The sequence below is a fragment of a genome, unplaced genomic scaffold (assembly GCF_019419815.1).
Source record: "Pyrus x bretschneideri cultivar Hongxiangsu unplaced genomic scaffold, Pyrus_bretschneideri_v1 Contig102, whole genome shotgun sequence".
NCBI lineage: Eukaryota > Viridiplantae > Streptophyta > Magnoliopsida > Rosales > Rosaceae > Pyrus > Pyrus x bretschneideri.
Window position 1 is genome coordinate 4525 of NW_025999394.1, and position 72089 is coordinate 76613.

At 36.5% G+C, this 72089-nt stretch overlaps 2 protein-coding genes and 1 pseudogene across 32 annotated transcripts; 2 read left to right on the forward strand and 1 right to left on the reverse strand.

The window, feature by feature from the left end:
* The first annotated feature begins 8398 nt into the window (after positions 1–8398).
* On the forward strand, positions 8399–12272 carry LOC125470680 (annotated as a pseudogene).
* Positions 12273–20146: 7874 nt separating this feature from the next.
* On the reverse strand, positions 20147–37629 carry LOC103939955 (RING-H2 finger protein ATL5-like). 29 transcript variants are annotated; one of them, XM_048570252.1, is made up of 17 exons: positions 36984–37629; positions 35941–36038; positions 34113–35743; positions 33365–33999; positions 31427–31550; positions 27910–28019; positions 27427–27486; positions 27080–27184; positions 26447–26640; positions 26264–26314; positions 26037–26177; positions 25169–25245; positions 24005–25056; positions 22478–23815; positions 21698–21796; positions 20861–20947; positions 20147–20376 (listed from the first exon to the last, which is right to left on the reverse strand). In XM_048570252.1, the coding sequence occupies exons 1-3, from the start codon at positions 37140–37142 to the stop codon at positions 35383–35385; spliced, it is 618 nt and encodes a 205-aa protein (XP_048426209.1). In that variant the 5' UTR covers positions 37143–37629; the 3' UTR covers positions 20147–20376; positions 20861–20947; positions 21698–21796; positions 22478–23815; positions 24005–25056; positions 25169–25245; positions 26037–26177; positions 26264–26314; positions 26447–26640; positions 27080–27184; positions 27427–27486; positions 27910–28019; positions 31427–31550; positions 33365–33999; positions 34113–35382. The 29 variants fall into 29 exon arrangements, 26 of the variants coding, with proteins under 26 accessions (XP_048426209.1, XP_048426254.1, XP_048426248.1 ...); XM_048570297.1 differs by adding an exon at positions 26955–27021 and having other exon boundaries at positions 26037–26640; positions 27152–27184; XM_048570291.1 differs by adding an exon at positions 26955–27024 and having other exon boundaries at positions 26037–26640; positions 27152–27184.
* An 8599-nt stretch (positions 37630–46228) lies between these two features.
* LOC125470771 (serine/arginine-rich splicing factor RS41-like) lies at positions 46229–50856 on the forward strand. 3 transcript variants are annotated; one of them, XM_048570342.1, is made up of 6 exons: positions 46229–46389; positions 46704–46835; positions 48326–48438; positions 48860–49092; positions 49938–50351; positions 50611–50856. In XM_048570342.1, exons 2-6 carry the CDS (start codon positions 46730–46732, stop codon positions 50645–50647), a joined length of 903 nt encoding a protein of 300 aa, XP_048426299.1. In that variant the 5' UTR covers positions 46229–46389; positions 46704–46729; the 3' UTR covers positions 50648–50856. The 3 variants fall into 3 exon arrangements, with proteins under 3 accessions (XP_048426299.1, XP_048426309.1, XP_048426303.1); XM_048570352.1 differs by lacking the exon at positions 46229–46389 and adding an exon at positions 47890–48120 and having other exon boundaries at positions 46698–46835; XM_048570346.1 differs by lacking the exons at positions 46229–46389; positions 46704–46835 and adding an exon at positions 46842–48120.
* Positions 50857–72089: the final 21233 nt, after the last annotated feature.

Consider the following 72089-nt stretch of genomic DNA (forward strand, 5'->3'; position numbering starts at 1 on the left):
CGCTCAGCCCACTCACCATCTCCTTAGTGTAAATAATATCGTTTGTTAAAAAAAAATATATAAATATACCAAATGTAACATTTTTAACACTACGTAAATATATTTGGAAAATAAAGTTTAAATATGCTAACATGTAAATATATTATTATTATTAAAATAATGACGTGAATAAAAGTCAAAGAACCTTGATCAATAACTAAAAAGGAATAATGATTCAATCAATGAGATAGAAAAATGAGGAATGAAAACCTAATTTCTCTTAAAAAAAAAATAGATTTAGAATTCAAAACCCTCTCTAATGTAACCAAACGTATCAATTATTGGCTTGGGGAAAACATGTCAATTATTGTATGGGCAACATGAATCATCTAGAATCAGATCATCCATCTTTATTTGGTAATAAAGTGGTTAAGTATATTATTTAGATTTAAATAATGTTATCATATCCTCTAAATAGAATGCTTCGTGCAAAATAAAAAATATATCCTCTCAATGGAATGCAATTGTAGATAGTGCAGAGTAGGAATTTTATGTGCGATGGGGGCCATTGACAAGCCATATGATACAAAAGAAAAGATAAAAAAAATAATCGAATCTTTCAAATTTGACAATGTTTAGAAAAATATAAGACACAAAATCATTGTTTACTCAATCATGTATCTAAACTCTAAATGACAGATGAGGATCCTCTTGGATACCCTTTGTGAGGGTCTTTGAAATCTTCATATTTTAATTGTTCATCATATATCGTGGTATCAGTTTTCATTAGATACTATTTATATTTACTTTTAAATAAAAAATTTAAAACAATTTCTAAACGCACAAATTACAATGAATAATTAAAATGTAAAGATCTTTAAGATCTTCACAATTTATATTTGAGAACCAAATCCCTGATTAACACTCATCATTCTTTCAAATGTCAGAAAGTCATTTATGATTGACTTTTGATATTTGACAAAATGTTAAAATGACGAAAATTGACACTCGCTGACACACTCTTTAATCTAGTACATATATGGAATATAATAGTAAGGCCACCAATATTAGCTAGAGTTTGTGTCCACATAATTTTATTGATACAATAATAGTAGGAAGATTTATTTCAATGGTAAACTTTAATAAGAGATCTTAAACCGAGCGTATAAGTGATGTTATAGTGAGTGAACCCAGCAGTCAAAAAGATCTTTTCCCATTTTGATTCACCATGCTCTTTGCCAGTGATGGTAGACATCATCAGCATATCAAACCTGAGCTAGTTGTCAAATGATTTCACATCCACCATCTTCTTGTTATAGACATACCCCACAACTATGTCTATGATGATAATCCTCTTATTCCCTCCCTTGTTTTTGCTTAAATTATGGCTTCTCTACACTTCTTCAATATCTTCACGCTTTTTTCTTTGCTCCAATCATGCAAAATCCACTGAGATAGAGATCGTTAGTTATTTTCATACATTACCCAATTAGTCACAACATTTCCCAATTAATCTCTATGTAAAAGGAGGATAGTACACACAACTACATCAACAATGTATGTATGCATATGATATACTTGCTTGTCGGCACTTTTTACATATCAATAATTATATTTAAACACACTCGCTCATATTTCTTTAATAGAGGTGGACGTGGGACAAAGATGCTAGCTAGAACTTGCAAAGACAAGGGTGAGATGTTTTTACTAAGGGGTGGGACAGTGGGCTAAGCCTTATAATGAGCTTAGACTAAAATCAAATTTTAATCTTGTCTTACACAAGATTAAAAATTAAGTTTAGTTCCTAAACTCTATTTAATGTCAGCGCATGCATTCAATGTCTCTTCTTTTTTTTTCTTTTTCTTTTTTAATTTTAAACTTTCCATGAACTAAATTTTATGAAAATATTGTAAATTTAGTACTCTTTTGAACTCCAATGAATTAGCTCTTGTTTTTTAATATTTTGCATCACCAATTTATGCTAAGTATCTTATATATAAAAAAAAAAAACAAATTGGGTAGAAATCTCTTATGAGCGCAAGTTGCATACTTATTTGATCCCGAAAATTACATTTACTTGTGAAATATTGGATTTAAATGTAAGGAATTACATGTCATTTGTATTTTTATGGCTAAAATAACATGATGGAGAAATATATCATAACTCTTTGATATTTAAAGCTAGTCAAGTGAGTCTGGTACTTATTTTAAATGGCCATTTATCTAGTGCTCTAACTATGTAACCATATGTGCATTTGAAATATTAAAAGCCAAGACCACCATGTGCTAATTGATTTCAATGTGAATTGGATGCAGGATGAGAAATATAGAAGAACATGTGGCCACAAAGCTCACGAAAGGTTGCTCTTATCGTTTCATCTGCATAGAAGAGAAATAAAAAATAAAATAAAAAACTGATGCTATCTTATTAAATTCTAAGGAGCAATCAATAGCAAGTAAAAGGCACGAGAGTATGTATTTCTTCATTGAGAAATAAACGGAGGTGAATAAATGCACAAAGTGGCCATCAAGGAATTTAATTATCATCTATTCCTTTACTATCAACAATAAATTGATGTTAAGCATTCGTCGGTTACGGAAAAGGAAAGAAGGAAGAAGAAGAGGGAAGGCAAAGAAACAAAAAAACTGGCTGGGAGTCTTTTGGTATTAAGGTATCAGTAATGGGGCTAAACATTAATGAGGATTCAAGAAAAGGAGCACACGGAGAAGCAATCAGATCATTCAAGGAAAAAAGGGGAAGGCTAAACAAGAAAAAAGAAGTGTAGTGCGGCAAAGCATGGGGTTTTTCAGGCCTTTCCATACTTAGTTTTCTTTTTATGAATTCAATAATATTTCCGGTTATGTTTCAGAACTAATTTCTTTTCGCTAGGGTTACGATGTAGCTTAACTATGAATTCTTAATTTCTCAGTTTAATTATTTATGAATTTTCATTCATTTGGAGTATGTTGTGCTTATGAGCTTAATTTTAATCTTGGTGATTGGCCACCACTTTGGTTTGAGTTGAGTGTATGTGATGCGAATTAACGTAGATGCTGTGTTGTTAATTCAATTTTAGCGTCTTGCAAAAGGTACCATGAATTCCTTGATGTAGATGCCATACACTAGGCTTCATGCGGTCTCTTAAGTAGTTCCCAAATCGTTAATGAACTCTTGTGTGTTGAGTAATGTAGATGCCATAGATTGTTAGCACATTTGAGTATACATAGTAATCTAGATGCCATGGATACTATATGAATTAGAGGAACTAGGCCGTCAAGATGGATGTTTATTCGTTAATAATTAACTGTTGGAATTAAGTTGGATTGGTTATGGTAAATCGAATGCTCTAGTGTCTTTCACAACTGATTTATAATTTTCTTTGCAAGTTGTTCATCATTTTCCATCACTTGTTAATTTCATTTACTTTTTATTAAGGAGAAATTAGGTTCTCATCCTTCCTTTTGCTACTCCATTGATTAAAATCCTATTCCTTTTCAATTTTTGATCAAGGTCCTTGGGTATTAATAACATCATTAATTATTTCAATAATAAAATATTTTTTTATTTCTAAATATATTCATTTAATGTTAAAAATGTTACAATTAGTATATTTATATCTATGACTAAATTTTTTATCATATATTTTTAGTTTTAGTTTGTACCCATTTTTAATTTGTAATTCTTTTTTAACTTGTACCAATTTTCTTTTAAGTTTTAATTTGTACCCATATATTAATTTCATTTTGTGCCCATATTTTTTAAAGTTTATTTGTATTTGTACCCATATATTTTTTTTATTTGTACTTTTTGTTTTGCTAAATGTACCCATGCCAATTATATGTACCCATTCATGTAAAAAAAATTTAATCTTAAAATGTACTCATTCTTAAATATACCAATTTGTTATATGTAAAATGTACCCTTTTTTTTATATATATATAAAATCTATTCAATTTTTTTCTAATTCATTTTTAAACTTATATGTGTGACATCCCACGTCGTCTAGGAGGGTGATCCTTAAATGTATATTCCCATCCCTACCTAGCACGAGGCCTTTTGGGAGCTCACTGGCTTCGGGTTCCGTAAGAACTCCGAAGTTAAGCGAGAAGGGGGCTAGAGCAATCCCATGACTGGGAAGTTATTGTCACATCCCGGCCCCGGGCGAATCACTTCTCGGGCCCGCTCCACCACCGTAGCACGATATTGTCCGTTTTGGGCTTACTCTCGGCCCCGGGCAGATCACTTCCCAGGCTCGCTCCACCACCGTAGCACGATATTGTCCGCTTTGGGCTTACCAATCCCTCACGATTTTGTTTTTGGGAACTCATGAGCAACTTCCCAGTGGGTCACCCATCATGGGATTGCTTTAGCCCCCTTCTCGCTTAACATCGGAGTTCCTACGGAACCCGAAGCCAGTGAGCTCCCAAAAGACCTCGTGCTAGGTAGGGATGGGAATATACATTTAAGGATCACCCTCCTGGACGATGTGGGATGTCACAGATTCCCTACCTAGCACAGGGCCTTTTGGGAGCTCACTGGTTTCGGGTTCCGTAGGAACTCCGAAGTTAAGTGAGAAGGGGGGCTAGAGCAATCCCATGATGGGTGACCCACTGGGAAGTTGCTCGTGAGTTCCCAAAAATAAAACCATGAGGGAATGGTAAGCCCAAAGCAGACAATATCATGCTACGGTTGTGGAGCGGGCCCGGGAAATGATCCGTCCTGGGCTGGGATGTGACAATTTGGTGTCAGAGCCTAACCCTGGCTGCGTGTGTGTGGACGAGGACGTCGGGCCCCTAAGGGGGGGTGGATTGTGACATCCCACATCGTCCAAGAAAGTGATCCTTAAATGTATATTCCCATCCTTACCTAGAACGAGGCCTTTTGGGAGCTCACTTGTTTCGGGTTCCATAGGAAATTCGAAGTTAAGCGAGAAGGGGGGGCTAGAGCAAGGATTGGAATGGTAAGCCCAAAGCGGATAATATCGTGCTACGGTGGTGGAGCGGGCTCGGGAAGTGATCCGCCCCGGGCCGGGATGTGACAATTTGGTATCAGAGCCTAACCATGGCCGTGTGTGTGCCGACGAGGACATCAGGCCCCTAAGGGGGGTGGATTGTGACATCCCACATCGCCGAGGGAAGTGATCCTTAAATGTATATTCCCATCTCTACCTAACACGAGGCCTTTTGGGAGCTCACTGGCTTCGAGTTCCGTAGGAACTCCGAAGTTAAGCGAGAAGGGGGCTAGAGCAATCCCATGATGGGTGTGACTCACTGGGAAGTTGTTCGTGAGTTCCCAAAAACAAAACCGTGAGGGAATGGTAAGCCCAAAGTGAACAATATCGTGCTACGGTGGTGAAGCGGGCCCGGGAAGTGGTCCGTCCGGGGCCGGGATGTGACAACCAGGTAATAATAACAAACATTTAAAAATCCAAAATTAAATTAAAATTTTGGCACACAGCATTCTCTCTCATCAACTCTCTTCGGCTTCTCTCTGCATCTTTCTTGCCAAAACCTCTTCAACTACTCTAACCACCCCACCTCCTTCATCCCTTTCTCCTACCCCACCTGTCTCTAACCCACCTGCAAATTATGTAGGCTCTTCTTCTCCTCCAAAACCCTAATCACCCTTTGCCAAACCCACCACCCAACAACTCCCACAACCTCTACATTTTCCCCCATGCAAAGTATTTCTTAACTCATGAGTTTGGTTTTATTTCACTAATGTTAGTAACTCGTTTTCCATAAGTTATGTAACTCATACCACAACGAAAAGAATTTTCGAAATGCGTTTACATTGCACATTGATTATAACTCATATCACAATGAAAAGAAAGTTGAGTTGCACATGTATAGCATGTGTGTCGGTTGCTAGTATAAATAAAGGATAACATTTATCACAATTTAATAAAAAATAATCTGATGTGAATGCTGAATAGTCAATGAATGGACCTAACTCAACAAAGTGGACTAAACCTAATAATGACTCACAAATTGAACTTATAACAAGTTTACTTTAGGGAATTGTTATTGGCACTCCAAAAATATCTCATTCTACACTCCAAACTTTCTATATTTGGAAAGAAAAAATACAATTGTGAGGAGTGTAAAATGAGAATTTTGGAGTGCCAATAACACTTCTCTTACTTTATATTAATAAATTAGGTTTTTCTAGTTGAAATGGTGACATTATTTTACCTGTATACCTGACCCCCAAAAATCACCAGGAAGGACTGCATGGCAGCCCGCACAGAAAATCAAGTTAAATTCCACTGCCATTTTAAAAAAAAAAAAAAATTTAGCTAAAATGGTTACTAAGATTGTCATGATTTTGTATTTTGGCCTATAAAATTTAAAATCGTTACAATTGATCTATGAAATTATTCATCGTCAATTATTTTACTCATTATGTTAAAAATCTTCGTCAATCATTTTGACATTCTGTCAAATGTCAAAAGTCAATCATAAATGATTTTCTGACATTTGAAAGAATGACGAGTGTCCGCTAGGGATTTGGATTTGAGATACAAATTGTGGGAATTTTAGGGATCCTTATATCTTATTTGTTCATTGTACATCGTGAGTTAAAAATTATTTTGAATTTTTTATTTAAAATTAAACATATGCAGTACCTCTCTCAGCAAAGAAAAAACCCTAGCCGTCAATTCATAGTCGCCGGCCTCTAGCTATGGTTAGGGGCGTGTGGCAGCCTCTCCTCCCCTCTCTTTTCTCCTCATCTCTCCCTTTCTTCTTTCTTCTTGCTCTAATTTTAGTTTTTTCCTTTTCAATTCTGTCTTTGAATTTGTGAGCTTGGTCTCTATCCTTCCCTATGCTTATCCCCCACCTTTCCTCTCTACCTCACCCCATCATATTGTTAGAGAACAATTTAGAAACAATAAAATAACAGATGTACAAAACTAAAATACTTATACTTTATTATTCACAAATACTTGCAATACAGAATGCAATAACACAATAATTACAAAAATTAATATGATACTAACTTGAATGAATTGAAGGTAGAGGCTAGCGCAAACGCTATGTCCTTCGAACAGTATTTCCGTCCCACTCGTGTGCTTGTAGTTCTACAACGTCTATTCAACCAGGATACAACTATCTAATTCTACAACCCGCACTGGATTATAGAACTCTAGCGAATTGCTTTATGTGTTTACTCTCTGGAAATTTTGTACGGAAGACAAAGGAGAAGAAAAAGATAATGATTGATGGAAATGAGGACTCCAGTTATATAGGCTCTTTCATACCTCTTCAAACACCTTTTGGATGTATCTGAAGCTATACAGCTCTTTCCAAAAAGGTACAACTCTTTTCAAAGAGTTGTGTCTATTAATCAAAATGTTTTTAATTAATTTAATTAAAAACTTAATTCGAAATTAAAACTAATTGATCAGATTAATTTTAATTCCTTAGCCCCAAGGCCCTTGTCTTGATTAATTAATATTAATTAATATTAATATTATAGTATAATCATCAAGCCTAATCCACACAACCATAAGGCCCAAGCCTTCAATTCATTTCCAAATGGTCCAAGTTCTAATTACTAAGAAAAAGGAATAAGTCTATATAAAGGCTAGTGAAAAAATACTGTTGACCAATATGGGACAAGAGGGTCTCAAACTCCAACAATTCCACCCGCACCCCATACTGGACTCCGATCTGTGTGCGCCAAGGAAAATGGTGCCAAATCCATCTCCCTTGCTCACTTCCCTTCCCTAGCGCATTCACGCAAACCCTGCAAAGGAATGTTGTTGGAGGTGGAGACATCCACCATGGCTGCAACAATGAGTGTTGCATTGAGCCTTTCTCCTATTTCAATTCTTTATTTTTTTTTATTTTAAAAGGGTCCTAATTGCTCTCTAGGGTTCCCTAGTTTCTAGGCTTCTCTAGGAGAGCAGCGACATGAAGTTGCTTATGGTGTATGGCACTGTGGTTATCTGGTTCTGGTGCTCATAGTATTAGCCACATGGTTGGCGCTTATTGCAGAGGAGCTAAGGGTGGCAACCTATTATTCCTATTGAGGGTTCAATGGTGTGCTTGGTGTTTGTCCATTGTGGGCGGTGGCGATTGCAACGGAGGAGTCAGTGATGGTTGGGTCAATAGGTGGGGGTCGGGGGTTGGAGCAAGATAATTAAAATATTATGGGTGCATATTTTCTAGTTGTACCGGATTTGAATAATGTATTGGGCTTTGTAGAGATGTTGTTTGCCCCACTAGCTATCTCTCCTTTTCATGAGCCACTACTTTCCCGGTTTTTAGGCGGCCAATCATGCTGTGGCCTTTCTTTGTTAGATTTCACTTCGTATTTTGCCTTTGTTCTGTCATTTTGATTCTATGCGGAGTGCACCTGTCTGAAGGCTTTCAGCTGGTGGTTTAGGTTGGTTTTGCAGCGTTGGAAAGGACTATGGAAGCCATGGTCGCTTACTTTGCCGCACGGTTAACGCTCACAGCACAGCAATGGATATACGCTCTTTCCTTCGACTGGGTTGAAAGCTTTGACAAGGTTTTATTGAGGCCCAGTATGCACACTATTCTCAGTTTGTTTTAAGTTTGTACTTGTTCTATGTTGTTTGAATTGAATATCTAATATCGTCTTTCTCTAAAAAAAAAAAAAAACATAAGTAGTACCTAATGAAAACTGACAATACGATATACGATGAACAATTATGATGTGAAGATTCCTAAGATCCTCACAAAAGGATCTAAGAGGATCCTCATCCGTCCTTTAGATACACGATTGAGTAAACAATTGTTTTGTGTCTTGTATTTTTTTAAACATTGCCAAATTTGAAAGATTTGATTTTCCTTATCTTTTCTTTTGTTTCATATGCCCTGTCAATGGCCCCCATCGCACATAAAAGGAAAGGGATCCGGAGATCCCTCCTTCTAATTCACACAAAGAGGATCTAAGAGGATCCTCATCTGTCCTTTAAGGAATTGGGTCCACTCCAGATGTTAGTGTCCCGAGCTTCCAAATCAAGCAATTTGGGTTGCACAAATTTAATCTAATGGTTTCCATTAATTCATTTTCCTAGCCTACCACACACAACTAACAATCCTTATTTGACTTGCACACCAATCAGCGGCCCAGATTACTTGATTTGAAGGCTCTAGACTCTAAGGTCCAAAGCTAATCCAATTCCATCCTTTAGATACAAGATTGAGTAAATAATTGTTTTGTGTCTTGTATTTTTCTAAACATTGTCAAATTTGAAAGATTTGATTATCTTTTCTTTTGTATCATATGGCCTGTCAACGGCCCCCATCGCACATAAAAGGAAAGGGATCCTATCCGGATCCTTTTCTTCTAATATACCAAATCAGGGGATCTATGCCATTGAAATTTAATTCAACTGCTGAAGTTATTATAACTTTTAAAATGGATCCCTATTTATAGTTGTTGCATCAAATTTTAATAGTACGGATTCCCTGATTTGATGGATTAAAAATAAGGGATCCGAGCGGATCCCTTTCCCACTTAAAATTCCTACTATGCACTATCTACAATTGCATTCTATTTAAAGGATATATTTTTTATTTTGCACGAAGCATTCTATTTAGAGGATATGATAACAATATTTAAATCTGAATAATATACTTAACCAATTTATTACAAAATAAAGATGGATGATATAATTCTACATGATTCATGTTGCCCCTGCAATAATTGACTTGTTTTCCCCAAGCCAATAATTGATGCCAAATGATATAATTCTACATGATTCATGTGATTCATTTTGCCCCTGCAATAATTGACATGTTTTCCCCACGCCAATAATTGATACGTTTGGTTAGGGTTCTGATATTATTTTTTGTTTTTTGTTTTTTTTGTTTTTGAAGAAATTAGGTTCTCATTCCTCATTTTTTTTTTATTTCATTGATTGAAACATATTCCTTTTTAGTTATTGATCAAGGTTCTTTGATTTTTATTCACGTCATTATTTTAATAATAAAATATTTACGTGTCAGCGTCCTGCCCCATAATTGATAGAGTCTTGCCCTAGCCCGCCCCGTTTATTCTCTAAAATATTTGGAACCGACCCGTATCAGGAACTTAGACTACCCATCCTGACCCGCGGTTCCTCTACACGTTTGTCCACCGCTAAATAATTAGAAAGCAATTGACATGCTTAAAGGGAGCGTGAAAGATGAAACCTCGATAGGTAGAGTGTCGAGTGTAATATGATTTTTCACTTCAATTTTGTATGTGGGCACTGGCCAGTGCTATATATATCCCGATCCACGTACCCATGTATTCAAAACTAATATAGTAAGAGAATAATCAATCAAAATATTGTGGAAGCGACTGAGTTATTACACACGCGCGCGCGCGCGCGGGTTTGAGTGATGATGGAGTGGGTGCTACTAGTTATGAGCTTCTTGGAGCTCAAGCTCAGATTTGGAACCACATGCTCCAGTTCATAAACTCAATGGCACTCAAATGTGCAGTTCAACTAGGCATCCCAGATGTGATTCACAACCACGGCCAACCCATCCACAACATCATCATGTTCATCATGATTGTGACGATGTGGAGGTAGAAGAAGCTGTTGTATTGCATAGCCTAACACCAACTTCTAGCCTTCTTCTCAAAGACGGGCCATCAAACACCAAACCACTTATATTCATGATACTCGATCCGGTAGTGTATATTGAGTTTGATATATATTATTTACAGGGTAATATTCTTTCTAAGCAAAACTATTAGCCGGTCCCTACTTACGAATATTCATTGACGGAAACCTTATTAGTTTTTAGATTCTGATCGAAATCCCTAGCATTAATAAATTTACATGTCAGTTACATAAATTTTGAAATAAAAATTAGTAGTTGATTAGGATTTAATACTCACACCCTTATTACCTAATTAATTTTCAATTAAAACATTTCCAAAAAAAAAAATTAGAATAAGTTTATACCCATTATTATTATTATTATTATTATTATTATTATTATTATTTTATAAAAAGGATTTTTCAAAATTTTAATCCTAAATGTACCCATTCATATAATTTTGCAATTTTCTATAATCTTAAATGTACCAATTCTTAAATATACAATTTGCTATATGTAAAATGTACCATTTTCAAATATAAAATGTACCCCTTTTTTTTATATAAAATTCATTCAATTTTTTTTTCTAATCCATTTTTAAACTTATGTTGGTACATTCTATTTCATTGATTTGAGAATGTATCCATGTCAAGTTTGGTCGAAGAAATTTAATAATGTTACTAAGCCTCATATCTATTTTTTTGGGTGTAGTTTTGAAAAATGTATTCATGTTTTGGTACAATAATTTTTTGGTAATTTTAATGAATCTACCCATGTTTATATGTATACAATTTATTGGAGACCATAATTTATTCTTTTGATATTTTTAATCCCACAAATTATGGGTTTTATTTAAAATCTCACTAATATAACCAAGTACAAATTTCAATTTTTATTTTAAAAATGTAATAACCTACATAGAACCACACCATTACATTAATATCAGCAACTTTGATAAAAAAACTGAAAAAACATTGATAGGTAGAGACCACATTCAAAGTCTCCCTTCTTTATATATACATCACAAGTCTTGGGATTTAATGACAGTGAATATTAAGATTACTAGGAAAGCAACAAAAACTAATTTACATTTAGTTACAATACTTGTGGAACAAGGAATCCTAACTAGGTTTTACTTTATCAGGTAATGACAACCCCATTTCACTTGATGGGAGCTTGGTTGCAGATGAACGGTGGTGATGATCCAGCTACTATACGTACACCATTTAAAATGGAAAATGGAATGTCCTGTTGGGATTTTGCAGCTCAGGAACCAAGGTTCGGTAACTTGTTTGATGAAGCAATGGAGGCTGACTCCAAGCTTATCGGAAGGGAGGTGGTGGAAGAGTGTGGAGGAGTTTTTGAGGGCTTGAAATCCTTGGTGGATGTTGGAGGAGGAACAGGAACCATGGCCAAGGCCATTGCCAATGCATTCCCCAGCATCAACTGCATTGTGTTTGACCAACCACACGTGGTGGCTTACTTGCAAGGAACCACCCATAATTTGGGTTTTGTGGGAGGAGACATGTTTGTGGAAATACCCCCAGCAAATGCAAATTTACTAAATATCTAATTTAGTTCTGTTAGTAAATGAAGAAGGTATCATACCATATTATATCCTTACTTATGGAAACATAGTTAATGTTATCCAGAAAGAAGGATTGAAAATGTGTATAGATATGAAAATTTCCAAACAAGTCAATAAAGACAAATCAATTGCCAAATATGAGTTAGGAACGTTCTGTGAACAATATGGTTTGCCTCCCATTGCTCCTTCTCATAAAAGGAAGAAAACTCAAAATACGAGCAAATATTCCAAACCATATCCCAGGTACCACAAATACAAGCCAAAGTCATTTAATAAACCCTTTCAATCCAACAAGTTTTATGAGAAACCTAAAAAGAAATCCTTTGGTAAACCTGACAAGCATCGTCAAGGTAAAAAAGGAAAATGCTACAAATGTGGCAAATTCAGCCATTATGCCAATGAATGTAAGGTCAAGAAAACCATTAACCAGCTAAAAATCTCTGACGAAGAGAAAATACAGCTTATCCAAGTTCTAGAACTTAAGGAAACCGACTATAGTCAATCAGAAGGAGATTTGGAATTATCCTCTTCTAATCATAGCAGTTCCAGTGAAGTTTCTTCGGCAAACATCAAGTTAGGATGTACCGATACTTGCTATAATAAAATATCAGTGCTTCATAAGCAAGAAGAACAGGAAGAATTATTAGTCGAATTAATAAGTAAAGTTGATGACCCATAATTGAATTCTTTTTATTTAAAAAAATTAAAGAAATTGATTTCGCAGGAAGAACAAGGTACTAGCCAACCACCACCTCAAAAGATCTCTCTTAGTACCACATTGGAAAGGTTTAGTAAGCCCAAAAAAGATATCATCATTAAAGACTTACAATAAGAAGTCAATCAAATCAAAACAGAAATTAGGTTTCTAAAGTTCGAAAACACAGAAATTCGTTCGTTCTGTTGGTTCCTCCCCCATTTAGTATTAGAGTCAAGTGGTTGGTAATTGCATTAGCATCTATCTGATCTATTCCTATATTCACATTTCTTTTATCCTATATGCAATTTCTTTTTTGTTAGTCCTCATTTGTTGAACTCCCAATCAAACAGTAAGGCGTGGTCCAAACAGTAAGGCCCGATGTAAGGCATAAGCGGGGAAATGGTTTAGGCAATTGACGAGGAATGTGAATCATTTAAGTTTTGCATATAGAATTTCTGATTTGTGATTATCATGAGTAGATTGCTTAGATCTAATTCAATGGCCAGCACTAGCTCCAGATCCAATTTAGGAACTATACCAGATATCGTAAATGAAGAATAAAACCTTGATTTTCAAACTGATGAAAGCATTGATTTTAATGATTGGAATATTCCAAAAGTTCAAGCAAAAATATTTATAAGAAAAAATGGTCTTTGACTTCTTTTAAATCTGAACATCATGTTAAAACAGTTGAAAAGGTTTATGCTCTTAGTAAAGAACATGAAACTTGTCAATTATTTTCTCCTGAACAAATCAAATCCCATAGGAAAGATGGTCATAACTATATTCATATTGGTCTAGTCCAAATAGTTGTTAAACCATTAACAAGAAAATGTCTTAATACCTCTATTCTTTTATGTCTCCGAGATGCTAGATTCACTGATTTCAGTGATAGTATACTTGGAATGATTGAATCCAGTCTTTATAATGGACCTATCCATTTTGATTGTTTTCCAGATCTTACCATAAGTCTTTCAGATCCACATATGCTGGAAGCACTCACGCTCAATATTAAAACTTCAGGACATCAAGTCCTTGAAGGAACACAGCCTTTGGCACTTATTTATAGAGTTTATAACAAAGTCACTGGCACAAACATGAATTTTCAAGTTTTAACCAAAAGCCCTCGTGACCATACACTTTTAATCCAAACAGCCCAAGAAAATGCAAATATAAAAGTTCCCAGAACCATTAGGTGGTCAAACATCAGTCTACCCTCAGATTGGTGTTTAATCAATGAAAGTAAGTCAGTAATTATACAAAACAGCTTTGTCAATCTTGACAATGTTGAACAATATTTTGATGGTACAGTAAAAATTAATTTTAACCGACCAGAAAGAAGATCTTGTGAATCTGTACATTCACATAAATCATTTGCTTCTAGCAAAAATTCTTTTTCTGCATCTACATCAGCCGATAGATTGGGTCGAGATCAAGATTTAATAAAATCTTTAGTAAATAAAAAGTTAAAAGAGCAGGAAACTAATCCTGCAATTGCCCAGCAAGAATTAATCAATGAATTGATTAATATTAAACTAAAGTCAGTAGACACCTCATCATAAATAGCACATCCTGTTTACCAACCTCAGAATCAGGAAAAACAAACCTCACCTACAACCTCTGATTTTGAAACAACATCGGTGAATCACCAATTACTTGTTTTAAACAAATCATACAAAATTCGATGAAAGAAGCTCAAGGCCGACATCAAATCTATTGAAAATATACCTCGAAGAAATGTTTTCAGAAAAAGGTATTCAGATGAAGAAAAACTAATCATTTACAAAGAATGGAAAGCTTTTGTAGTGCAATATCAATTTGAAATATCTTTCTTTGATTTTATTGAAAAACATTTTGAGCCAAAAAATAAACTTACGGTTGTTACCAAAGAAAATTGGGTTAAGGATGGAAAAACTTTGATTTCTTCCAATCATCCTCTCAAAGAAACTGTTTTGATTTCCACTGGCAATACCCAAATTTCAGCCACTCCTTTTAAAATTCCAAAAGAGGAAGTAGGTTTCAAATCTGTCATTGAACAGAACAATTTTGCAAACCAGAGTATTCATACTATTAGAAAACAGTTAGATAAAATTGAAATCAAAATAGACAAATTGTCTTAACCGAAATCTTTTCTAAAAGAAAAACCATTAGTGAATTTTACTGACACTTCTTCAAGTTCTACTGCTTTGAAAACTATGACTACTATGCAAAAAATAGATCAAATGCTCAATGAGCTCAAAAAAGAAAAAGTTGTTAATGTTTTACAAAATCCCGATACTTCTCTAAAAGAAGAAAATCTTAGTACTTCAGATTTTTCACAAGAAACTGATACTGATACTTCTCTTAAGAAGATTAAACATGCTTTTCAAAATATTGATCTTCAACCGACTTTAGATCTTAAGCGTATTCGCACTACTCCTGTCAACCCCACAACTCTCACAAAAAACTGGTATCCCAAACCAACACCTTTAGATCTTCAATTTGAAGAAAGAAATACCCAAAATCAATTCTCAGTCTCTGCTGACAAACTCTATGAATGGAATATAGATGGATTGTCAGAACAAGAACTTCTTAACAAACTTCAACACATGTCCATGGTTGCTAATAGTTATATTATCAATCATAATCTCACACAAACACAAATAGTCGACCTCTTAGTCACTGGTTTCACAGGAATGCTTCATTCCTGGTGGGAAAAACACTTAACCTCTCAATCCCGAGATGAAATACGCCATGCGGTTAAAAAAGATGAGGAAGGTCTTCCCATCTTTGATGAAAGTATAGGACAATGAATACCTGATGGAGTAAATACCTTACTCTACATTATCATAGAACATTTTATAGGAACACCTAGTAATGTCACTACTAGAGTTCACGACCAACTGAGTAACTTAAAGTGCCCTACCTTAAGTGATTTCAGATAATATAAAGATGTCTTCATGTCCAGAGTTATGTTTCGAGAATATAGTAATCAACTATTTTGGAAAGAAAAATTTATTAATGGATTACCAAACCTTTTTGCACATAAAATAAGAAATGTTTTAGTAAATGAAGAATTAAATTATCATGCCATATCATATATTACGTACCATGAGCAAAATTGGACCTATTTCAAATTTTCTCATATATATATATATATATAAAAACACTCAATTATTTGTTGTTTCTTACTTAATTTCGTAATTAATAACCTTTTTGTTAGTAAAAACATCTCATCATATCATAGAGAGAAATTTTTCTGGGAACTGCACCTCATGCATGACAGGGGGAATACCGAACCAACAGACATATGACACGTGGCTATATGCTTTTACAAAGAAATTCTTTTTTTTTTTCTTGCTCTTTTTGTTGAAAATTAATTAATTCTTTATTATTTTTATTAAGATTTATTCTGAAACTTCATCTTCTTCATTTGCAACCCCTAATTCTTCTAATTTTTAATCATCATTGAAATTGGCTACTCTCCCGGAGCCCAGAACTAGAAATTGGGTTTTGTCCTTGTCGCTTCATCATTTGGATTTTTGTTCTCCTTTACAAAATTCTTGGAATTTTTGACCATTTTACTTATGCGGGTTTTGGGGTTTTGGATTTGTTCAGATCCATATATATTTTGATTGCGATTCATGCATCTGCATAAGGAGAGGGAGTATAACGTCGGTCTTTGAGTGAGGGTTGTCGACCAGCCTGACAAGCCAAAGCCAGGTGGTGGTGGATGTTGTCACTCCTCTGGATTGGAGGTCACTTTACTAAAACGTGAGGAGTGGTAACTTCCCTCTATACACCCTCCTCACCAGCCTAAAACTGACAGCATCGGATCGCCTCGCCTCGCCATTCACATCCTTCATCTTGCTCGCCTGCTCTCTGTCAAGTCCCCGGTCGAGTTGTCCACCATGCGCAACACCAACAAGGGCTTCAACCCGGCAAAGAAAAAGGATTTTGTATGTTGAGGAGTTGGGCGAATCTGCAATCTACCAAGAAAGAAGATGAACAGATTGAGAAATTAATGGAGTTAAACTATTTTTTTTCTTTTTCCCATAGATGAAATATTTTATTAATAGACTTATCTTGAATAAAACAAAAACAATGACATGAAATTTAACAGAAAATAGATTTTCCACATGTCAGATATTTATTGGGTAGGTGCTCTAGCCGTCTCATGTTCTATGGACTCAGGAGAGGATCCAAATTCATGTACCACAGAACTCTGAAAATTTCTCCATGATGAGATCCACTCCTATTAAAGAAAGTATGAACAAGTGTATTTAAATAGAATTATTGATACGTAAAAAGTGCCGACAAGCAAGTATATACATTGTTGATGTAGTTGTGTGTACATATCGTCGTTTTTAGTTAATCATTGCGTTTTCATACTCAAGTGGAAGAATGTTGGAGTATGAGTATGAAACGTAATTGAAGAATAACTATAATATTGATTGAATTAGTGACTGAAAAAGTCTTGATAATATGCTCGATTGAATCCTATTCTTTGTAGGATTGTAAGTGCTTTTAGTGTTCCATTGTGAAAAGGATTTAGATTCTGCACTGATTGATTTTGTACACTTATAATATGATAAGGTTTTGTTTTAGAGTTCAACGCTAATTCTAAAAGGAGAATGAGTTGGATTAATGTTGTACGTAACCTTAATCACTACTCTTGCAAGGATTGCTGCTCATCTTGTGTTGAATACCTATTATTCAAAGAGCTTTCTAGTTGTGCTAAAGAGGAGAAGATTGCTTGGTTTTGAAGTTGCTATGGCTTCTTCCAGTTCAAGTTCTGCAGGTATGTTCTTGACAATTTTTGTTCAAGTTTATAGCTTTGTTATTTAGTTTGATTCTTGGAGTGTTGGTGATTCAGTTGGCATATCAATGATCTGTGATATAGTTCTGATAGTAGTGAGATACTTGTGTTAAAAAATTAACAATTTTAAAAATAAAACTTCTCATTATTTATATGACGACACGTGATGTACTATCCATATTCCGAGCACAATAAAAAATTTCTCGGGAAGAAGGTCATTGGTAGTCCACACACAGCCCCGCTTCTAGTGCAGGAGAGATTTTTTTTGCAGGAGCAGGAGTAGGGTGTTTGTAAGAGGAACATGTAGTAGGTATGGGTTGGTTTTTGTGTCTCTGGTCGTAGGCGTGCTAGAAAAAATACTGAAAATTTTGAAACCGACCAAACCCGTACCGAAACCAAACAAATCCCGAATCGACAATACCAAAACTTCGGTACCCGAAACCAAACCAATACCGAAAATTTCAATACGATATATATATATATATATATAATTTTAATAATTATAGACCGCTAGGCTTGGTTGAGATTTAATCAACCTTTCAATAAAATTAAACCCTTTTCTCTCTCTCGACCTCAACTGTCTGTCCCTTTTGACTCCTCTGCCCAAACCCAAAAGACTCAAGCTCTCCTCCTCCCCAACTTCGTCGCCCAATTCGCAGTCCACCCACACCACATCCACACCTATCTCTGATTCTCTCTCTCGAAACTCCTCTCAATCTTCATGAACTTGAGCTTTCAAGTTTTAACTAATTTTAAATTCATTTAGAATTTTGGTTTGTAACTTAATTTTTTACTTTTGTGTTTGTAACTTAACTTATTTCATTTTGGTTGCATGTTTAATTTAAGTAGTTTGTCAGTATAGAGATGGTAATTAGTAATGATGCATTGATACTAATGAACATGATTTGCTTGTAGTTTGTTACTATAAAATTATAAATTGTGCAAAGAAATGTGGTGATAAATAAAATTGGTATGAATTGGACTGACAAAATTGGCATGAATTGGTATGAATCGGGCAAACCAAATTGGTATGAATCAAATTAGACCAACCAAACTAAGATAAGTTACACATTCAAAAGGCCCCAAAATTGGGCTAACCAAATTTCAACCCAAATCTAGATCAAATTAGAAAGCCCAAAAATTGGACCTGAAGGCCCATTCCTGATCCCAAACCGAAAAATCAAAATCATTTTTGTATCATTGAATTTCAAGAAACTGAAATTTTGGTTCAGTTTCGATTTTCAAAATTTTATCCCGAAAGTTTTTACTTTGATTTTCGGTATTCAAGTATCGGTTTGGTATCTTGAACTGAACCAACCCTAGCTGTGGGAAATGTGGTCTGGTTTCCGGACCACAAAATTTCTCCTCATGCAAATAAGGTATCAACTCAATATAAACAGGCTAATTAAACTGCTTCAAAATTATTGGCGTTGGTGAATCACCGGTGGTTAGGGGTAGGCTTGTATACCTCTACAAGTCTTCCCATCTATTGAAAGAATGGACTGTCGTGCTAACCCCCTTTTCATAAAAGAAATAAAAAAACCTTTCAAAAATTAGCACACTATAAACATCAATGATGGTTTTGGTACTTTAACACGCAATTTTTCCACATGTAAAACAATATTAGTTCGATTAGCCTCTAAACAATGATCATGCTTAACACTAAACATGTTGAAATCGATTCTTACCTTTTTTATTAAATAATAATGTGGTCACGTATCATGATCTATCATTGTGATACATTTTATTTCTACTCACAACCAATCGGCTGATGCACTCAGATTGAAAGTTTGTTATTCTTCTCGGCCAATTTACAGTTCGTGAAGCTCCTTGAGCTTAATTGACGAGCATGAGGAGAAATTAAGGGGCTCGTTTGGTACCTCGTATGTTCAACGTTAAGAAAATATTATGCCACCTAGTACTGCAGTCTAATAATATTTTTCTTTCACTTACAAGTAGGGTCAAATCCTCAAGGATTTTCATGTAAAAATGTACAATCATGTAACAAAAACTAGGAAGAAGGGTCATGCGACCCTCTTGGCCTTCATTGGCCCCATCAATGCTTGTGAGCAAATAGTTCGTGGACGGCGAGTTTCAATACCAAACTATGATGACATTGCTCAATGTGAGGGTTAACCGAAATCCTCTACCCATTAGCATAAATGTCTTAAATAAACAAACATACATACAAACAAACATGCAAACAAAAGTACTTATTAGCAAAAGTGTTTCCTGCAAAAGCATTCCTAACAAACCCAAAACTTTGAAGGATAAAATTTGCGATCTGCATCGTAGCTAGGTAAGGGAGCCTCCAAGTTGAGGAATTTTTGGATTGGCTTAGTTATGTAAAAGAGGTTATGGAGTTCAAGTACTTATAAATCCTTAAAATAAATATAACTAGAAAATAAGCTCGCGCATTGCGGCAGGGAACTAACTATTCCAGGCGTAACTGCATAAATAAGACACATTTAACCTGAATAAATTCAACACAATCATGAATGAACAGAGGGAAACATGAGTGAATGAGGTCGATAAGATAAACAGCTTGACTTTTATATACATTCAACTGAGTTGACACATAAAGACATTGCGCAATTAGTAGGAAGAAACTGAACGTTCTTGATCACAAAGACATAGTTGCCAAAAAAAGTTATGTTTCCATAAGAAACAGAAGCAACATGCAGTTCACACATATTTTTCCCTTGTAGTTAAGATGGCAATATATGTGTCCAGCAGGGCAGGCACCTATTTCAGCAGTTAATAAAAAACATAGAAAGTGTTCAATACTTGTTCAAGTAGCTAATTTTCCAAGCACAAATGTTCAATGCCAAAAATATGCAGAACCCATGTTTCCATATGAAAGAGAAGAAACAGAAGCAACATGCAGCTCAGACTTATTTTGCCACTGCAATTACGATGGCAAAATATATGTCCTGCAGGCTAGGCACCTGTTTTAGCAGTTCACAAAAAACCAAAAAAAAAAGAAGTTCCGTTCTTGTTCGAGCAGCTAGTCAAGCACAGATGTTCAAACCATAAAGTTGAAAAGTCTCCCTTGGGTATGATCGACAAAACCACAACAAAGGTAGCTAGTTATGTTAATATCATGCCACATGATTCGAATTAATTTATCATAACATAGTCTGTAACACAATGGAAATATCACGCCACATGATTCAAATTAATTTATCACTAATCTAAATCCTAAAATGGTAAAGGTGAGAAAATATACCTATCACCCTGCTCGCTGTGCTTTGTGCAATCCAAGTTCCACTGTGTGACCGTTTGCACACCTGCGTAACCTCCGGTGGCGGACGCCCTGAAAAGGTTTAAATTGGCAGCAGATTGCCAATTAGAATTGAAGGGCATAAATATCATTCCACATATTTCCACTGTGCTAAAAATTCACTACTAAATAACAAAGATATTTAGACTTGAGCTCTTAAGTTGTCTTTTTTGAAAATTTCAAGCATATAGTGAAGAATCAAGATTGGTCCCTTGTAACTCAATTGAACAACACACCTAACTAAGCAACACAGAAAACTTCTTTTTACGAAATTGTGTCTGATATTTCTTTTTCCATTTACATACACCCAGCGATTGGGAAAATGATAAGTCTACTATACAGATGCAAAATAGTGGAAAATGAAGTGTGGAAGTTCGAGCAATAAAAAACTATGGATATGATGCGAATGTTTGTGAAATGAATAAATTTGAGATTAAGTTATACATACTGTATTTTGGAACTTGTAAAAATGATTCCAGAATTGATTGGGGCTGCCTTGGTATTCAGAGTAACGAGGCAATTGTGAACATTAAATAATGTGGAGATCAAAATTAAAGACATTAAATAGATGTAAAATAGACTTGCATTCATAAATAAGCAATAATGCCAACATGACACTACAATTTAAAAACACAAATCCTGTCAAAATCCACTTTCATGTGAGTCACAATTTTAAATTGGGTAACATGTAACGAGAATGTAAGGAAATCAGAGTACATAACTCATCTCTCCCTGCATAAACATTTAAAAAACCAAATGCCAGTTAGTGGAAAACTGAATTACCTGGCCAAATTCTTCATTTTATTCAAACAGCCATCTCCACTTGCTCTAAATAAAAAGGACGGAGTGTGTGAACCACAACAATTGCCATCTCCATTTGCCCTGCATACAAAAGGGCAATAGTGTACAGAGACGCTCTCATTTTTGCCTATGTACAAAGAATAATAGAGTGTACAGAGATGCTGTTATTTTTTGGAATTCACCAAACGGAATGACTGATGCATGCACATACATTATAATACTTGATGACTCGAATGCATCAATGGTGCACTAAAGAGGCAGTACGAACGGAATCAGACCCACAAATGCACCAATGCAGATAACACACATTGCGACATTAGAACTTGTATAAAAGATTATGTTCGAAAGATATGAACGATTGTGTCAGAAGATTAATACGTTTGAAATGGAAAATGGTAGGAAAACTTTCACATACATAATATAATTCACATACAAAAGATCAAAGTCTCTTTTTCTATCTACATGCAAAAATAAAGAAACAAAAGATTGACACATTCCAGTTAGGTAGTTTCTGTGGCTTTCGATTAACAGTTTACTTATATACAAAAAAGGTAAAGTAGTCGAACACAAATGAAAGAAAGACGGATCAAATTATTAAGAAATCTAAGTTAAAGTTGTTAAAATTCACCTTCATCAGTACAATTCAAACTTCCACAAATTTGTTCAAACATTTTACCAATTGTGCACACTGCTAATTGCCAAGCTAGCAGGATAATGAATTCCATGAACGAAAAAACAAAACGATACACAACTTCAACTTACCATGCCAAAGAAGCTCCATAATAGTAGCTTCCTCCTTACTTTATGCTTCAAAAGCATTGCAACTGTGGATCCTAGAAATTATAAAAATTCATCCAGTCCAGAGACAATGTAATAGTTGCGGGCAGGTGCAATCAAGAATCTAAGATATACTCAACAAATTAGCGATTCCATTATAATTTCACACAAAAAAACAAAAAAAAACAAAAAAAAAAAAAAGGATCAAATTTTAATTTAAAGAAAACAATCCATCTGTTAGACTGTTACAGATCGGACCAACCAAATAAGAATCTATTAACATGATTTTCAACCTAACTATAAAAAAGAGCTTTATAACAGCACAATCAACATCATTTCAACCCAACTGAAAAGAAACTGATTGTACGTCATACGTTTATAAACACGGACAAAATATATTAACTTTCATAACTAATCAAAAGCTTACAAACGTCAGGTAAGAACATACTCAAAGTTTCCAAATGTCAGGTAAGAACATACTCAAAATAATGAATTTCACAATACATGTATAATGTATTTCAATTCACAAACCACAAACAAAGTGGAATTCCCATTGCATCAAATGAAATTCAATCAGAAAAAAAAAAGAAGAAAAACCCAGAAGAGCTATCCACAAACTAAAAGAAAGCCACTTGCTGTTTAGCTCACCAACCCCATTGAATCAAAACAAATTCAATCAGAAAATAAAATATATTAATGCCACACGTGTACAAAATGTTTGTGGGGATGAGCAATACCTTATCATGGCCATGTATAACTTAATCAAAGCAACATGACAATTCCTTAAGGATAAGATTATTTTTAACCATACACAAATTCACATGCTAGTCATTTGATACTTTTAACTAATTCTGCAAGTTGTATTTCTGTAAATGGGAATGAAAATGTAACTTTTGGTCTTATACTTTCAGAACCAATACACATCTCAAATGAGGGAGTCTCAAAAGTTGTTTCATTTATTTCATTCTAAAGAAATTTTTTGTTTGGACAGATATTCGAACACAATACTCTGTGATTGACACTCACTTAGACACCTTAGAAGAACTCACGTTTCTCTACCGCAAAAGGAGTTTAGCGATACGAAAAAACTACTTAATACCAAAAGCATAAACCACACTCAATACAATCAATAACTAAACTAAAAATATATTCAACAATTTATCAAAAACACCATCAAATTAAATACATTTAAACCATAAAAACCAAAGGAACAAACCATATAATTAAGGGCACCAATTATCCTAACAGAGAACACGTTTTGGTCCTCCTCCTTTGCCATTTCCTCCTCATCCCCTGCATCCCCATCATCTCCATGTTCCAACGCTGTCTCGAGAAGCGCATTAGCAAACACCAAGGAGGAAAAACTAATTATTTTTTTTATAACAAATATTAGTACAATACAGAAATACATCATCTATAATAAGTAAACACGTGAATGCCTGAAAACACTAAAAGAACATAAAACAAATTGTATGATTGAACCCCTGAGTATTCGGTGGCTATAAGAATTACCTTTGTTCAACCGGTTGCAGATGTCTCCACTATTTTTTCTTCATATTATTTTGACTCTTTTATTCCTTCAATCTACAACCTCATGAACATTAAAAGCAAGAAATAATTGGAAAAAAAGTTGCTTATAATCTGTTTGTTTGGTGAAAAACTGCAAAAAGAGAAACAAAAAACTAAAATTAAAAGCAGGAAATAATATATTTTTACAGAGACATCCGTACAAAGATGAAGAAGTTATATATATTTTGGTGGTGTAAATTGCAAAAGAGAACCCTGATTTTCTCTTGTACGTTGTTGATGTTTTCTTAATCAGAAAACGTCTCCTGATTCAGACTTCAGTACCTTAAACCAAAATGAGGAATACCTCCACATGAAAAAATTGTACTCACCTACATTGAACTCCATAATCTTTTGGTAGACTATCTCATCAACAAATAGGAGGTATCAGTTCAACCATGTATAAAGGAATAGAATTGAAGGAGGTCAACAATGTAATCCATTGATAACTCTTATAGTCCATTGATAGCTTCATATTGTCTTGAATCAATTCTTACATACAATTAACAATATAGGTTGAATATTTATATGTATAAGCCATCAAATTAACTATCAGCACTCCCCAAAGAAACCCTTATGATGCCACTAAGAAGCTTAAACCTGAATCAAAATGCCACTGTTTGAAAAAAATAAACTCAATATTTACTAATTGAATGTAGACATTGTATTGCATAATATGCCTACTTCATATAATTACTAATAAAAGGAACAATTGCTTATCTTTATGGAACATCAATTTTCCAGGTGTCTGATGCATCAAGAAAGGCCAAAGACAATTGCAAGAGTAAAAAGGTGAAGTGCATGGCAGCAGTTCAGGGGAAGATCATTGTAGGGAGCAAGGACCCAAGCATACAAGTCAATTTAAAGGTCACGTATAAAGTAAATCATGCACTCATGCACTCATTAAAACAACATTACAAGGCATCTCACTGTATTTAGGAGTTTTCTATGATGAACAATTGGGCGCAAGAGATTAAAGCAGCAATGATTTCTGGAAGCTGCAAAAAAGGCCCACCAATGCAATTGTCACGTACAAAGATTGTCTTTACAGTGGAAGTTCAATCGTGGAAGGTTCAAATTTGAAGGTAAGGATTACAATTAGAAGCTCACAGTGAGAGAAAGCCTTTCATTGATAAATTATATGCAGGAATGGAGAAGACACATCAAACCTCAAACTTCGCTAAAACCTGGAAAAAGACACGTCAACTCAAGGTATTCCAAAACATCCTTGGCAGGCTATAAATTTTCTTTTTCCTCTTCCTCATAACCTTACGTGCCAAAACAACCAAGCCCAACAAATAAAGAACCAATTTTTCTGATTCAATAATAGCGTACATATTATCAAATTATCAATCAACAATTCACATATCATTAAGGGTTAAACAAATAGATGAAGACTAAAAAACACATTTAATATATCCTTGCATTTCTATGTGAAGTCAGAGTACGTGGAAATCACATCAACAAATCAAAGCCCTAAATTTTTATCATCCTGAACTGGAAAAATGTGTAAAATCTAAAATTTTTCACCACATCAAAATAATTACAAATTAAACCCCCTATTCTCTTTAGCTGATAATCAAAACCAAATTAGTAAATTACTCAGCTAAAAGCCTTTTTTCAACGAAAACTCGGAAGGCAAGCATGAGTCCCTAATAATCCAAAATCACATCAAATGGAGGAAAGTGATATATCAGAATCGAATAATCATATACTAATGGAAAATTTTAACCTTAATTTATCTAATTATAGAAATAAAATAAAAAATTAGATCAAGAAAACCAAGAGCCATAAACAATTTTGATGCAAAGAAAGCAAAGTTAGAATACCAAGAGCCAGATTATGCTATTATATCAGAGAAAACTGAGATGCAATGGAATATATACAAATCTAATCCAAGAATGCAAACCAAAACCCTTACTTTCTGAGAGAAATTGGGATAGAACATCGTAGAGAGAAAGCAAGAGGAGAGATATACCTGGCTCTGGCTGGAATTGCTGGCGATGAATGTTTGGAGAGAAAAGCTTTACCTTTCACTCACTTTTGATTCCTGTAGCCGCAACAGACACATCGCTTGTGACAGTTTCCAAAGGGAATTCCGAATTCAAAATTCAACAACCTAAACCATAATTAACTCACAAATTAGTTCCATCAATATGATAGACATACCAAACTGTTAACAGACTAACAAAAGTAAACACAAACCCTCCCTAGAAGTAGCCCAACGGTAGGATTATGCAGTTTGACTGTGCTGAACTAAAAAAGAAAAAAATCAAGTGATCAAAGCTAATCTAGAGCTTTCGCTCCCAAACACAGCAAGAATCAGAACGTGAGTCATCAATTTCAAGAAATTCACAGAGAGAAAGAAAGGGATAGAGTAGTACAGACCTTAGATCGAGTGGCCTCGATCCTCTAGATTCCCTCATTATCGTAGAAGAAATCGTCAAAAGCATATATACAATGACATTTTATCAGCTACTGGTTGGACTGTTTATTACCGGCCATAAACGGAGAAACAATTTGGTGTAAGAATCTGATAAGAATCTCATTCCACAAAACTTCTTCAGTCCGGGCCTAAACAACTGCAAGCAAAAAAATCCCCAAGATTACTTTCATCCAAATCATCCACCGCCATTAACAAAACCATGCCCTATATCTTCCTTCAGCTAAGACTGAAAGAGTGAACTTATCACCCAAATAAAATAGGTAGATTAACGAATATTTGTTAAAAAGTGGAGGAAATCAACAAAACCAATCAAACAATGAACTGTCAATAGAATAAAATAACAAATCTAGATATCTTAATCAAAGATTTTTTTTTTTTTTTTTTTTTTTTTGGTCAAATGAAGACTTAAATCTCGCTCAACATTGTTTCTAATCGCAGCTTCCTCTCTACCTGTAAAGCATGGTTGTCTTAGCCAAACATACATTTTGATCATGCAGAATTGAGATGGAGATGTTGTCTTCTAACAATAGAAATGGAAGTTCAAATATTATTGAATCGTCGATTGTTGAAATTACCAATCAAATACAGATAAACCACCACCAGCAACCAAAACAGTTCTTTTTTAAATGAAATTATACACCTCTCACCCAAGCAGCAACCAGTTCTTTTGAATTGCGCATCTGTAAAACACATGAGTACAGATATATTAAAGAGAGCAACAATCACTAAATTTCTAACATCACCGGCATTCACAACATTAAGCATGTAGGGAAACTATTTCATGTCATTTTAATTTTAGGTGACACAACTGATGCAAGAAAAGGTCGAGCAAGTAGCATGGCATCAAGAATAAAAGAAGATATTTAGGACGGATAAATTAAAAGTTTCTGTAAACCATTAAATTTATGCTTAGTGAGTATACCAGAAGATCTGCGTGCAACGGAAGTACGGCAACCAGGGGTCTGTGGTTGGCTGGAGAACTCTGGAGACACGAAAATCTCAGGGTCTGTTAGTATACCAGAAAATCTCATAAATGCATATCAGTCCAAGGTCTCAAGTTCTTATAGTGGGGAATTACTGATTAGAACAATTATTCTCTGCTCCTTTTTGGGTATGAACTAATTAGCACAGTTAGCTGTAAAAGTACCAAACAAAAGCTCAATAATTTATGCAATTTGAGTACAGATATAAAAGGAACGCAATACTCAATAAAAGATCAAATTTATACAATTTCCAGCAAAACTCAATACTCAATAATATAAAAGGAACGCAATAAATGATTGAAGCAATATTATACACAACTTATGCAAGTCCAAAGAAACCCATTTGATCAAACTCACCGAATACTGAAAGGAAAAAAAAAAAAAAAACCAAAATTACAATCAAAGTATGGATTAATAATTACCTCAACAGTTAACAGAGCCAAAGCCAAACCCCAGAGCTTTGAAGGGCAGAAATTATCACAGAAACAGGAATAGTCCTTCCTTCCCCACTGCTGCTGCTGCCACCTTCTCTCTGTAAAAACCAATTGGAAATTGTTTACAGAGAGACAGAGAGGAGAGAGTGATGAGGATTGGACGAAAGAAGTATGTATAAACCTAAAAGACATGAAAGCTTGAATTCGAGTCCTAAATTGAAAACAGAAAGGAGGAGTGTAAGGGTGGCTTACCCAGGTCGGAAGCGGTGATCACTTCAATGATTCAGATTATATTTAAATTATCTTCTTTAGCTCTAAAACAACAAACCCAGAAGCCTAAAGTTGCATGAATGCAAAACTTAAAAATCCAAATTTCAGACTAATTAAGAAAAACAGAAATATACAAAAATAAAAAATAAAAAAACCCAAAAGAAATCAAAACATATAATTAATAAATAGTTAATTAATTAATCAAATAAATACAATACCTGAATGCCCCGTTTGAACAACCCGACGCAAGAACCCGATAACCCGTCACGGCAAAACCAGACATTTTAGAACTGACTGCGCAGTGAAAGGCCTTCGCCTGTGTATCCTGAGTAGAACGGAGTGAATGGTGGTGGTTCTGTGGTGATGTTTTGCCGGAAAATGGGGACGTTGGTGCGCCTCGGTGTTTACAGAGAAGAGAAAGAGGGAGGTCCAGCAGCTAGTAGCTGTTTGATGGAATTGAGGCTGCCGGAGTGGCGAGTTGTGATGTGGACTCAAGCCTCTCGGCCTCTGGGTTTTATGGAGAAGGTGAACACGGTGAGGATCGAGAGAGATGCAGAGTCCGAAAAAGAGTGAAAGAGAAAGGGTTATAGAGAGGTTGAGTGTCACAGAGAAGATGGAAGCAAAACACACCCGGATGATAGACGCGTGTGCTTAGTTCAGAATGGCAAGCCCGCAAATACCCAATGACAGATTTGTAAATAATCACCAAAATCTTACAATTATAGAAGAAATACCAGCATGGCGATCATAGCTCGTCATATTCTGTGCCTCTTGTGTAAGGTACTCTGCTGCTTTATGCACAATCTTTATTTGTATGACGGAATCCACAACTTTTTGGTTGGACATCACTTCCGTATGCCAACACAAGGAACTCTATTTCATCATCTATCGTCTCCACAACCCCGTGAGAATCGCAACTGATATATTTCTTCATGTGTGTAACACCGAACACCCTTGTTAACCATGATGCCCCGAAAGAACCACCTTTCTTGTTTATGACACTTTCTTTAAGACCATCTCCAATCCTTGGCCTAAAACCTAAAATTTTTAGCCCAGAAACAGTTTTTCTACTCCAACCCTTTTGGCCTAAAATTTTAGCCCAGATTATTAAAGAATGAACTTTGGCTAATTTTTTTCTTAAAGTAACTTTTTTAAAAGAAAAAATTATGGAGACTAATTTAATTTTATGAAAATTTTAACCTAAAAATATTTAGATTCTGACAAATACTGAAAAATCATTAACAGACACCATGAAACTCGTTAAACACTATGAAAAAATATGAAACACATAAAATTTTTTTTTTAAATTACTTTAGCCGTTAGATTTAAATTTGGACCGTTAAATTTTTGTTTTTACCGTTGAATTTCATCAAATTAGATTTTAACCGTTGGATTCAATGAATTTATAAATATCACACTAAATAAAATATACATATATGGTGGGCCAGCCCCACTAATCCTGGGCTAAATCTGGCTTTGTTTTAGGTTTTAGGTTTTAGGTCCAGTTTTAAGCTTGGGTTTAGTTGGATTTTTTTTTTTGGGGGGGGAGGGGGGGGGGAGGTTGGTGTGGCGGCGGGTTATAGTTGGAGATGGTCTAAGCATACCATTTTTACAATAGATAATGGCCCTAGAACTCGCAACATTGGCCGCCACCAACATCTACTTGCCCTAAAAGTACATTAAATATTGATTTATCACTTGAAACTACTAACACCCCAAAACCTACTTGTTTGATTTCTCCATAATTCTTTTCTCAGTTCCAAGATATGCTGTCCCCAGTGCATGTGCCATGGCTAACCAGGTCCAGAACTCAGGATCTGCTATGGTATTTTCAAAAAGATTAGATTGCAAGTATGCAAGAACATCAAGACCCAGTCTGCCTAAATAGCCCTATGTCATGATCACCAAGAAGGTTACCAATCTGCCTAAAATCTGCAACAACATAACTCTGTACAAGGTTATTGTATGCATCATTTACCACATGGAAGACATATGTGGCATTTACATTTTGTGAGGCATTTGAAATCTCACTTCCTTTCCCAGAAACAAGAATATCTATTCATGAAAATGAACCAATTCTCGGACAAGAGTATCCTAATTCTGCCTAACCCAAATTTTTCTTTCGTGTTGTCGGGAATTTGACTAAATATCATGACCGATGTGGGGATAATACTTGTAACTTTAAAGTCTTCACTAGAATTAGAAGCAAGTGAAAAGAGAATTGGGGAATGATGTGAAGAGAAATGAAGAGAAGATCATCAGCTTCCACAATCATTAGTATTGATAGAATAGAACATGCACAGCGATAGTAAGTAACATTAGCACCACAAGTCTCCCACAAAAAACCGTTTCCATGGCTTAATTTATAGGAAAACTAATGAAAAGGGCTTGAAAACTTTGAGTTTTAACGAAAATGACAAAAAGTGTTGTAAGTGAATGGTGCCAGGATTTACTTTGGTTTTTCGTTAAAGTGAACAGTATCGGGAGTGTTTGGTTAAAACTCCCTTAATTTATCTCTTCAAAGTAAATTAAAAAATGCTATTTTATATGGAAATTTGAGAAAGAAAAACCCGCTTTGTTTGCCTTTCAAAGTAATTTTAAAGTCAAAAGAAGTTTTCGATACTAACCATTATTCATAGTATATGCATGTGTTCTTGCGTATGTAAAGCTATTTTGAATGGTGATAGCATGGTAATATATTCAGAATCATTTTTTACAAGTTAAATAGAAAGGTTAAATGACTTTTTTTTTCTTTTTTTTTTTTTTGAGAAGACTTTTCATTTTGAATTTAGCTGCAGTAATTGTATCTTTTCAGTGAAGGGAACATATGGAAATGCTTGGGTGGGCCAAAGGGGATCACATGTTTTTCTCCCTGTCATTTCTCCAATATCTTCTCTATTTCAGCTAAAAAACAAAATGTTTAGCAAACATGCTCCAAAATGTTTATGTTTTGTGTTTTGTTGTAAGACTCATTTGACGAGTAAGAGGATCATTCCAATTGAAGTTCATACACAGAATTCAAGATTATGTTTTTGTGTTTTTGAAGTTTCTGTTATGATGAAGAATTACTATAACGAACACCCAATTCATAATTTAACAAGAAAACATACTTCATTGATGATGCAAGACTAAACAATAGTAACCCATAAAAATTTATAGTCAGAAAGAATCTGATTAGTTTTGCCGATGCAAACAACAAGAACAATATAACACTGAGAAACAAAGTTTTACTCACCTTCCTCAATCGGTAGGGGTAGAAAACCCTTTAGCCTGTAGTTCATCAATTGGGGCACAGCTATTCCACGTGTTAATTTCTAATTCGAAAGGTTTGAATTGCATATCTTGACTGCAAGGTGAAACTACATGAAAAATGAGAAATATAATTAGTCTTTCAACCAAACACTTGTTCTACATGATGAAATTTTTTGAAAGGCCAAAGAATACAAAAATCCGTTATAGTTGAAGTTAGCAAATAACTACATGGTGCCTGGCACCGAGAGACCTTGACCCTTTACATCCGGTCTGGCTACATATGCTCTGGGCACTAAACTTTCTTTCTTCAGTGCAAAATACAAAAACTAAATGACACAAGTTTATAAATGGTAACCTGGCTTAGCATACGAAAACTTTACAATGGCCTTATTACTGGATAACTACTTCCCTACCTGAATCTTACTTGACACTGCAGCATCAGATTAGAAAATAGTTTCTAGTGCTTTAGCAGAGACGACCTGAAGAAAAGCCTATATGCTAGACTATTCTTTACATAAATAATCAGACTAATAACGTAACTGTAACAATAGTGTGTGTACACATATTAGTCAAAGGACGACGGTGATAGATACAGTAAGGCAGGGATGGTTACCTTGTTCGAGGAAGGAGGACATACACTTATCGGTTGTACTGATGCCCCCCTAAGGATATGAAAGAAGCCTTGAAATTTTTATGAAGAGAGATGGAAACAAGGAGAATTACCATTGTGTATGTTTTCTGTTTCTTATAACAGAAAAGAGAGGAATTCAATTCAGTTAAAACAAGGGAAGAAAGTCTAACAATTCTTTTGTTTGAATGGGCTGACAACATCAAAGAACAATTCAGTCAAAACTTTAATAATTATTGATGAACCACTAGTACTAGAGATTGAACTGAATTTTTTTCTTCTGGTGGAGGTTGATGCTTCTTTTGTTAAGTTTAAGCTGAAGCAATCTCCACACTTAACCCCCAATTTCCTCACTGAAGGCTTCTCTTCGATGATTGTTCGATTTCCAAACGCAAGATTCAATGGCAAAAAAGATAGAAAACAATTTGATGGCAAAAAGGTAAAATAAAACTGTTCCTGACACGAAACAAGGGGAAGAACCATTGCAGTCTCAACCTTATCAGGTATCTAGCATACAGTAGTAAGGACTAGGGTTTGAGTAGTCATTCTCCAACAATACATGAGTTATCATTTGGATTCTTTCCCATGTGTAGATGACATATAGCATGATCAATTAGGGATTAAGGTATTGACACAATTCATTCTGCACTTAATCGGATATCCAACATGTTGCGGTTCAGAACAAATGCACTCCGATGATGATTGAAAATGCTTGGGGAAATGTTGGTCAAGACTCAAGTATGTTCTGCTAATTTATTGTTGTGATTGGTTGGCAGTCAAGACAAGAAGAGCTACCCAGGGATGATCTCGTTTGCATAGTTTGAGTTTAAAGTATAACAACATAGATAGCAAGCCTTCTCTAGCACATGAGCTGCAGGCTTACAGCATATTTCACTCAATCGTGAACACAACAATATATACAGCAAGCTGGAAAATTTCCAAATACTGTTCCTAGTAAAAGAAGAAATCGTTCGCAAACTTGTTTCAAGCAGTTTATTTGACTGATAATTATGGTTGCAATGCATAATGCTGTAATATTATGAAGTTGACAAAACATATTATCACTCTTGTCGTCATGTTTGTTATAAGACCCGCAAGAAGGCTGCCCCCAATTAAATTTTTTGCACTTATATGAACAAGAAGAACAATTTTCTCATTCAACATATTACTACTAATAATGTTTCTATAAATCGATGAAAATCCATAATCATCAAACCCACAATGTCATACATTTCCATTCCATGACATAAACAAAACCATAAATTAGAAAAAACAATACAACAAAAAACTCACTGTATTCATGTCCTTGCGAATCGTCGGATTCATCGCATTCATCGCAGTGCAAAATGCAATACGACTCCTCTGTTTTTGCTCTGTTTCCTCCCAACTCACCCACGAAACTGGTACACAAGCTCCAAAGCCCTCTCCTTTGAGCCCTGAGGGTCAAAACCCTTCACACTGCCCACAAACCCATCACCGTTAAGCCGCCTCTCCTCCGCCAGGGTGGCCGCAGAAGGAGAAAGCCGCCTTTTGGGCCGCTTGTTCTTGATGAAGCAATCCCTCATCTAATCCTCAACAATGTCAATTGTGGGCCCAGAATTTCCCTCTCCAAAGCCATCACAGTCATCGTCGCAGTCGCCGACTTGCATGGTCTCGTTGCCGGTGGCGGAGGAGAGGGAGTTCTGCCGCTGGGGCTGGGGGAATTTGGGTGTGGAGAGAAAATTGGAGAGGTGGTGGTGGGCTTGGTGGAGGGAGGAGTAGATGTGGAGAAGGTGGGTGGGGTCGGCGGTGCAAGGTAGCTGTTTGGCCATGAGGGTTGCTTGTTCTAGGGAGAGGATAAGGTCGGATAGTGGTAGCGGTGGTGGTTCTGGGTCTGCTTCTGCCATGGATTCCATTGGAGAAGTCTCAATCTTTGCAGTGATCAGTATCTGTAGAAATCAATCAACCTGTTGTGTTAACTAAAAAGTGATGAAATTAACTGGAGAGTGATGAAAGCGGCTTCGGCTTCTGCTTCTGCTTCTCCAATAAATTGTTTGCTTACAGGTGTGACGACACTCGTAGATTAGGATCAAAGATTGCGTTTTCAGTTTGGGTTTTTGTTTTGATGCCATGCCAATTTGAGGGGATTCTTGGTACAACCGGGATCCTTTTTCTTGACATCAATTGTCCTTTTTTTTTAAGAAAAATGAATATCTCTCGTCCATGACATGATCCGAATTATATATTAAAATATCTCCAAATGCTTTAACCAACCATTCATTGTCTTTATTATTTCTAGAAATTAATTTATTTCAAAACCTTTTAGGTATTCGAACAAATCGACGATTATAGCTATTCATATGTCGAACAAATCGACGATTACAGTAACAGGTAATAACATCATCTAACTTGTTTGATCCATAAGAATACAATCTTGGAATGAAATGATCTAGAAATGATCTCTAATGATGATTAGTAATAAACAATTTGAATTATAACGTATGTGTTATAGAACTACGTCCGTAGTCATGTAAACCAAGCAGTGTCCTTTGAAGATGTCCGAACCCGGAAATCCCGACCCTCCCTTATCAATCGACTGGGCTTTACAATTGTGTCTATATATCATATGAGAAATTTCTTTTAAGTTAACCATCTATAGTTGAAATCACTCAGTACTACAGTCTAATGGTATTCTTCTTCACTTAGAAGTGAGAGGTCTTAGGTTTGAATCTCGTGGATGGCGAATTCGATACCAAATTAAGCTGCCCATTGTGTGGCTTAGCCGAACTCACTCCCCCTTCCTTTAGTGTAAAAATATCAATGTACTCACACAAAACCCAAAAACAAAAATAATCATCTATAGTTGAAAACCCTAGAAACCAATTTTCCCATTAGCAGAAACAAGACTTAGGACGTAAATGATGGACTTTACCACGGTACATGCATTTACTTAATAGGACGTAGATAAGATGCACCGATAGCGAGTAGAATGAATTGACTCGTACAAAGCATGAACAGAGGTGAATAGCGCTTATATACAGCATTCAGATTATATGAGTAAGCTCCATTTTCAAACTTTCTACTCTACCTAAAAATTCAGAGTTCTGTCGCACAGTTTTAGTTCGAACGATCTACAATGGATAGCAACATTCTAGGCAACGTAAGAGAATTCTTCAATCAAACCTACCCGGCCTACCATGTGAAACAACTCCCAGCCGACAGGGAAGGAAAAAGAAAGGGCAGTCACCCTACTGCATCTCCACATATGAAAAAGCATTGCTCGCTAGAAGCAATCGCTTTTCTGGTTCCATGGACCAATCTCTTTGATTGTATCAATGCCTTGTTTCTGGTTCTACTCTAGATGGGGTCGGTTCAGAGGGGTTTCCTGGAGCAGATTCTAAATGCCCTTGGTTGCTAACGTTTCCTGCTGAACGCTCAGTTGTGCCAGGTAATAGCCAGTGATGAGAATGTTCAGTTGAAATCTCAGAATTGTCAAAAGATCGAGCCACGCTAAATGTTGCTGACCTCACATGTTTTGTTCCGAGGGATTCTCTTAATGGTAAACGGCAAACTGGGCAGGTAGATTGTTTCCTCAGCCATGTATCAATGCAAGAGAGATGAAAACTGTGGCCACATTTGGGCATGATTCGCAGTACTTCTTTCTCCTGGTACTCCCCCAAACATATTGAGCACCTGCAAAAGCATACAGATTAGACATTCTCACCAGTGTCCAAAACGCATGAGTTCTCAAGAAAATCTCACAAAAAGGTGTGGCAAACTAGCATCCTCTAAATTCAAGATACTTGTCAATCAATATTAAAATCAGATTTTAAGAAGGAAACGATATGAGAGTTCTTAGGCGCTAGGAGAAATGAAACTGCAAAGCTTACTGCGCATCTTCTAAGGAACTGAAAGCCTTTTGATCGTACTTCATCGTAGGGATTGCAGAAACCACAACTTGTTCAAGGCCACTAGCCTGATGCTCTGGCTGCCAGCAAACAATGCAAACTTAGCACCCATTGATCAAAACTTCAGTTACTATTGACAAGATGAAAAACTCTAAAATTTTAGTGGAATGACATCAATCTCAATAGCAATGGGCAAAAATACAAAAGGGCATAAACGAAAATATTTTAGTCTTCGGGTAATCAAAAATGAAAAACACGAAAATTTAGGTCCATTTGATAACCATTTGGTTTTTAGTTTTTAGTTATTGTTAGATATATAAAAGGGAAATGCAGGAGAGAAATGAGGACTAAACAATGGAGGATGAAGAGCGGTAGGAAAGATGTGGAAGGAAAGGAATGGAATGGGAAAATACAAAACGAAAACTAAAATCTAAAAACCAAAAGTTAAAATGGAAAACTAAAAACCAAATGGTGGGCTTTTAGGTAGGAATTCTTCATATTATGGAGCACAGAACAATCAAATGTCAAAAAAGCTATTGACCAAGCAGCCTGTCCAAATAAGAAAGCTGATAAGAAAAGAAATAAGACAGAATCCCAAACTTGCCCATCATCTTTTATTTGTTCTCCCTTATCCTGCAATTGCATTTTCGGCATGCAACAGGAAACTAGTACATTTCAACATCTATTGTTTTTATTATGATTTCTTCCATTTCTCAGAGTTGACTCTCAACCGCAGCAAAAATTCATATCAAAACTAGAACATAATAAACACCTAAAAGGTCGTAAATTAGAGTAATTTAGAATAGAATAACGCATATAAGAATAAATACATACATAAAAGCTCACACAAGTATGCTATTGAGATGCTAAATTGGGAAGTAATCAATCATACATATATACATAACCAAGTCAAAACAGAAACTCCTACAGAAAAAAAAATGCTCAAAACTGGGAAAATTACCCAAATCAGATCATTCTCATCTGAGGAAACAAATATAGTTCAGCACAGAAAATCCATCACATACCTGCTCAAGATCAACCCTTGATTCAATCTCGAACATAGGCCGCGATTCGCCACCTCTCAGCCTCCCACAGATGATTCTTGTGCAAACAAACACGATAAATGTTGCACTCATACCAAAACCTATCACAGTAGTAATCAAGTTCATACCCGAACCCATCATCTGCGAAATTCCCAACTATTCACACAATCCCCAATCACTAAAAAGCTGAAACCCCCCACTAAAATTCTAAAACAATGAAAACCCAGAACTTAAAAATATCAAAAGAAGGGTGAAAACTAATGGAAAATGAAGTTTCACGGAAAACCCAGATCAGGATTTATCCAGAAATGGCTGGTTTTGAATAGAAAGATTCAGGAACAACAGTCTGAAGCAAAAAAGGGTTACTCATTTGGAATCTGAATCGCTTTGGGTGGACTCAAAGCAAAAACAAAGTGGGGTGCTGCATCCTTCTACAAGTATCAACAGGGGGTTGCATAAAAACCCATATGGGTCCATTTCAATGGGACCCAACAAGTATTAACGGGGGGATTGTACATAACCCAACGGTTAAAACTTGGATTTTTTATTTGATAAGATTCCCATATGTTTGTTTAAGGTACATAGAAATCTCAGAGGAGAAGAAGAGAATCCGTATTGCCTCTAGCATTTGCATCTCTCTGTACTTTCTCAACCACTACTCGGTAAGGCTTGGACTTGGGTCCAAAATAGTGACCTGACTTTTCTACCCTCCTGGTTCATACACTCTCATTATTTTCTATTTGTATGAACACGGTTAAATCACGTTAATATTTTATATCACTATTATTTTTTGTCTTATTATCTCTATAAACAAATCAATATAAAATGTTGACATGGCTTAACCGTGATCGTACAAAATATGACGGGATGGAAGTGTATGAGAACTGGGAGGGCAGAGAAGCCAAGTCCCTTCTAATGAGATGTCAAATATAAAATATTAAATTTCTTTTTATGATAAATATGACAAATTGAATATAAATGCTAAATTCTCTTATTTTTTAATAGATGTATCAAATATTTATTTTATTATTTTATTGAACCCAGAGTTACATTAACTATTAAAAAATAATCAAAATTAGTTTTAGTTTTTATTCTATTAGTTAATAACGAGACTCGCGTATTAAAAAATTAACTTAAATATACTTGACTCATTCTTTGTTTGCTGTAAAAAAAAAAAAAACTAAAAAGTAAGGAGTCAAATGATTCACATGCTACATCATGTATGGCATATTCATTAAAGAACACCTGAATATCTTTTAATCATATTTGTCATATTTGCATCTCCTTTAAAGATGGTCATGCCAATAATTTGCGTGCATTCTTTTTCTTTCTTTTTTACTTCCATAAATTAGGTTTTTTTTTTAATTTATTCAATTACAATATTAAACATAAATATAGATGCACTTAAAAAAAAGTCACACTAATACAAATTTTCTGCATCCAAAACTTTCGGTAATTGTGTGTTATCTCTCATTGCTTGACACATCTTCAAACTTAATCTCATTTAACTTTGTCATTGTCAGGTCATACTCATACACCAGCTCCAATTGAAAGGGCTAAATATAGCCCACTCAATAATTTATTAGTTTTAAATTTATACTTTAAATTTATTGGTTAATTTAATTAAACTACCTTTGGATTTTCATTTCTAACCGTTGAATTTGAATCAATTTTTGCAGCTAGACCCTAAAAAGGGCTAAGAGGGGATACATTTGGTTGCCGTGATGTCTATAAATCGGTTGGAGATGAGTTTTTTAGCAAATCAAATCATTTTTTGGCTTTTGGACCTTTAGCCATCTTCATTGGAGATGGCCTTATATAGGTTGCACCCCAAGTATTTGATGATTGGTTTGTTGAATTAAATCAGTATCGTGGCGCTTGAATTAGACCGGATCTAGTGATGATGTGAGCAGGCGTATTGATTGTTGCAAGATCGACACAAAGAGGGGGAGAGATAAAGATGGAGAGTGAGACATAGTGAGAGGGGGAGGCCTGGTTGAGGTGATGGAGGGAATGAGATGCAATAGGTTGGTTTGGGGTGGTTTTTTACGGTGGGTGAGTGGTCGTCGGAGGCATGGTTACTGGGATTCTTCCTTCTTTAATTTTTGCTTGTACTTTTATTTAAGGGTTTAGAAATTTGGTTTAAAATTTGGTCCTCATAACATTATCTTGTATTTAATATTATTAAGAGTTAATAGAGTTAGATGGGGTTAAATTTGGAAACAGATGTCAAGCAATGAGGTAGGAGAGAGGCCACAAGAGTTTTGGGTGTAGAAATTTTGGCCTCTCTTTACACGCTTAGAACTTCCCCAATGGTGTGTGTTTTGGTTTTGCGGGGGGGGGGGGGGGGGGGGGGGGGGTGGATGTTGTGGTTGTGGGTTGTTTATCCTTCATAAGACTACTACATTTGAAGCCCTAGTGAAAAATTGAATACCCAATGAGCTAGAAAATGGGACTAAATCCACCACTTGGGCTAACAATTTTCTTCATTGGGCAGCAAAAAATTAGGCTACATGTGGATGTTGTGGTTGTGGGTTGTTTATCCTTCATAAGACTACTACATTTGAAGCCCTAGTGAAAAATTGAATACCCAATGAGCTAGAAAATGGGACTAAATCCACCACTTGGGCTAACAATTTTCTTCATTGGGCAGCAAAAAATTAGGCTACATCTAACCCAAAAAAATAATAGGTTTCACGAAAAAAGTAGCAACTCATGTTAATCAAATTGTGCCATTCTTTCCCCCACTAGCGAATACATTTATGAGAAAGAATAAAAAAAAAAAATGTCACAGTTGTAATTCAACAGTTGGGAAGATGTCAAGCTACGTGTCCTATGCACTAGATTCTCATTCTCATATGAGCACCTTGCTTTATGCATCTTTGTTTTCGTTACGTGATGCTAATGTAGCTCATGCGCGTGAAACAGATGACAAAACAAATATCTAAAAGTTTCACTAACATATATTTATTCTTTTGGAGGCCTTTAAAGGAAGGGATCTCAAATTTTTATGAAAACAGGGATTAATTGTGGGATTCATATCATATAGAACTTCAACGATTTGAACCGTTTATTTTTTCAAGTTGAACCTTATAGATTATCTTTGCAAAATATTAGCCATATTTGAACTATCTAATTGAATTCAAGGAAATTGACAAACACTTTGTTCAACAATAAACAATGAAATTTCGACGTGATAATTAAATAAGCAAATGATTTCGGATTAAATTGAATTTTTGCAAGAATGATCTATGAATCGAAGCTTACAAAATAGCCAACTCGGATCGTTGAAATTCGACATGAAGTGGGCATTACAACTAGTCCATATTTTTGTCCAACAATGAGGATCCCTTTGGATAAAGGGCACGATTCTTTGCAGCTAAACATATATACCATCTATACTTTTATTGATTTGTTGGTTGTGAAAGACGTACAAATGTCAATATAAAGCAACATCAATTTTTGCTTTATGTCTTCCTCTCAGGTTTTATTGGAAGGAGCCAAGGTAGGAATGAATCTTTTAACATAAAGCTATTTATTCAGTGTAATCTGTCTTTTGGATCGACTCGTGGAAGGCATGATTGGCATCCAATTAAAATATAAGTCATCGTATGTGTGTGTGCATATATATGTGTGTGTGTGTGTGTGTGTACTCTTTGGTACATAAAGGGAAAAATAATAATAAAAACAAAGACTAAAACTCAGTTGACATAGTTTAATGGTTTTGGTTATGGAAGGTTATAAGATCTTAATCAGTTGTCATATAAAAATTCCACCAGTCATACCTACCAAATTTGACTTCGCCTCACTTTGGAAGTTTGAAAGTTTCGCTTTGCTCTGATTATTTTTTTATAGGTCCATGATCTTGGAGAAGTTGGAAGTTTCAATATTTAATTATAATTTTGGAGTACGAGTAATTTTCTAAATAGTAGGGTTTTGTAAGTTAGTAGCAGAGTTAAGGAACTTATGTATAGCATTCATATGTCATTTGAATGTAACCCGTAACTCAAAGATTATCTGTACTTAGCTTTTTTAGTTTGTAGACTCGTAACTTGGTCATGCCACCTAGTTTTATAGTTGTATAAAGCATAAGTTCAGCTTGAAAAAGGACGTGTATAGGGTTTTATTGGACAAAGAAAGGACACCATTCTCCGTGTCAACGATAAGTGCTTGGCTATTTTACTCACGCCTGCGTAAGGATGACTTAATCGCCACAAAAAAATAAAAATGGTGATGTGACAACTGTGCGCAGTTTCTTTGAACATTTAGCTGCTGAAGGCGGACCAATTAATTAAAAGAAAAATTAATAAAAAGAATTTGAAAATTTTAAGTTTTAAAAATAAGGATAAAATAAATGATAAAATGAATACTATCAGGATTGACTTTTTAGTGTAAAAGTACAGTTTTTCATTAAAGTGAACAGTACCGTGAGCTTTTCATTAAAACTCTCTTAATTAAAAGAAAAATTAACGAAAAGTTTATAAAAAAAATTTAGTTTTAATAAAAAAATGACAAAATAAATGTATAGTGAATGGTAGCCAGGAAAAGTAAAAATGTTGTCACATCCCGACCAAGGACGGACCACTTCCCGGGCCCGCTCCACCACTGTAGCACGATATTGTCCGCTTTGGCCTTACCATTCCCTCACGGTTTTGTTTTTGAGAACTCACGAGCAACTTCCCAATGGGTCATCCATCATGGAATTGCTATTGTGACATCTCACATAGCCCAGGGGAGTGATCCTTAAATGTATATTCTCATCTCTACCTAGCACGAGGCCTTTTGGGAACTCACTGGTTTCGGGTTCTGTAGAAACTCCGAAGTTAAGCGAGAAGGGGGCTAGAGCAATTCCATGATGGGTGACCCACTAGGAAGTTGCTCGTGAGTTCCCAAAAATGAAACCGTCAGGGAATGGTAAGCCCAAAGTAGACAATATCGTGCTACGGTGGTGAAGCGGGCGCGGGAAGTGGTCCGCCCCGGGGCGGGATGTGACAAATGTGGTTTTTCGTTAAAAGTGAACAATACCGAGAGTGTTTCATTAAAACTCCCTTAATTAAATGAATAAAGTTTTGGGTAATGTTAGAGAAATTAAATTGTAAAACAAATAATGTGAATGTTGATGATTTGATTATTACATAAAACTATCTTCAACCCATAGGATAAAGCTTAAAATATAAGCTTTAAAACCCCTCAAAACCATCTTTAATCATTGGGCTAAAATAAGCTCTAGGGATAAAATATATCTTTGGGCTAGATTTCCTCCAGGATTTATACCTGGCTTAAATTATTTTGGATCCACCAAATTGTCATATTTCAATTTTTTTTTTTTTTTACTTATAATCTAACGGATATGATCAAATGAGACCAAATCTAATGGTAAGAAAAGATTTGACGGTTCAAAATTAAATCTAATGTTTAAAATAATTTAAGAAAATTATTTAAATCAAATTTAACTTAAAACTTTATAAATACATATGTATTTGTATGAATTTTAATTACTTATCAAAATTTAAATATTTTTATATTAAAATGGTCATAAAAATAAATTAGGATATTCTACATAAATTTTATTTTCAAAAAGATTACCCAAAAGAAAAAATTAGATTAAAATCATTATTTAGTAATTTTGAGCTAAAACTTTAAGCCATAAAGGGTTGGAAAAGAAAAGCAATTTCTGGGTTATGACTTAAAATTTTCTAGCTTAAATTTTTAAGCCTTATCCCCAAGGGTTGAAGATGGTCCAAGTGTTGATTACCGTGTTTATTTTCTATTGATGACACATCATTTGATTTACACATTTGATTTAAAAATTTGATCTTTCTATCATTATCATTAAGTTCTTATGCCTTAAACTACTAATCCTTCAAGCTACCATTTTTTTAAGTGCTACGTAGTATTATATGGTACGAGCATTGAATGATCTAAATCTATAAGACCTCAACACAAATAATAATTCAAATAAATCTAAATCATTAAGAGTCGTATCATTTAATGCTACACAACATGGAATAATTTTCTCATTTGTTGATATATTTGGCTAATTCTTCTTCCTTGTTTTTTTTTTTCTAAACAAAAGCCAGACGTTAGAGAGTCCAAAGAAACCAGCAAACACCCTCTAGTCTAGTACACTCAACCAAATGATTATCAAAATAGTGGCTGGACATATCTTGAGAAACGACAAATAGTAAGAAAAATAACAAATTTCCAACCCCAAGAATATGAGAAATTTTTCATTGCAACGAGAACACAAGTGATACATCACGTGTTTTAATAGAAGTGGTGAGAAATTTTATTTTTTAAGTTATTAACTTTTTAACACACATATCTTATCTTTTGTATAGTGATACATAATGTACAATTCCGTGTACCGATAACATTGAAAAATCTCTCCAATAATATACCCACACAATGATTACTTTCATATCTCAACAAATTAAACACGATAAGTAATCTTCTCAAAGTCAGTATACTTAAATTGATGTTTATCCGCCTCTCATTGTCAATTATTTGCCCGCAATCCTTCCTTGGAAATCCATCCGGATTCCGGCTTCTTTCAATAATTAAACCACTCAATGACCCACATATATGGGAAACCGAATCGATCAAAATAAAGAGTTACTACAATTAGGTCAAATAAGAATCTGGATTCTTTTATGATCTTCTTTATGAGGATTCTGGAAATCTGTAAATTATGTTCGTTCATTGTAAATCGTATTGTCAGAAATTATTTTATATAAAATTGAATACAAACAGTACCTGACGAAAATTGATTGCACGATATATGATGAACAAACACGATTTACGAATCTCTGAAATCTTCACAAAGAGAATTCGAAGAAGACCCTATTGGGTCAATTACAACTAGAGCACCCTAGCTTTTCCAAATATCTCAATTTCCAAATTGAAGCACGCCAGCCCCTTCGACTCCATTTCTAATCATGACACTTACTTGTATAAGCTCAATTGAAAATTACTCTAATTGCCCCCAAAACGCGATTCCTCAATATCAAAAACCAAGTTATCCAACTAATTAACGTAATTGGGATCGAATTGTAAGATTCAAAATCCCACGGACAAAACCCTAACCCTAGTTGCCCTCTTTTTTCCCCTATCCTCATCCTTCAAAACAAAAAAAAGATAGTTAAGTTGATGCTGGGATATTTTAAGAATATTAGACCATCTCCAACCCTTGGGCTAAAAGTCAAATTTTTTAGCCTGGAAAATTTAGCTTTTAGCCCATAAATAGTTTTTTTGCTCTAACTCTTCTGGCCTAAAATTTTAGCCTGAGATTATTAAAGAATGAACTTAGGCTAATTTTTTTTCTTAAATTAACTTTTTTTTTTTTAAAATTATGTAGACTATCGTAAATTAATTTTATGAACATTTTAATCTAAAAATATTTAAATTCTGATAAATATTGAAAAATCACTAAATCTTTCCACAAATCAAACATTCAACTTTCACCAATCGTTCAACTTTCATCCTCTATATAACACACAGGTGTTCAACTTTCATCTTATATATAAACATAAGTCCAATATCAGTTGATCACACAATCTTTCAACCTTCAATCATCCTCTATATTCACCAATCTTTCAACTTTCAAAGTGTTTTTGTTTCCTAAAAATCCTCAATATCTCATTAATGGGTGATAGAAGAAGGCGTAGCAGGGCAATGCAGATGGCACAATACCAAGCAAGGCTTGACATTGAGGATGCTGAAATGATCAACACCGAAGCTGAACTTGCAAACTCGCTTATGTAATATGAGCACCATGCCGAATCTAGCAATCGTGGTTCTGTCACGGGACGTTCATTTGTGCAGCGTGATAGAGAAAAGTGTCATGACCGAATGATGAAAGATTATTTCATAGAGCATCCGAGATTTCCTACTCATGATTTTCAGAGGCGGTTTCGGATGAGGAAAGAGCTTTTTGATAGCATCTTGAATGTAATTGTCAATCATGACCACTACTTTGCAAGGAGGATAGATGTTGTTGTCGACAAAATCTATCACCTCATCAGAAGCTCACTTTTGCATTTCGGATGCTAGAAAGATAAATTGGAAATGGAAATAAATGGTAGAAAGATAAATTGAAAGAATTGTAGGAGAAAATTGAATTTTTTATTTTTTTATTTTTTATTTTATAGATGTTTGAACAAATACATAGGTATTTATAGAGTTATTTTTTTTGGTGAATTTTGAGTGAAATAGTTTTTTTTTTTAAATTATTTTAACTGTTGAATTTAAATATGGGCCGTTAGATTTTTTTTTTTTTTTTACCATTACATTTGATTATATTCGATCTCAACCGTTGGATTCAATGTAATTTAAAATAACATTTAAAAAAAATAAAATTTGAATCTAGACCGTTAGATCAACCAATGGTCCTTAAATTCTTGCCATTGGATTCGGAAAAGAGCCGTTGGGCTCGAGGATGTGGCCGACAACGGCCCTGATAGTGGGCCCCCTGTTGTCGGGCGCGTCGGCGAGTGAGCGGGCCAAGATTGGGCCTTTTTTGGGCGAGTCTAATAGTGGGCCCCCTGTTGTCGGGCGCGTGGACGAGTGAGCGGGCCAAGATTGGGCCTTTTTTGGACACGTGTGTGGGGGGAATCTTGGTGGGGGGGGGGGCATTTTTAGCATTTGGCTTTTAGCCCAATGTTTTTGCTTGAGTTGGGTGGTGTTTTGCGAGGCAGGGAATAAATGAGGTATTTTGGCATTTAGCCCAAGGTTGGAGAGAGTCTTAGGGCTGGTTTGGTATTGCTGTGCTTTGAAAAAAAACTGCTTCTGCTGTGCTGTGAGAATAAGCAGCTGTGAAATAAAGCAGCAGAGTGTTTGGTAAACTTTTTTGTAAAAGTGCTTTTGAAAAAAAAAAAGCAGTATTATAGTATTTGGTAAACTTTTATGTAAAACAGATGTGAAAAAAAGCCAGTTTTTCAAAGCTGGGTTTTGCAGCTTCTTGTTTTTGGCTTTTTTTCACCCAAAACTGTGAAAAAAAGCTGAAGCTGAATGTTTACCAAACGCAAAAACAGCTTCCAGCTTTTTTTGATACCAGCTTTTTTCAGAATCACCTCAGTACCAAACCAGGCCTTAGTGGGTGGGAAAGTTAAATTTTTTTGACCTTTTATGAGGGTGAAAATGTACAGGATTGCGAGGTGGGTGTATCAGTTTTCTTTATTATTTTTTTATCTTTCTTTTGAAAATCACCTTTTGCGCTAATAAGAAATAGGGCTGGCATCAGACTCATACGTCGCCGCTCGATTGACGTCTCCTCTTTTAGACAAAATCTGTCCGAAAATTGTCTTGGAGCTACAAATCGATTCCACTGAGCCCATTCCCAATTATTCCTAGGGTTTCTCTGAGCTCTCTCCATCGCCATCGACTTAAGGTACGAAAACCAAGCTCAGATGCTTTCCTTTCAATGTCTTCAGCAGATCTAGGTTTGTTCTGCTCGTTCACGCTAGGGTTTTACAAATTATCCTCTCCCTGACTAACTTTACTCAATTTTCTGTGTAATTAAGCTTCGTATCATTTAATTAGTTGCTAAAGTCACAATTTTACACTTTTTATCTATGGAATTTTATTTCTGTTTTTCCATGTGGTACATTTGGTGCTGTTTGGAGTTCGAAAGCTCACCAAGTGTTTGTAGAAATGCCGGTGACAAAACTACTTACTTAATTGTCTAATTGTTGTATCTGGAAGGGTTGGAAAGTTTGAAGCTTGAAGAAATGAAGCCAATATTTTGCGGCAACTTGGATTTTGACGCGCGGCAGTCAGATGTTGAGCGGCTTTTCAAGCGATATGGGAAAGTTGAGAGGGTGGATATTAAGTCTGGTAAATAAGTTCTCTGGTTAAATAATTAAACTTTCGCTGTGTTTTCGTAACGGTTTGTTTTAGTTCTTTATCGAGATTACTAGTTTTGTTGACTGTTGGTAGCATAGTTGTTGTGCTGTGTTGTTTCGTTTACATTTTTTTTTTTTTTGCATATGAATTTAGTGGCCAAACTTAAAGCCTTGTAGTTATTTTAAGCTATTGTGGATTTTAGAGCTATATTATCTGATTTCTACTTTTGGTTCCAAGGTTATGTTCAAAAGTTTCGTTATGTTTATTGTGATGAAATCTGAAGTGGGTCATTACTGAATCATCCTGCTGGGATATGGTCTTTATAGTTAGTGCAGATTGGGGTTTGAGCACCTTCAATTTATCCCTATGAGATGATAAGGATTTTGGGTAGAGAAAAAATAAATGTGTTTTCGGGGTTTATCAGCAAGTCCTACAGCAGCAGAGTTATTTAATGGGGGACTTTTACCACCGTGCAAATGTGACAGCTGCTACTTTCATGATTTTCTGCTGTGTGTCTGAAAGACTATTCTGGCTTTATTCGCCTCCTGGTATGTCTAGAAAGGAAAATGTGTGTATGACTGCAAAAATGAAAAATGATTATTTTAAGATTGGCTCATTGACCCTTTTTGTATAGCAGCAAATACATGCATAAAACATGAAGTCTGGTTTTCTTCCTTGGCCCTTTTTCCATTTCTTTTCAAAATCTTGATATGCAGAAATTCCCTTTCTCTGTAAATTGAAAATGTATGAGAGATATGCCTTTATGGAAAAACTAGGATGAGATTGCAGTGCATTCATGCACATGACATCTCCTTCATGCTGAGAACTGAGAAGCTTGAGCTCTTTCTCTGGGCTGTTTGGTTGGAGTAAATTCTAAAAAGGACATGTTTGCAAAGGAAAGATTTCAGCTGTTACTCAAAAGGGCAATATGTTATTCGTTAGAATATTATTTGGATGGGTGTACTCGCTATTTTCCCTTTCAGAGAAACAGGTTACTTTTTTATTGCAGTGCAAACCCCTGTACTCAAGAATTTCTTTGGCGCAGGATTACTTGGAATGTCTATGCTCTTCTTGGATGGGTCCGCTTATCTACATTTCTTTTGTAGCATGTGCCCAAGCATCACTAATTGTATTTTTCCAGAAGAATTAATCTGATCTGCCTTACTCCTGCCATCATACTTTCCCTCAGACACCATTGCTTTTTCATTCATCATGACTTTTGCTCCATGTTCAATTTCCGACATAGATTCCATGATGATATCGCACCCACTGGCAGGTTTTGTGTTACTTCCTACCAGAAGATTTTGTATGCGTATAATTTGTTTAGTGTATGAGACATTAAAATTTCCTTATATTTTAGATGTATGCCTAACAAACTTGCATTAAAAAGTATGTTTTGGTGACTTTGTTGTACAGTCTGTGGTTACTTCACACGGTGGTTTTAATAGATTGCTTCCATATATATATATTGGTTTAAATAGGATTTGCTTTCGTCTATATGGACGACGAACGAGATGCTGAGTATGCAATTCGAAGACTTGACAGGACAGAATTTGGTAGGAAGGGACGGCGACTTCGTATTGAGTGGACCAAGGTAAAGTTGAACATGTGGTTGGGTTTCAGAAAAATGATTTAGGATTTTATGGTCAGTTGCATAGCATACTTCTGAGAATGTTGGCATTGCACATAGCACAATCCCTATCACATACAAGTATAATACTAGAATTTGACTTTTCTGTCTAACATGTGACTTCTTACTTAACCTTTTCCTTTACATATTTTTTAATATTGTGATTGTGTCAATCAAAGCCATATCTTCTACTCCCTTTCATTTTCTAAGTTCATGCATGCAAATGGTACGTATGTTGTAACTGCTTCATGTTTCTTTACACTTCTTTCAATTATATAAATTCATACTACATGTGATAAAATGGATAAACTATATGTGATAAGCTTTACTTGATTATTTTCTTTGACTTTTTTCACTCATTTAGTTACACTATTCTGTGTTGAAGCATGAAAGAGGGATTAGGAGACCTGATTCAAGAAGACCTTCTGCTAACATGAAGCCCGCAAAAACCTTGTTTGTTATCAACTTTGATCCAGTCCATACCAGGACAAAGGATCTGGAGAGGCACTTTGATCCCTACGGGAAAATAACGAACATAAGGATTAGAAGGAATTTTGCTTTCATTCAATATGAATCACAGGAGGATGCTACCAAAGCTCTGGAGGCAACAAATACAAGGTTCTGTTTTCCTTGACAACTTCTATAGTGCTGTTTGCTTGATTTAAAAGTTCAGATATTTTTTCCTTTGGACAAATTGTTTGGAAGTGAATTCAAAGGGAGAATGGCCCCTCAATTTCAAGCCATCATTGCAACAGAAAAATTCTGTAAATTTTTTTACTTCAAAAAGCCTCTAATGCTTGTAATGAAAATTAAATGCACTGATTTGGTTTGTCATGAAAAAAGGTCTTAAACGAAAAGTGAAATATTCAATGGCTTTATTTTGCAAAAGACTACTTTGTCTGAATCCATCTCTACCAGTGTTCTAAAAACCTAGTTTTAGGACTCACCTGGGTGGTTTTTGGGGCGGGGCTATGAAGAAAACGCCTCTGCCCAGTGGGTGTGGGCTATAGACTAGCCTAAACGCATAGGCGACCTGGGCATTTGAATTTTTATATATAATAAAAAAGACAGCCCAAATCCAATAAGACGACGTTTTGGGCAGGGTTTTATAAAATTCATGCTAATTTTATGTTTCTAACGTAGTTTCTATTAGTTTGTTATGACTTTATGATGTGAATTAGAAATAATAATAATAGTCAAATATTTGATTGCTTGGCATGCTTGCTTGATTGTTTTACAAAATTATGTTATATTCTTTCTTCAAAAAAATGTACAATATTATATGTATGTATGTGTGTGCGTGTATACATACATACATACATACATATACATATATATATATATATATCAAGTATTATAATAATTTTAGGTACCGTGAGGCTGTCGCCTAGATGAGGCTATCACGCCTCTACAATTACAACTTGCTTTATACTAACTTTAGTGAACTTATTTTTGAAATTCAGCAAGTTCATGGACAGGGTTATTTCTGTGGAATATGCTGCTCGTGATGATGATGATGATAAAAGAAATGGGCACAGTCCTGACAGGAGGGGCCGTGATATGTCTCCTGAGAGAAGAAGCAATGATCGTGGGCGATCTCCAAGTCCATACCGCAGAGATAGGGGAAGCCCTGATTATGGCCATGGTGCCCGAGTAAGTTCTAGAACTGAATCAAGAAGAAGCCCTGATTATGAGAGAGCTGCAAGCCCAGTCGATGATAGATCCCGTCCAAGTTCTAGACGCGGTCCTAGAAGAAGTCCCGATTATGAGAGATCTGCAAGCCCAGTCAATGATAGATCCCGTCCAAGTTCTAGACCTGAACTACGAAGTCCCAGTGATGAGGGAGCTATAAGCCCCGTCAATGATGAATACCACAGGTTTGTTAAGATCTCAACTTTTAGTTCTCAATTGTATGATCTTTAATCTTATTATCCTTTAAGACGTGTGGGGGTGCTCTAATGCATTAATGAAATCATGTTTAACCATGTGTTTAAATCCCTAGAGGACACCGTCAGAATCCATCTCTTTTAACATGGATTATTTCCTTTGCATGATTTGTCAAGATTGTATTTATATGTGAACGTGTATACACATACTAGCACCATTCTGAGTATATTTTTGTTGTTGATATTGCAGCCGTTCACCCCCACCACGGGAAAGATCTCGTTCCTGAGAACCAGCCAGATATGCAACCTCCTTGTAGTGGTTAGCTGGTGTTATCTTTAATTTATAGTTGACATTCCGAAGTTTGGTTATTCCCTCTTTATTAGTATTCAGATACATGATCAGTTTGAACTTGAACATGTTTTCAAAGTGGTGAATTCGAAGTTTATTTAGTAGCCAATCATGGTTTATCGGGTACATCTGTATTCGATTCCTAAATTGTTGTTTTTCTGTGAGTTTGACAGTAGTCGCAATTTCGTGAGCGTGGCTTTGGCGTGAATGTTGGACGTTGCACCTCTTTTTTAAAAAAGGATATATTATCTGTGTTTTTCCTTGGAAAGAAGGCTCTTATTTTAGGTCTGGGGGAGACAGTGAGACAGAACCGTCTCTTTTGGCACTTGGCACTGGATTTTCTTGGGTTTTGCATGATTATAATTTATACTTCTTTAGGGTTTTGGGTATCAAATGGCAGGCAAGTAATCGACATTTTTGAAGCTACCAAGGTCGATGCCGGAAACCACCGCTCTTGGGTTTTGTATGTTCTGCATTTTACTCAATTTTTGCGTTATTTGACTTTGAGAGTTTACCTATTGAATTTTGAATTACAATATTGCAATAGGTTTGCAATAGGTTTTTCAATCAAGCCTCCTTTTTCTTTTCTTTTTTATTTCGGTCAACGGGAGGAGGGGATCCGAAGTTGGAACTTCTTCTGATATTAGAAAGAGAAGTATCACAGAAACAATAGCGAGTTGGGACCTCCTCTTGTGGCCTCCACGACCCCTCCAATTTAGAGAACGATGATAAAAAAACGGGTGTTGAAATGCTACGGTTCTTCAGATGTTGAGATGGTGCAAATAGCAAAGAAAAAGAATGTTGAGAGTAGAAATTTAAAGGAATCCAATTAGAAAATGTTGTTTGCGAAAAGTTCTATGCTCTCAGTATGGCATGCATCGTATCAACAAAGTGTTAATGCTTCAACAATGTCAAATATTTTGGTATACACTATACTAGGAAACTATATGTTTAAAGGATTACACACATGAGCTCAACTTATATCCGGCGTCAATGACACGGTCACTCGGGATAAAAATTTACCCATTTTTAATTTATTAGCACGGAACGTCATTGTGATGTTATACCTAAGCATGAGGAAGAAAGATTTACATAAAATGAGTTCACTGTCACGTGGTGTTCTCATCTAATAATGCATTGTTATATACAAAATTTTTTCACAAAACAATATTTCATAAATCGAGATTCACAACGGTAAATTTGTTCTATATAAATTGCTCCCGTCACGAGTAAGTGTAGTGGTATTCGTAGCTTGATGGTTGATAATGATAGAGTGAGTGAGTGACAAAATGGGTGAGGAAAAGTGGAGCGAGCAAAGGACAAGAGAACGTGGGAAGGACACAAATACAAGAATTTAAAAACAAACAAACAAACAGCCGACACAGAAAACAGCGTCACGTCCAGGCCATGCGTCACCAAAAGCCCAAGGCCAGGGCGTCTTGGTTCACTCGACGAGAGTAGGGACGCTCCCAAAGGCTGGCTACTTTGTGTCCGCAGCCTTTGGCAGTTGACACCTTCGACGTAATGACTTAAAATCATTAGTTTATGGATTTTTGAAAATAATTTACTCATTCGTTAGTCAAATTCGGTTAGAAATTATTTTAAAATTTAAAATTAAATATAAATAGTACTTAACGAAAATTGATCTCATGATGTACGATGAAAAGTCACGATCACATAATCCTTAGCATTCTCAGGAAAAGGATCTGAGTTTCCGTAAAATCAGTAGCCCAACAAGTGCAAAAGTCAATCCAGCAAGATTCATATTTCTGTCTTTCTTTTACCAGTATACATACAGTAACATTAAATTTGTGCAGGTCACTTGTAGGCTTAGGGGGCGATTGTTACATTATATTATTTTAGATTAGACTAACTTATTTTTACATTATATTATTTTAGATTAGACTAACTTTAGAAATTAAACTGAACAGACTTAAAATAGACTAAGCTGAATTCATTTAGTGAAGCGTTCAATACAATGTCCAAATAAGAAACAAGATAATTAACAAACTTTAATTATATTATTTAATTCATATTTATTAATTTTGTTATTAATTTTTTCCCCATAAACATCAGTCCCCTCTCCCTATTTTTCTCCATCTTTTCCCATCCAACTCCCTCTCGGTTCCAATCTCTATTTCTCTCTACTCCCTCCCTCTCTCTCTCTCTCTAGATGCACGGATGTTGTGGCTCACGTTCAACGAGGACCTAAAACTTGATCCACCCAAGAAGCGTTTCGAGCAAGAAAATGTGGTTGCATGGGATTTCAAGAAATTGTGGTTGCAGACGACGGTGCAAAGTAGACACGAAGGGTTTGGCGAAGCAGATGACACGGTGTGAAGCAAACACGAAGCATTTGGCAAAGCGGTCTTAGTAGCCCTCTACTTTTTGGTGGATCTCACTAAGACCATGCAGCGAAGCATTTATATAGGGGTACAACTTGGGTTGGGCCAATCCAAACCCGCCTATTTCCAACCCGACTTTAAACCCAAACAAGTGGGGTTTTTTTAGTTATAACCTGCTCGAACCCAACCCAATTTCAACCCGTTCATTGATTAGGCTGAGTTGGGTTGATCATTTGCCCGTCCATCTCCAACCCTACCCAATCCGCCTAACCAAACCCAATTTAATCAGATTGTAACCCATATCAATTAATGTTCATACTACACCCAAGTGAGCAAAGTCCAAAAACCAACGTGCTTTCTAATATATATATATATATATATATATATATATATATATATATATATATATTTTAATAAATTACCCTTTATAATTACTTAAGTTTTTAGGGAATAAAAGGCTTTGATGCTACTTGGCTTAATTTTTTTAGGAATTCTTGGAAACTAAGTTGTTACAAAATTAAACTTGAAAACATTGGGCAACCCGAACCCAACCCAAGTAAACCCTAACCCAAATGAAACCCAACACGAACCCAAACCCGAATTGTAAAAGTTAGGTTAGGATTGGGTTGACCTTCCAACCCGACCAAGTTGTACCCCTACATTTATATAACATGAGTTCAATTTTTTTTTTATTTTTTTGGGAAACTGGTACATTAAAACCCGGGCAAAGATGTCAAATGGTACAAGGAGAGCCTACAATGAGGCAAGCAAACAGTAAGCAAAAACGGGTAGTAGAGGGAGTTATAAGGAAGACACAGTAACCAAGTTAGCGTGTCGCCCTTTCCACTGCCTCTGCTACCTTAAGGAGGACAAGGTAAACCATCATTTTGAAGCACATGAACTAATGAAGATGGGGATTTGTTGACCCAAGAAACATCGCACATCTCTGTGACCCCAATGCATCCGCCGTCATGTTGGCTGATCTTGGTATCCAAGACTAGCGACAGTCTTGGAAAGTTTCCCCTAGCCTTTTAGCTTTCAGTAAGGAAGTGTAAGCTTCCCATCTGCCTTTGCCAAGCGAGTCTGACATAGAGGAAATGGACTCATGGGAATCAGACTCCACGATAACCATTCGAAGCCCCAATGATAAACCAAACTTATAGCCTTTAAGGAAGGCCAATGCTTCAGCTGCACCCACACAAGGAGCATGAATAACGTACCTAATTGCTGCCACAAAAGATCCCTCAGCATCCCATAACATAATTATAGCGAACCTGGAGCGCGTCGGCTCCGACGAACTACCTTCAACATTGATTTTTGTATACGACATGGTCGGGAGAACCACCTGGTTGATCGTCCAGCCACTGAAAGGATAGGAGCAGGTTGCGAATGCTTCTCATGTACAACAACACCAAATGCACCCGTTGAGTTTGTAATTGCACATAAAACCTGTGTGGGGTTGATTAGTCGCTGATTAAACAAAAGATTGCACCGAGCCTTCCATATATGCCAACACTTGAAGGCTACATACGAGAGCAAAGACGGTCGGTCACCATTGGCTCCTATCTACAGATTAAAGATTGAGTCAAACCACTTCATCCAACTGGAAACCCCATTCCACTCAATCTTGAAATATCCCTCCAAACCAGATGGGCTTCACCCATAGGCATAATAAGAGTAGGTGTTCAATTAACTCTTCCTGGTTTTGGCATATCAGGTTAGGGGCAGATTAGTGTTTAAATGATTCATCCATCGTGGCCAGAGCATGGTGGAGGGTTTTCCACATGAAATTCTGGATTTTGGCTGGGGTTTGCAGCTTCCAAATAATCTTCCAAAGCTAATCCGAGGTGGCTCAGGACGAAGAAGGGCGTTGTGGCGCCGGGGGCCAAGCTCGATGTAATACCTTGAAAATTTAAATATATGAATATATGGAGATAATCGAAAATAAATCGATTTATGGTTATGAAAATTTAATCAAGAAATTTTAAAATTTTGTTATCGGGAATTATTATAATTTACGTTGTAAAATTTATTGATAAGTGAAAAAGATGGAAATGGCCTTAGTGGGTTGAACGTAATTGTACGAGGACGTATTTTATACTTATACATATTAAATTATTTCTTGTTAATTTTGGATAGAGCACGGCCCTACGAGCGCATAGGTGCAAACTGTTCGTGAACCGGAGTTATAACGAAGAAGTTATTAGTGTTTACAGTTGATAGGAGCATATTTAGGCGACTTACTTAGCTTGTTTTCGTGCATCTATGTTGTTAATTCATAGTTGTTTTAGTAGTTTAAGCCATTTTCGTGTGTTTTTAGGTTCATATGGCTAAGGAAGCAAAAAGATGCATTTTGGAGCATTTTGGAGCAAAATTGGGCTTGGAATGGATAGCATATTTTTGGAGCCAAAGTGTTGGACGAATTTGAAAGCCTTGTATGCACTTTGGACATAAAACAAAGGGCCTAGCCCAATCAAACAATCCTTTGAGCCATGCAAAACCTCTAGCCCAATCAACAAGCCTTAGCCACATGCATTCACATGCATCACAACCCCAAAACCATCAAGAAACACCCATTCACACACACATGCACTCACATGCATTCACATGCATTTCCACCTTCCTACTTCATCATTTCACCACATTCTCCCTCTTTAACTCACATGCACCCAAACAAAGCCAACCTAGCTAACCCTACATGCATTATTTATTCACTCTTCATCATTGCATTCATCACCAAAGAACTCCCCATCATTGCCATGCATTCCCCCTAATTCCATCCATCTTCCACACCTTTCCAACCTAGCCACATCCTTTAATCATCCCCCCTTTAAGTTATGATTTTATTTCCTAACCCTACATGCATTATTTATTAACTTTTCATCATGCATCCACATTCATTCCAACACAAAACACACACACATGCACTTATTCTTTCATCATTGCACCACCAATTCACCCACATGCATTTCCAACCATTCACACCCCTTTAATCATTCTCCTAGCTATCATTCACATGCTCTCCCATCCATTCTCTCCCTATATGTTCCCTCCACTACTCCTATAAATACCCTTGCATTCATTCATTCATTCATCATCTCATTTCATACACAACACACCACACCACAAACACTTCCATCTTCTCCCTAGCCGTGAGTTTCTCTCCATTTCCCTTCCATTTCTCCTCCATTTCTTCCATTTCCATAATTCCCCAATCCATTCAACACACCAACAACATCCCTTAGTCCTTGTGCCACAATAAAGAGGAAGATAAGAGGGCCTAAACGTTCATACAATTCACGTTTGAGTTGTTGGAATGTTTAGGTGTTTCTTTGATTTCAAAGTTTCATTTTAATTCTCTTTGTTTTGTACGTATAAGGAATGGAAGAGAAGAGTGCTTAAACGTTCATACAATTCAAGTTTTGAGTTGTTGGAATGTTTAGGTGTTTCTTTGATTTCAAAGTTATGAGGAACTAAACCCCCTTTAGCTAGGGGGTGATTCGAAACTATGTTTATACTTGCAATATGAATTGATTAACTTTTGTTGGAATTTCATAAGTTGTGAATTCAATTTGTTTAACCGTTTGATTGATAACTTATTTATGAATGTTTATTAAGAATGCGCGCTTAATTTTCATGCATAAATAAGACGCTAGAATATAAGTGATTTTCATCTAATCGTTATGAACTTATATTCACAAGTAGTGGAGGTTGCTTATAAACAATCGCGTTAAATGAATTCTTGGCACGAGTTTCATGCTCATCATAGTAACGAATGCCTCGTCAACACTTAAAGTTTTCATAATGCTTAATGATCTTTGATTGTATCTTTATTGTGCTATTCACGTAAAGGACTTTTGGAGAATGTTGTGAATTGCGTTGCGCAAACCCATCCAATTCATTAACTTAAGGAAAACTTGACGGTTAATTTAAGCGGACCTAATTAATCCGGAGTGTTGAGTTTCATAATTTATCGAAAGACCAACTGAGAGTCAATCTTGTATGCAAGTATAACATGTGTGGAGAAGAACCCTTTAGCTAGCCTTCATTCCATTCATTCCATCACAAATTCATATTTACATTCCGCTTACTTTATTAACTTGTTTTGTTATTTCAATTTTCGTCAAATCAAAACTTTCCCCCCCCCCCCCTTTTACTTTCTTGTTCTTTAGTGCTTAGAATCTGTTTAGTTTATGTTTTAAAGTATTTTGAATCAAGCCATAATCTTAAATTCGTCCAAAATTAGTTTTGAGTCTTTTGGTTTGTCTTAATGTTTTAAATTTTAGTTTTGCACTCTTTGAGTCTAGTTTAGTGTTTTATATTGTTTTTATGTTCTTAAGTCAATTTAGAAGGTTTTAGCAAGCCCTCCTAATCCCCGGTCTAGAACGATCTCTCACTTATCCATTCTACTACAATTGTCAAACGAGGGTTTAATTTGAGTGTGCGTATAATTCTCGCATCAACAGTTGGGGACATTTTTGTAAATTTAACCCTTTTAGAAGGCTCCAAATTTTCTGGAGCACTGAGATTCTGCCACATGTGTGGCTAAGATAAGAAGAAAAGAAAAGAAAGGAAGGAAATGGACGGCTGTGATGGAAAAGAAAGGACTGAAAAGGGAGGGACATGGATGAATCAAGTGGGAAGGAAAGGAGGGGAAAGGAAGGAGAATGAGGAGAGTGAATCAGATCCCCTTATCCTGCCAACTCGACCCAGTTCCTTGACCCGGTCCTACCTTCCTCATTCGATGTCCGTTGGAGGTGATTCTAGTGTCTATGGAAAGCTCTTGACGAGCCCAACATCCCTGTGGTGTTAGATTCTTAAATTTTCTTATCTAATTTTACGAATCGAAGCCATAAACCCATAGTTGTTCCAACGGGTTTCACCTTTTTTTGGTGAATTCTGAAATGATTCTCTTCAATTAACACCACCTTTGGACTCCTCTTGAGGTCTAGAACAAAGCCCATGCATTAGTTGGGGTGTTGGAATAGTTTTGGAGTCGAATCAAGAACACACAAAATCAAGGGTTTCAGGTGATTCGAGGGTGATTCGAGGTATTTCCCGGCCGAATTGGAGTTTGACCTAGGTATGAAAGTTGTTCCCCTCATTAAAATATACTTGCATGTAAAATTTGGTAACTTTTAGAGTTAGTCAAAAAAATTGGGTTTCCGTTCACCAGAAACCGCCACCTGTGGCGGCACGTGGCCAGTGGGCCGATGCTGTCATTTTGTGAAAATTTTAATACTTTAAGTATGAATTTTTTATCCAATTGATGTGTTTGTTTGTTAAACCCAATGTTGGTTATTTCGGATACTTTAGTAGTTTCGGAAATGGATTAAAAATGAAAGGTGAACTACGAAAGGCTTGATCCGGTATCAAGGGTACGTAGGTAGTCTAACAAGGGTTAGATGCAGCCTAAAATGTTTGAGTTTAATCTTTTGTTGAGATTTTGTTTGAAGGAAAGAAACTTTGGTGAATTATTTGGAATTTAAATCTTATGTTTTGGGAAGTAAATTATGGGATAGATTTTATGAAAGATTTTGAGAAAGATTAGGGAATTGAAATAAAGACTTGTGATAAATTCATAGTTAATTAAATAAGAGTTTAGTTTTGACCTATCATCGGAATTATTTCCCAAAAATAAGTATTTCGAGGGCGGGATGTTACACTCGAGCCTGAGCCTAGAGGTACCCGGATTTCACCGTGTAAAAGCCATTCTTGGTGGCTAGCCAAATGAACTGGTCCCTACCCATTGAATTACCGATATAAGTATCATTGATAGCTTCCAACCCTTCCACACGTATGAAGGGTTTGAGGGAATTTAGGTCCCAGGTTTTCGAAATTGGGCATAGAAGAGTTCCCACTTTTGTATTCTTAGTGACTGACACCGTTCCCCTTGGAATGGGGTGGCCTGAAGGCAGCAAAGGGAGCCAACTGTCTACCTAAATCTGTACATGTCACCCATCCATGATTTTCCAATGCGCCCCTTTCAAAAGTATATCTCTACCTCCAAGTAGACTGGTCCATAACTAAGATGCACAACTTCCCCATTAGGCATCAAGAAAAGAACAATGTGGGAAGTACCTGGCCTTGAGAACTAAAGCCCATAGTGAATTTGGCTCCATTATCAACTTCTAACATTGCTTGGCAAGGAGAGCATCATTAAAAATTTTAAAACTCCTGAAACCCATGCCCCCTTCTTGTTTCGGGTGGCCCAACAAATTTTTTGAGACCCAATGAATTTTTCTTTCTCCATTTTTCTGACCCCACCAAAACCTCAAAATCATGGAATCTAGCTCGTTGCATATTGCATTCGGAAATTTAAATAAGTTCATGGGGTATGCATGAATAGCCTAAGCGATAGCTATTATCATGACCTGTTTGCCAGCTTGGGATAAGGTGCATTGCTTCCATCATTAGATTTTCCCCATCAATCTACCTTTCACATAGGTGAGGCCATGGCTCTTAGATTGGCCCCAAATAGTTGGAACCCCCAAGCAAGTCCTCGGATTGGACACCACTGGTATACCAAGAATATTCCCTAGTTCATCCAAAATTGCCGCTAGGGTGTTAGCACTAAAGAACACACACGATTTCTGCAAGTTTACCGCCTGACCCGAAGTCAAGCAATATGGCTTAATGAGTCGGCCCAAATTGTGGCCGTTCGACGTATCAGCCTTTAAGAATATTAGGGTGTCATCAGCAAATAAGATATAGGATATGGACGGGCCATGAGGGCTCATCCGTACCTCATGCAATTGCTTAGTCTCAATAGCTATGCTAATCATCTTGGACATGACTTCACTAACCATCAGAAACAAGTATGGAGATAGCGGGTCACCTTGCCGTAGTCATCTCGAAGGGGTAAATTTGTTGCTCGGAAGACCGTTGAGAATCACAGAAAAATTAACCGAGTTCACGCACCTCATAATGAGCCTTCGCTAGCTGGGATAAAATCCTATCTTATCCATTACCGCATCTAGGAAGTCCCATTCCACTCGGTCATAGGCTTTGTGCATATGAAGCTTTATGCCAAGTTCGAACTTAGATTTGGTTTTTCTGAGCTTGAGGAAGTAGAATGGCTCATGCGCAATCTTGATGTTGCCTTGAATTTGTCTTCCCCCAACAAACGCATTCTGCATGGGAGAAATAATCCTCATGAGTAAAGGCTTTAGTCTGTTGGTTAAAACCTTGGAGAGCACCTTGTAAGAAAAGTTACATAAACTTATAGGCCAAAATTGAGAGACTGACTCCGGGTTCGGAACCTTTGGGAGTCCTTACTTGCACCAAATGCAAACTGAGAGTCTTAGGTAATCCAGTCCAACGAAGCCTAGTGATGAACAAATGTACCCTTAAATTGAAATTTCACACGATATGGACAAATAGTTTAAAATATTGCCTTATAGAAAAACATACAAAATAATTGAGTAAAAAACAATGTTTATGATCTCAAAACATATCAAATTGTGAGTGTGGATGCAAATTTCCGCCTTCTTCTCCTTTGACGAAAATACACTTGCAAAATCTTAACACCTAGGATCAAGGCCAAGAGCCTCACACGCCCACGATGAATGGGGGCCTTTGGCCGAAGAATCTCCGATGCCAAAGTTAGAATTTGAGAGAGAAAGTGTTTAGAGAATTTTAGAGAGAGAATGAACTTGCATTTTGGTGTGAAGATGGGGCTATATATAGGGGTGGGAAATTTTGCCATAAACCGATTTACTGACCGAACCGTACCGATCTGTTCATAATGGTATGGTATAGTTTTGGCATTTTTTCATAATCGGTTGGCATTATACCAAACTGACAATTAATGGTATGATTGTGGTATTGGATTTTGTATACCGACGGTATGCCATACCTACCAATATATATATTTCTATTTAGATATTTTATGTATTTTTTACATGCTTGACATATCAAGAACTGGAAAAATGCAAGTATTGCTATATTTTTTTTCTTTCTAATTCTAATTAGAGTACTTCAATCCAATGTTTATTGATATTTTTAATTTATTATTCAATATTACATCTCATTCTAATCATACTTTTTTTTATGTAACATTTGGATTGAAATAGTTGATGGTTCTACATCTCAAGCAGGAACATCAATTCCAAGTGCTTCGACGAATTGATTCATGGAACATTTCACATACATTGGTTGCTGCTACTTCAGTGATGTTGCATTATCAAAACAAGAAGTTATTGGTTTTGGGATTATAATAAGGGGATCTTATAACCAGAACTTTTGAGTTTTGAGTTTTTTGTTTATACATTAGTTGCTACAATTGAATTTAGACAATTATATTAGTTAGAAATTTGAGTTTGTGAACTTATAACTATTTGGATTATGTTTGTTGACATTGTTGTTGGCTTATTAAGTTTTGATTTGATTTCCATTTTAATTTGTTAAGTCATGATTATATTGGCGTATCATCAATTGAAAAATTGCAGAAACAACTTCTTTTTCTCTTTTCTGGTTTGTTGTTTACGGGTCGGTGCATGGCCTTGAGCTGTTGTTTTTGTAGCTTATTTACAAACCATCGATTATGCCATTTACCAACCGAACCAGCCAACAATTTTGGTTGAACCGATTTTTGGCAACTAAAAGAAGACGGTTGGCTAGCAGTAATTGATTTTTGGTAATTATGTATATGTGGTTGGCAGGTGGCACAAAGAATTTAGCATGGTTTGCCAACCGAATCCAACCCTACTTATGGTGGTATTTTGAATATAATTGCAAGATATTATGTTAAATAATATCTTGCAATTAATTTGGTAATTAATCCCAATTTGAAAAGAATAATTGGGTGTTAACTTGTGGGTGAAGATTTGATGAGGAATGATGAGAGGGTTTTGAATAAATACCATTTTGATCACCTTTGACCTTGATTGAGTCGTTATTGTCTGTTACATGCGCGTGGGAATTTCGGTGTGCCTCAATGGTAATTTTGTTTTTTTTTCACCCAAAAGTCCACGTGTCGCCTCCATAATTTTATTGATTATTTTTGGCTCCACAAATGCCCCTACACCTGTTGGCTGCTCGCAGGAGAGGGTAACAGGTGTAAAGATCTTCTCTTGCTTTAGGAAACGTAAGATTGTTTCCTATTTTGATGTAGATTCCCACATTAGTTGGAAATTAGACCCTTCTAGGAAAGAGAAATAAATCACTTGTAAAGTCTATTTAAGTTTACCTTAAGTAGATGATTAAATTAACTTCAGAGAGAAATTTATTCTACCCTATAAGAGAGAGAAAGCTAGAGGATATTTGTTCCCCCTCCTCTAGCAATCTTCTACACTTGCTGGTGCAAAAGACCGTTTTTCGTTGCTTTCTTCGTCTTCTCTGCGCCGCACCAAGGTAAGAAAATTTTAATTTTCCTTGTTTTCTTCTTAGATAGTGATGTTGCGGGGCAGCCGTCACGGTGGTGTGACACATCAGCTGGCAGGGGCCAGGAGTCAGCTTGGCATGGGCCAAAGAATGTTGTGGAAATAACCATTGCTTGGGTTGCTCAGCTTGGCTAGAGCCAAGGGTAACTGTGCAACTGGGGCTGTGAATTGAGGCGTTGGGTGCAATGCTAGGCGAGCCGCATGGCTCATGTCCTTTGGGCTCTTGTACCTGACGCTGGCCAGGCTAACGATTAAGAGAAATGAGGAGGTTGTAGGCCTCATGGGCAGCTGGAATGCTGGGCATGCAAGCCTCATGCCTGCTGATTCGAGAGAAAAAATAAGGGAAAAACCAGTATGAGTTGAGCTCCCCCGCTGAGTACTATGAATAACGTTAGCTGCTTAGTCTTCTTCGTTGGGATAAATATGGGCTACTCATGAGAAATGAGATAAAGAGGATCAAGGCGGATGCATTGGCTTGTTCGATTGCTGTTGTGGAACCTATTGTGAATGAAGGTGGAAAGAAGAGATCTTCCCAGCCTGCTTAAGAGAAGTCGGTTGAGAAAAAACTGAAGACTTCATCCGCTGCTTGTGAGGGGACGCTTGCTGCCGAGAGGCTTGTGATTAACTCGACTTCTTCTAATGGGAAGAAAAATAAGGCTACTAGATCTAAGCCTGTGGCCCCTACCATGTCGAAAATGACTAGTATGATTGCTGATAGGATTACTCAGCGTAAAGGTTCTGTCATGCCCTCAGTTTGAAGTCTGTACCAAGACGTCTGTTGGCAGCTAAGTCCAGTTCACCTTTGGAGAAGCTTGTTACTATGAAGAGCGATAATGTGGACTATGTTGCTAAAGTGACGCCAAGGCCCACTCCCCTTGCTGCTGAGACTGATTCGCTTGCCAAGAAGGAAGAGACTGCTCGCATGGGCAGTTGTGAGAAATCCACCAAACATGTTTCTGGGGTGGCTGTTGAGATTTGTGCGCTCTTGAAACCAGATTTGCTTGAAGACATGAACGCGTGTGCCAAGCTTGTTGATGGCATTAAAGCGGTTGTTTGCCCAAGTTCATTTACGAAGTATACGACCGAATATAGAAAGACTGCTTTGCTTGCTATGATGTAGAAAATGGCGATTCTAGCAGCTGAGTCTATGCTCCTTGACCAAGAGGATACCCAAGGTTGCCAAGGAGGTGACGAAGACTACATCAACTGAAGCTTATTCCTCTGCCGAAAAGATTGAGAGGTTGGAGGTCGTTACTTTGAAGGGGTCTAATATCTCTGCCTCCACTTCTCTGCAGCTTATACCGCTCGCCAAGAGATCGTTGACTTGAAGACTAGGCTTGATGTGATCCAAGTTTAGTATGAGAGTGCAAAAAAGGAGATTGGATGTTAAGTACCTCAAATTCAAGATCTTGAGCGTACCGTTTCTGAGCTTTGTTTCGCTGCTTACGTAAAGGATGAAGAGCTACTTGCTACTTATAATCAAGTGATCCACTTCAAGAAGATCCTCAATAGGCTTGAACCCCAAGTGTTGGAACTCCAATGTACACTGAAGATTAACGAAAGTTTGAAGAAAGAAGTGGATGAGTTGCAGCGCGTTTGTGTTAGTCTGCTCAAGGAAAACGAGCAGCTAAATGGTGAAAATGCTGGGCTCGAGGCTTCGCTTGTTCAGAGTCAGGCTGATTTCTACAAGCTGGGTTATGTAGATCATTTCTTTGGTAGACCGTCTGACTTTGAGTTTTGTGGGAAAGACTTTAAGACCTTCTCTATTTCTCTGGAAGACTTGCTTACTGATAGAAGCATATTTATGCTACTTAGTTATGTTGTTTCCTTGCATTTATGAAGTTAATTACTATTTATTTCAGTCTTTTAAGTTATTTTCGTATGTTTTTAGGTCCTAAGGGCAAAAGGAGCAAGAAAGTGCATTTTGAGGCTATTTAGAGCATTTTTGGGCATGGATTGGATAGCTTAACCATGGAGCAAAGAGGATGGACGAAATTGAAGACTAGAAGAGCTAGGAAAGGCTACAAATCTGGTGGAAGAAGTTCTAATGCAAAGAGGATAAGGAAGAAGCAAGAAACAAGGAACCTTATCCAACCTTATCCAACCTTATCTTATCCTATCCTAGAAACCTTATCCTATCCTATCTCTAACATTATCCTATTCTATCCTATCCAAATCAGGTGGGGACTTAAACCTAGCTAATTAGGGGGAATCAATTACACAATTAAACACCTATTTCAGTTTCTAGAAACCTTATCCACTTGTTTACCGCATATGGACCATTCCTTGTAGGTTTAGGAGTTGCAATCCTTCCTCTACACCTATATCATGAGTCCTTATCCACTTAGGTCCAGAAATCTACCCTTTAACCCTTCTAGAAGTCTAAATTCTGCAAAAAAATACCTAGTTTCTAGATGCCCTTAATTTTTGGCGAAAATTACCTATCCTATTCCCCTTTGGTTTCTACCTAGACTTAACCCTTTTTCAATGGGATTGTGCAATCCTTTTCCTTCACTAATTGTGCCTAATTAAGCCTATATAAACAGCCCTATGCCGCACCATTCATGCATCCACTCACCCATTCATTCATTCATACCTTCATCCATCAAACACCACAATCCATCTTACAACACCCTAGTGCCGCAAGCAAGGAAGCAAGGAAAGGAGGACTTGTGCAATCTGCCATCCAAGGAGAGTTCGAAATTTGTCATTGGAGTGTTGAGAGTTTCTAGGTGTATTCTATCCTTAGTTTTAGCTTAATGTTTAAATTTAATTATCTTTGTTTTGCGAACATGAGGAACTAACTTCTCTTTAGTTAGAGGAGAATTTGAAGCCATGATTATATGTTTTATATGAGTTGATTACGTCCGGTTATTATTACTTAAGGCATGAATGTGATTTGCTTATCTAAGTTATTAAAACTTGTTTATGTATGTGGGTTGGGGGTTAACACTTAATTTGCATGCATAAACAAGTTTTAATAACTTAGATAAGCAAATCACATTCATGCCTTAAGTAATAATAACCGGACGTAATCAACTCATATAAAACATATAATCATGGCTTCAAATTCTCCTCTAACTAAAGAGAAGTTAGTTCCTCATGTTCGCAAAACAAAGATAATTAAATTTAAACATTAAGCTAAAACTAAGGATAGAATACACCTAGAAACTCTCAACACTCCAATGACAAATTTCGAACTCTCCTTGGATGGCAGATTGCACAAGTCCTCCTTTCTTTGCTTCCTTGCTTGCGGCACTAGGGTGTTGTAGAATGGATTGTGGTGTTTGATGGATGAAAGTATGAATGAATGAATGTGTGAGTGGATGCATGAATGGTGCGGCATAAGGCTGTTTATATAGGCTTAATTAGTCACAATTAGTGAAGGAAAAGGATTGCACAATCCCATTGAAAAAGGGTTAAGTCTAGGTAGAAACCAAAGGGGAATAGGATAGGTAATTTTCGCCAGAAATTAAGGGCATCTAGAAACTAGGTATTTTTTTGCAGAATTTAGACTTCTAGAAGGGTTAAAGGGTAGATTTCTGGACCTAAGTGGATAAGGACTCATGATATAGGTGTAGAGGAAGGATTGCAACTCCTAAACCTACAAGGAATGGTCCATATGCGGCAAACAAGTGGATAAGGTTTCTAGAAACTGAAATAGGTGTTTAAATGTGTAATTGATTCCCCCTAATTAGCTAGGTTTAAGTCCCCACCTGATTTGGATAGGATAGAATAGGATAATGTTAGAGATAGGATAGGATAAGGTTTCTAGGATAGGATAAGATAAGGTTGGATAAGGTTGGATAAGGTTCCTTGTTTCTTGCTTCTTCCTTATCCTCTTTGCATTAGAACTTCTTCCACCAGATTTGTAGCCTTTCCTAGCTCTTCTAGTCTTCAATTTCATCCATCCACTTTGCTCCATGGTTAAGCTATCCAATCCATGCCCAAAAATGCTCCAAATAGCCTCAAAATGCACTTTCTTGCTCCTTTTGCCCTTAGGACCTAAAAACATACGAAAATAACTTAAAAGACTGAAATAAATAGTAATTAACTTCATAAATGCAAGGAAACAACATAACTAAGTAGCATAAATATGCTCCTATCAAATTCCCCCACACTTAGCTTTTGCTAGTCCTCGAGCAAAACGAAATAAACAAAACACAATCTAGACCTTCCAACATGTATCTCAGGGATTTCCAATGACCATGATACATTAAAAGACTACCACATTCATAGATTTTAGTTATCCCTATTGTCGAGCATATACTTAACCATAGTTATCACTCACTAGCTCGCATTTAATCAATTAAAACATGATTTTGAATGTAGTAACGTGCCTTAGAGAATTCCCTCAATTCCTCACTGGATATACTCTCTATTTTCACACAGATTTTCTGACTACACTCCCTACACTAGGTATATGTGAGAAGATTGATGTAAACATGTAAACTAATACTCACATATGTCATAACAAAGAAGGCATTTTCCGGAATTATTAACATGTATATGATCTCATGAATGGAATGCCACTACTTAGACGCGAGAACCAGGGATACCATATGCTCAAACCAATTTTAAACTCCACATATTGAAACACATAACAACCAAGATTGAAGTCAAAGGGTTTGTAACGGGGCTAAGGTATTTGGCTAACAAAGAAAGGTAAGGATAAACAAAAGTGCTTAAAGCAATAGTAAGCAAAGTAATAAGCACTTTAGAATTCACTTTTGAATGCAAAAACCAACTTTGAACACTAAGGGAGGAATTACACAAAACTTAGGGTCAAATTCAACCTTTTGGACCCTTTCTTCAACAATCAACACTTGTGAGTTCATTCTCACTTATTTTCAACTCCTTTTCTTCTTTTTCTTCTTCTTTTTTTTTCACGACTTTTTTTTTTTTTTTTTTTTTTCGTCCCCTATTTTTTCTTTGGCACACAAACATACTACTTCATGAATTCCTACGAAAATCCCTTCCCCCACACTTGTTTTTCTGCAATTTTTAGATCGAAAGGAATTCCCTCTAAGTCCTGCTTTACTATCCTTTAAGAATAAGGGTTTGGATAGTCCTAATCTAGGCTAGGTAAGGATTATGTGGTTAAGAAAGAAAATAGGCTAAATAAGGCTCAAAGGGGTTTAAACCTACAATACATCTGTAAAGGGGTAAGGCTTTTTGGCTCTGGGTTTAAACTAACCAACTTCATCTTATTATTTGTTATGCTAACCCATTTTATGCTTTGAATGAAATGGACGTGAGTTCTAGTATTTGGAACTATAGTGATGAAACGCATTCTAAGTAGCAACCAAGCAAAGAATGATGAGATCATGCAACGACTTTAGAAAACAAGGAATCAAGATTAATAACTCTCCAAAGAATGTTTAGGCTCAAATCTCTCAGGGTTGTAGCGTTAGTTTGAGTTTCTTCCTTCAAGTATGTTACAAAAACTGATTTTTTATTTGTGATTACATGTGAATTCGTATATGTCAACTATAACCAAGCATAAACCAAAGAGCATATCAAACTTCCATCCATGTTTGTAACTTTCTTTAATAGTCATGCAATTAAAAACCAAATCCTCATCATTGTGTTGGAAGGTACCCTAAGACACAAACAAACACAAAAACAAAACGACTCTAAAAACAACTCTTTTTGGGTTTTTAAAACACTATTTTTCGATTTTTTTTCCAAATTTTCGGATTTTCTATTTAAGACACATAAAAACACTTCAAAACACATTAAAAACACTTAAAAACAGTGAAAAAACAACTTTAGAAATGATAGGTGATAAAATCCCACGAATTTGCATGAAAAACACTTTGTTTACCCCCCCACACTTAAACCAAACATTGTCCTCAATGTTTTAAGTATAGACTCACAAACAAACAAACACATAACACAACTAACAAACACGACAAACATGGCAAAATAAAAGCAATAAAGAGTAGGGTTTAGGAACGCAAATCTGGTTATGGAGTGGTGGAGCTTCCTAGTTCTTCTTTATTTCCATGGGTTGTCTCCCAAGAAGCGCTTGCTTTAACGTCTTCCAGCCGGACGATCCTTCTTCTTAAGCTTCATTTGGGCCCACGGCATGCACTTCAAAGTTCTCATAGTATGGCTCAGTGAATGGGAAGGGATAGTGATCCTCCCTGATTGTGGTGTTTTGGTTCCTATAGTCCATGTAGACGCCCCCACCACCTTGAAATCGATGTGGAACCTGCACCAACGAAGGTAACAACCTATTAGTTGAAATGGGAATTGGAATTGGGATTGGAGACTTACTAGGATGTTGTGGCAATGCCCCTAGGGCAGCCACCATCTTGCCAATTTTATCCTTAGGTCCGGCTAGATTGGGTGTTTGTAGGGTAGTGGCGTGCTTCTTGTGCTTTCCTTCAATTCCTTCCTTGATGGTGGTTCTAGACGCATCCTTCTTGATTGGTGTTGAACGTTCCTGCCCTATATTTTTAATTGTACCAATGGCAAAACAAGAACGAACATCATTAGGATTCTCAATGGATTCAGAAACTTTAAAGTTAATCGTATCACCACCAAACTCCATAGTTAAGGCTCCCTTGGCCACGTCAATCTTGGTGTGGGCTGTTTTCATGAAAGGTTGTCCAAGTAAGAGTGGCGATGGTGGAGAGTGGGTTGAATCCTCCATGTCAAGCACATAGAAATCTGCAGGAAAAATCAAGTGGTCTACCTGCACCAAAACATCTTCCAAAACACCTCTTGGGTATGCATTAGATCGATCGGCTAATTGAATAATAACACCATCATTTTTAAGCTCTCCTAGATTCATAGATGCATAAACAGAGTATGGCATGACATTAATTGATGCACCTAAATCTAGCATAGCATGTTCGAATCGTGTTTTACCAATTACACAAGGGATAGTGAAACTACCTGGATCTTTGCATTTAGGTGGTAGCTTTCTTTGCAACATTGCAGATACATTCTCACTTACATGTACCACCTCTTTCTCCCGAATCCGTTTTCTTGTTGTACAAATTTTCCTCAAAAACTTAGCGTACTTCGTAATTTGCTTTATTGCATCAAGGAGCGGGATATTGACATGCACCTTCCTAAACGTCTCCAGGATGTCTTTTTCAACCTCCTTTGTCTTAGATTGCATAAACCTGCTAGGAAATGGCACATTTAGTGGAATAGAACTAGACAAATTCGAATTTGGACTCACCTTGGTGGTTTGGGATGGTTTTGGTGTACTAAAGGGTTGCGGCAAGGTTTTGGCTTCCCTTGCCGTGGCCTTTGCTCCATGTTCTTCTTCTTGCAGCAGCTTTTCCTCATCATTAAGGCTTTGTTTGGATGGTTTTGGATGATTTCCAAGCTCCTTACCACTTCTCAACGTAATGGCCTTGGCGGTTTCGAACCCTCCCTTTGGATTGACAATGGTTGAGCTAGGGAGCTTGCCTTGGTCTCAGAATTGTCCTACAAACTCCGCAATCTACCCAATTTGCTTCTCTAAGTGGTCCACCCTTTTTTCTTGGTTTTGCATCGCCTTGTTTTGATTTTCTTGCCCCTGAGACAAATTGGTAAGTAACTTAAGAAGTGTAACATTATCTAAAGTCGTACCTTGATTGTTTTGAGCAGATTGGGGTAGGGTTGGATCATTGCCGTAGGTTTTGGTGTAGAACCCCGGGGGTTGTTGTCTAAAGCCTCCTTGTTGTTGAGGTTGTTGAGGCTCCCTCCACTTGAAGTTTGGATGGTCTCTCCACCCCGGATTGTATGTGTTGGAATATGGATCATTCCTTGGCTGATTTTGGCTTGGAAATCCAATGGCATTTGCACTTTCCCATCCCCCATTCTCAATCAATTGAGGGCACTTGTCCGAATGATGTCCTTGGATAGAACATACACCACATACACTTGGACCTTGAATCCTCATTCCTTCGGCCATCTGAGATATAATAGAAGTAAGATTAGCTAATTGAGATTGAATGTCGGATTGGGAACTTACCTCATTCACTTGTTGCCGTGGGGTGTCTCTTTGGCCAACACCTTCATATTGTTGTGCATTCAACGCTCTATTTGCAATTAAAACCTTGGCAGCCACGGGCGTTTTGTCAACCAAGGCACCTCCCGTCGAGGCATCTAGCCTTTGTCTCTCTATTGGAAGAAGCCCCTCGTAGAAATATTGAATTAAAAGTTCTTCCTTCATTTGATGTTGAGGGCATGATGCAACTAGAGTCTTGAAACGTTCATACTATGCCGGAAAGGACTCCCTTTGGTTTTGTTGAATGCCACTTATTTTCTTCCTCAAAAGAATCACTCTTGAAGTTGGGAAGAATTTCTCTAAGAATGCCCGCTTCATGCTTTCCCAAGAAGTGACGGTTCTAGGTGCCAATTCGTATAGCCAATCTTTAGCCTTTTCTAGAAGAGAGAATGGAAAGGCCTTCATCTTCAAAATGTTCCCATCGACATTGACGGGTGTCATACTCGAACATACCACTTCAAACTCCTTAAGATGCTTGTTTGGATCTTCCATGGACAACCCATGGTATTTGGGAATGTGATGCAACAAGCTAGACTTCAATTCGAATTCATCGGTCTTGCCTTGGGCAGCCACAGAATATTGTTGTAGACATCAAAATTTCGGTGAAATGAATGTTGACCAATAATTAAAATTTCAACGTTCACGTGTCACATAAATTTTACATGTAGCGTGTGATTCAACGAAAAATCGAAATAAATTGGAAAAGTCATCAAATATGACACGTGTCAATACCTGGCAGAAATGATTTATTTCATCTGATTATTTAAATCCAAAAATCAAGTTTTGGAATTCTATAAATAGGAGGCCAAGGCATTCATTTTGGGGGGGAAGGAAGAAAGAAGAAAGAAGGAAGAAAGAAGGAAGAAAGGAAGAAGCCTTGAAACTCTAAAGCTCTCAAGCAAATCCCGAAGGATCAAGAAAGCACTCTTCGTTCTTCTTCAAATCCTCCTTCAAGATCAAGCCCCAACGGCCCTTGAAGAACTTCCACCAACTCAAGATCAAGCCCCGACGGCCCTTGAGGAAAGTGTTCATCGTTCATCATCCGTTCATCCTTAGATCAAGCTCCGACGGCCCTTTGGATCAACAACCTCAACAAATCCACACATCCAATCGTTCTTCGAGATTAAGCCCAAAAGCCCTTGAAGATCCGCTCATCCATCAACCTTCAAGATCAAGCCCCAACGGCCCTTGAAGAACATCCATCAACCTTCAAGATCAAGCCCCGACGGCCCTTGAAGAACTCCAACCAATTCAAGATCAAGCCCCAACGGCCCTTGAAGAACTCCCACCAACTCAAGATCAAGCCCCGACGGCCCCTTGAAGAAAGTGTTCATCATTCATCATCCGTTCATCCTAAGATCAAGCCCCAACGGCCCTTTGGATCAACAACCTCAACAAACTCATACACCCATTCTTCAAGATCAGGCCTAACGCCCCTTGAAGATCCATTCATCAACTGTTCATCCTTAGATCAAGCCCCAACGGCCCTTTGGATCAACAACCTCAACAAACTCATACACCCATTCTTCAAGATCAGGCCCAACGCCCCTTGAAGATCCATTCATCAACTGTTCATCCTTAGATCAAGCCCCGACGGCCCTTTGGATCAACAATTCATCCACAAACCTACACCCTACG

Excerpts from the sequence above, each read along its gene's own strand:
- LOC103939955 (XM_048570276.1), bottom strand. The coding sequence starts at position 37,142 with ATGATGGGTTCGGGTATGAACTTGATTACTACTGTGATAGGTTTTGGT. Across the intron at positions 36,039-36,983 it reads CAAGGGTTGATCTTGAGCAG|CCAGAGCATCAGGCTAGTGG; the intron begins GTATGTGATGGA and ends GTTTGCTGGCAG. Across the intron at positions 35,744-35,940 it reads AGTTCCTTAGAAGATGCGCA|GTGCTCAATATGTTTGGGGG; the intron begins GTAAGCTTTGCA and ends ATGCTTTTGCAG.
- LOC125470771 (XM_048570342.1), top strand. The coding sequence starts at position 46,730 with ATGAAGCCAATATTTTGCGGCAACTTGGATTTTGACGCGCGGCAGTCA. Across the intron at positions 49,093-49,937 it reads CTGGAGGCAACAAATACAAG|CAAGTTCATGGACAGGGTTA; the intron begins GTTCTGTTTTCC and ends TTTGAAATTCAG. Across the intron at positions 50,352-50,610 it reads GTCAATGATGAATACCACAG|CCGTTCACCCCCACCACGGG; the intron begins GTTTGTTAAGAT and ends TTGATATTGCAG.